The sequence below is a fragment of the Mirounga angustirostris genome, unplaced genomic scaffold (assembly GCF_029215605.1).
Source record: "Mirounga angustirostris isolate CCGP_5_RB_7025 unplaced genomic scaffold, mMirAng1.0.hap1 SCAF_17, whole genome shotgun sequence".
Lineage (NCBI taxonomy): Eukaryota > Metazoa > Chordata > Mammalia > Carnivora > Phocidae > Mirounga > Mirounga angustirostris.
In genome coordinates this window covers 28,086,090-28,152,436 of record NW_026991725.1, presented here as the reverse complement: position 1 = coordinate 28,152,436, position 66,347 = coordinate 28,086,090, and the positions used below count along the sequence as shown (strand labels likewise).

At 50.3% G+C, this 66,347-nt stretch overlaps 3 protein-coding genes across 3 annotated transcripts; 2 read left to right on the top strand and 1 right to left on the bottom strand.

Moving 5' to 3' along the window:
- Positions 1-6,003: 6,003 nt before the first annotated feature.
- CFAP97D1 (CFAP97 domain containing 1) lies at positions 6,004-8,984 on the bottom strand. Its single transcript, XM_045888824.1, has 5 exons — positions 8,861-8,984; positions 8,263-8,333; positions 7,877-7,995; positions 6,782-6,905; positions 6,004-6,060 (listed from the first exon to the last, which is right to left on the bottom strand). The coding sequence occupies exons 1-5, from the start codon at positions 8,982-8,984 to the stop codon at positions 6,004-6,006; spliced, it is 495 nt and encodes a 164-aa protein (XP_045744780.1).
- Positions 8,985-10,668: 1,684 nt separating this feature from the next.
- On the top strand, positions 10,669-23,622 carry DUSP3 (dual specificity phosphatase 3). The gene is made up of 3 exons (XM_045888826.3): positions 10,669-10,862; positions 13,450-13,676; positions 19,784-23,622. The coding sequence occupies exons 1-3, from the start codon at positions 10,738-10,740 to the stop codon at positions 19,987-19,989; spliced, it is 558 nt and encodes a 185-aa protein (XP_045744782.1). The 5' UTR covers positions 10,669-10,737; the 3' UTR covers positions 19,990-23,622.
- Positions 23,623-31,830: 8,208 nt separating this feature from the next.
- Positions 31,831-37,130, top strand: SOST (sclerostin). Its single transcript, XM_045888037.3, has 2 exons — positions 31,831-32,090; positions 35,030-37,130. The coding sequence occupies exons 1-2, from the start codon at positions 31,871-31,873 to the stop codon at positions 35,449-35,451; spliced, it is 642 nt and encodes a 213-aa protein (XP_045743993.1). The 5' UTR covers positions 31,831-31,870; the 3' UTR covers positions 35,452-37,130.
- The last annotated feature ends 29,217 nt before the right edge of the window (positions 37,131-66,347 follow it).

Below are 66,347 nucleotides of genomic sequence, written 5' to 3'. Positions count from 1 at the left end.
TTACCCAGGGTCACATCACTGTTGCCACCAGTCACAGGAATTATGCAAACGGAAGTGAGAGCCCTCAGTGATTTATTTAATGACAACACACCAGCACAAGCACAAAGCCCAATCTTGAGTAATCCAGGTCGGAATCAATAAGCATTTATCTGGGGGAGCTGATGTGGGGCAATTTCTTACTCTCTTTTTTGTCCTGCCCTCTGAATATAGTCTCAAATTTTTGCTTCCTTTAAAAGGCAGGCTTGTGGTTTCAGAACAAGATGGTGTAGAATCACAGTTTCCTTCTCCTCTAAGTACAACTAAAAACCTTGGAAGTTTAAAAACAATGATAAAAGGACTCTGAAAGCTAGAAAGACGATGGGGTGGGGGTGGGGGGGTGGGCCTGGGTGGCTCAGCGGGTTAAGTGTCTGCCTTTGGCTCAGGTCATGGTCTTGTGGTCCTGGGATTGAGCCCCGAGTCGGGCTCTGCACTCAGCAGGGAGCCTGCTTCTCCCTCTCCCTCTGCTCCTCCCCCTGCTCCCACTTGTGCGCTATCTCAAATAATTAAATTTTTTAAAAAGATTATTTATTTATTTCTTTGAGAGAGAGAATGAGATAGAGAGAGAGAGCATGAGAGGGGGGAGGGTCAGAGGGAACAGCAGACTCCTCGCTGAGCAGGGAGCCCGATGTGGGACTCCATCCCGGGACTCCAGGATCATGACCTGAGCCGAAGGCAGTCGCTTAACCAACTGAGCCACCCAGGCGCCCTCAAATAATTAAATATTTTTAAAAAAAGAAAGACAATGGTGGGCTGGCTAAGGACCTCAGGACTTGAGGAACAACAATGTGGTGAGTTTCCCGGGTTTTCATCTCCCATATACCCTGCAACCCAGAACCACCAACATGCATAGATGAAGAAGGGGGGAAAAAAAGAAAAAAGGAAAAAAAAGAAAGGAAAGTTTGCTTTCTCTGCCAAAGGACAGGGAGTGCAGTAGAGACCTATGGGGAACCCCCACTCTAGTTTCACACCAGGGCACCAGCAAGTGACCCAATTTGTTCTCAGCAGCTGCAAAGCCCTGTGCCTCCGGGCCCTCCACACAGTGGCAGCCCCGTCTGCCTGCCCCTCTGCAGAAGGTGGCCCAGCAACACCATACAATCCAGGGAGGCATCTTCTGACACCACAGAAGACACCAGCAGGGATGGAGCGGGAACCCTAGCAGCACCCAAAGAACAACACAGACCAGAACAGTATCACAAGGGCTCAGAAAACTGCATTGCCATCTCCTCCTCCTGGCAACCATCTCTTACTCAGCATCATGGCTGCCCTCAGACCTCTGGTAAAGCCCGTGGTGGTTAACAAGAGGACCAAAAAGTTCATTAGCAGCCACCAGACCAGCATGTCAAAATTAAGAGCAACTGGTGAAAACCCAGAGGCATTGACAGTAGGGTGCACGGAAGATTCAAGGACTAGATCTTGATGCCCATCACTGGTTACAGGAGCAACAAGGAAAGAAAGCACATGCTGCCCAGTGGCTTCTGGAAGTTCCTAGTTCACAAGGTCAAGGAAATTGAAGTGCTGCTGATGTGCAGCAAATCTCACTATGCGGAGACTGCTCACAATGTCTTCTCCAAGAACTGCAAAGCCATTGTGGAAAGAACAGCCCAGTTGGCCATCAGAGTTGCCAATCCCAATGCCAGGCTGCACAGTGAAGAAAATGAATAGTCAGACAGCTTATATGCATGTTATATTCATGTTAATAAAACCATAAAACTAAAAAAAATGAACTTCCATTGGAACTAAAACCCATAAAAGAACCAAGAACAATACACTACACCTAAACAGGACTCCCACCTGCTAAAATAGAAGATGTAAATAAAATTAAAAGATCCCTAACACGATAACCCAAATGTCCAGGATACAATAGAAAATCACTCATCATAACCCAAACCAGGAAAACAACAATGTAAAGAAAAGACAATCAACTGTACCAATACTGATATGATTCAGATGGTAGAATTTATCTCACAAGGATTTTAAAGCAGTTGTAATAAAAATGCTTCAACAGCAATTGCAAATTCTCTTGAATTGGAAAATCTTAGCAAAGAAATGGAAGTTATGAGAAAGAACCAAATGGAAATTATAGAAGTTAAGAATTATTGTAAAAGTTAAAACTTGGATGAACTCAGTCGTAGAGTGAAAATGACAGAAGATCAAATCAGGGTACTTAAGGACAAATCAATAGAATTTACTCAATCTGAACAACAGACTGGAAGAAAAAAAAGAAAGAAAAGGATCAGGGACCCATGATACAATAACAAAAGATCAACGTTTGTATCATGGGAATCCTAGAAGGAGAGGAGAAATGTGGAACTGAAAAGTATTCAAAGAATAATGGCTGTCTGTACCTCTGAAACAAATAATGCAATATATGTTAAGAAAAAAAAAAGAAGAAGAAGGTAGCGGGAGGGGAAGAATGAAGCGGGGGAAATCGGAGGGGTAGATGAACCATGAGAGAAGATGGACTCTGAAAAACAAACAGGGTTCTAGAGGGGAGGGGGGTGGGACGATGGGTTAGCCTGGTGGTGGGTATTGAGGAGGGCACATTCTGCATGGAGCACTGGGTGTTGTGCACAAACAATGAATCATGGAACACTTCATCGAAAACTAATGATGTAATGTATGGGGATTAACATAAGAATAAAAATAAATAAAATAAATTAAAAAAACAAAGAATAATGGCTGAAAACTCCCCAGATTTGGTGAAAGATAGAAACCTACAGATTCAAGAAGCCGATAAACTCCAAGTAGGTTAAGACCAAAGAGATCCATGAGACACATCATAATTAATCTTCTGAAAACCAAAGACTAAGAAAAAATCTGAAAAACAGGGAGAAACAACCAGGGAGGAACACCAATTCAAGTTCTATTTTAGTATTGCCTATAAAGGAAACTATGGAGGCAGACAGAAGTCACGCAACATTTATAGAGTGCTGAAAGCAAAGAACCGTCAATCTTGAATTCTATATGTATTGAAATTACCCTTAAGGAACAAAAGGGAAATGAAGACATTCTCAGATGAAGGGAAACTAACGGTAGCACATGCAGACACTGAGCAGTAAGAGTGCTGGGTTGAAAATATGTAGCCAAGGGGTGGGGGCGCTGGTTAAGCTCAGCTGGTTAAATGGTTCAGCTGGTTAAGTGTCTGACTTGGGCTCAGGTCATGATCTCGGGGGTCCTGGGATCGAGTCTCGCATCGGGCTCCCTGCTCAGCAGGGAGTCTGCTTCTCCCTCTGCCCCTCTCCTTGCTCGTGCTCTCTCTCAAATAAATAAAATCTTTTTAAAAATTAAAAAAAAAATTATTTACTCAGGGAGAAGGAGAAAGAGAGGTAGTGAAGGATGACCCTGAGGTTTCTAACCTGTATGTCTAGAGGAAGAATCTAGATTGAGGTGATTCCTCAAACTGAGATAAACTGGAACCAGTTAATAATGAATTTATAATTGGACATTTGATTTATTCTTTAAACTTTTTATTTTGAGATAATTGCAGATTTACATGGGTTTAAGAAATAACATAGAGATCCTGTGTGCCCTTTACCCCGTTTCCCCAGGGGTAGCGCATGGTAAAATTATGGCACAGTGTCACCAGGATATTGATATATCGATATCAAAACACAGAACAGTTTCATCATTGATAAACTGGATGACATCAAAATTAAAATACTTTGCTCTATGAAAGACTCTGTTAAGAGGAAGAAAAGACAAATTACAGACTGGGAGAAAATATTTTGCAGATCACATATCCAACAAAGGATTTGGTCTAGAATATATAAAGAACTCTCAAAATTCAATATTAAAAAAATGAACAGTCCAGTTAGGAAATGAGCAAAAGATATTCACAGACATTTCATAGAAGAGGGCATCCAGATGACAAGTAAGCCTATGAAAGATGTTCAACTTCATTAATCACTAGAGAAATGCAAATTAAGACCATATGAGATGTCACTATGCACATATTGGAATGGCTAAAATGAAAAATATCAAATGCTGGTGAGGATGTGGAGAAACTGGATCACTCATCCACTGCAGAAATGTAAATGGTACAGTCACTCTGTAAACAGATTTGTGGTTCCTTTTAAAATGGGCTTACCATACAACCCAGCAATTGTACTCTCAAGTGTTTACCCCAGAGAAATTAAACTTATTTTCATGCAGAAACTTGTAACATATATTCCTAGCCGCTTTATTCATAACAGCCAAAAAAGCTAGAAACTACCCAAATGTCCTTCAACAGTTAAATGGTTAAACAAACTGGTACATTTATACCTTGGAATACTACTCAGCAGTGAAAAGGAATGATCTTTTGATGTACACAACTTGGATGAACTGCAAGGAAATGGTATGGAATTAAAAAAAGCCAGTCTCAAAAGAATGGATACATACTGCATGATCCCATTTATGTAAGACTCATGAAATAACATAATTACAGAGATGGAAAACAGATTAGTGACTGCTGGGGGTTGGGGGCAGTTAGGAATGGGAGGAAGAGGGGGGCTGTCACTAAAAGGGGTGGTACCATGGAGTCTTTTGATGATGGTACAGTCAACTATGTATCTTGAATGTGACTATAGTTACCCAAAGCTACACATCTGATAACATTACATAGAGCTACACACATACACACACACACACACACAAGTGCACGTATAACTGGTGAAATTTGTATCCGCTCTTTGGATTGTACCCACGTCAGCCTCCTGGTTTGATATCGTATTACAGTTACACAAGATGCTAACTTTGGGGGAAGCTCGGTGACGGGTGGAGGACCCCCCCCGCCTGCATACATTTATTTGCAACTTCCTGTGAATCTAAGTATTTTAAAATAAAAAGTTTATTTATTTGTGATGAGAACACTTAAGCTCTACTCTCTTTCAATATAAAAAGCTTAAAAAGGCTCAAACCCAGCACGACCAGTCATGGCAGGCATGCAGCGTTGTCTTGCCATATGTTTTGAGATATGTTTGACAATTTCACTGATGCTGTTCCCTATAAATGAACAGAGTACGCGGAAACTTCAATGAAGCATTCTTTTCCAATGCTGTGTATTCACAGAAAGACTAATGGCGTTTGTTCTCTGTGTTGTCTGAACCTTAATCCTACCACGTGCTTCTGTTTTCCATTTTGACAGAGCTGTACTTGGGGCTGAGTCATCTTAACCCCACCTTCCTCCCCTCTAGGACGGTGGCAATGGTGTTATGTTTTAAAAAGGCGTTCCTCTCTCTTACTCTCTCAGAGAAACTTCTTTTCATAGTCCCAAATAAAAATGCTTATTGCATTCTCCCTTCTGCATGCCCCACTCTGTCCCCATTTTGGGATGGGACTTAAAGCCTTTGGGTACTTCCAATGTAACTTACTCATTTTATGTTCCAAGCTTTATTGTAGCATCCTAAGATTAAGCATTCAGCCACTTAGGAGTGTCTTGAAATTCTAAGCAGCTAAGAAATCCTAGGGCTTTCTCTTGTATCTTTTCCATGGTGAGTAACCTTGTATTCAGGGAGAGGAGAGGGAGAGAAATGGAGAAACATCAATTATACAGAACTATTCTTTGGAAAGCCTGAGTGTCCATTTATCCTTCTCCCCAGGGGCAACACACACACACACAACTTAGTCATTCCTAATAATGTGAAATAATACAAAATGCCAACACAACCGTATTTGAATAGTGACAGAGTAAAGTAACTTTGGCACAACAAGAAAGCCCCATGAGACCTCCTGTTTACATCTTACTGCAACAAATCACTTCCCCTTAGACTCACGTAAAGACTCAAAGCTGATGACAAAAGCCAGCCATTTCCTCCTCGTTTGGAGAGAGGAAACAGAGAGCTCTAAGTTCCCTTATAGTACAGAAGGGCAAAAATCCATCCCTTTAACTGGGTCCCTTGTGCTCCATCTGTGTAGTTCTTAGGGCTTTGCTATCAACCATGATCACTGTATTTCCCAGTAAGAAGCAGCCGTGTTAAGACATACCTATTCATCTTGGGAGAGAAGATATCTTGTTGTATTTTTGATATAGCGCCTTGAATTCTTGAAGGGAAAAATCAGAAAGATTTATGTCAATGCCACGGGGCTGGTACTAAAGCTGAAGGTCTAGCTCCTAAGGCTGGCTTAGGAAAGGCTTACAGACCAAAGCCGGGGGGTGGGGGGCGGTTAAAAAGATCGCAGAAGGCTTTTTTTCTTTTTTTCCTTCTTGAAGAGTTGTTCCTAAATGAAGGAAATCATGTACCCTTCCTCCTTTTTTTTTTTTTTAAAGATTTTATTTATTTATTTGAGAGAGAGAGAATGAGAGACAGAGAGCACGAGAGGGAAGAGGGCAGAGGGAGAAGCAGACTCCCTGTTGAGCAGGGAGCCCGACGTGGGACTCGATCCCGGGACTCCAGGATCATGACCTGAGCCGAAGGCAGTCACTTAACCAACTGAGCCACCCAGGCACCCCCCTTCCTCCTTTTTGCTTGTACATTCAGTATTTTTTTTTTTAATGAATTAAAGCTTGAGGGAAGATGCTACCAGATAGTTTCTGAAACTGATGCATGGTGGTTTTGCTATCCAAGGAGCAAATGGATTAGCTCCTGGATGGTTCGCTCCTGTCGTTAGCTTTGTTTGCTCTGGGTGCTTTCTCTTTTACCAGTTGCTGCATTTTGCATGATCTCTCCCTCAGCCGCTTAGGGGGTCTCTTCTGAGACTGACTCTACTCTGAACACAGACGAACTGTATGGGTGCAAGGGAGGGGCTCAGAGTAGCCACGTGCCTGCCAGTCCATCTCGGACAACCTGCGGTCATAGTGGGGTTTGCGATCACCAAGCCTCTTCAGAATGCCCTGGTTTTCCATGGTGATTCTCACTAGTTCCCGGTTCCTTGTTTCTCTGTTTAAGCTGAAAAACACAAAATCCTGAGATGGCTGGAGAATAAAATTCCCTTCTTGGATGAAGTCGTGATGTCATAAACCCAGGCTGCCTAAGTGCAGGGAACAGACTTTCCTGCTGAGCCCTGAGACACCCCCCCACACCTGTTGAACTAGACTACGCTTTGGGGTCCGTGCACAACATTGGCAGGTTTCTATCAGTGGTTCTCAACCCTGATGTCCACTAGAAGATTCTACTTTATTGGTCTGGGTGCACCTTGGGCATTGGCATTTTGTAAAAGCACCCCAGCAATAATTATGTGAAACCAGGACTGAGAATGTCTGGTTTATATGACGGGGGAAGGTCTTGCCTATGGACACATCACAAAAGGCTGGTGACAAGTTTTGCTTCACCTCATCTCACCTTTCAACGGTTTCAGATACACAGGATATAGGAAAGGCATCTTGACACGCCCTCCTACACACACAAACACACACACACACACCGACCAAATTCTTTCCCTTGCATACACTTCTTTTGTAGCCCTGTCTACACTGCATTATTATTTACAGAAAAGTCTCCCCTAACAGGTCTTGAGTTTTTCGAGGCTAGGAAACATATATATCTCATTTCATCTTTGTATTCATAGCACTTAGCACATAGTAGTTCCTCAAGAAATATTTGAGGAACCGATTTTTAAGAATGCCATGTCAAAGTCCCAGCTATGGTCACCATTTTACAAAAGCGTGCAGTGTTTTCTTGTGACAAACTCTGAATAGAACTCCAAAAATTCTCTTAGGTGCAATAAAAGTTAGCTCTTTACCACTAGAGAAAGGTCCCCGTTTTGGATAGTTTTCATTCTCCTTAACCTGGTCTCTGGCTACCATCAAGATACCTTCTCTCGAGTACACCCCCTGCTCAGGAGAACCTCGCACTAAAATCCAACAAGGGCAAAGTCAATTTTGACTTCCCAAACATGAAGAGAGGAGAGAGAACACTACCTCTTGGAAAAATATTCATTCCAGCAATCCACCTTGGCAGGGCCACGATGGGCATTTGCGATTTTCTGACACAGTTGCTTGTTTTCATATTCGATTTTGTCGATTCGCTTTTGTTCACCCTGGTAAGAAACCGCATCCCCACCATGGTCACATCATCCAACACCCAAAGGCTCCGCATCACCCTCCTCTGGGACGGTGGGAAAGGGGCAAATTGAGGGCCGCAGTGGAGCCTGGGAGGAGAGCGTAGGGATGGGTGGTGTGCAAAGGACAGGGAATCTTAACAAATCTCTTGGTGAGGAGGGTATTTATATGTCTGGGAAACTGGGCCTCTTCAGGACATCGATAAAAATCAATAAAGTACATCCGCAGATGGCAAGAACAAATACCTGTAGTTTGCTCAGTTTTAAAATGTGATGTGTGGGGGTCACTGGTGGTTTGGTATCAACAGTAGGCTTCACTAGAGGATAAAAGAAAGCCACGTTACTACACAGGGGTCCTCTTAGCTACCTCGGGAAACCTCACGTTCCAGACAACTAACTGCCCTGACTAATAAACATGACGATTTTGAGTTCTGACCTTACTCTGGTTCAGCAATTTTAGGTTAGTTTAATTTCCCAAACTGACATCTTTGAAGAGTTTTCAGCACAAATAACAGAATGTGAGGACCAGAACAACTAAAACAGAGGTAAATGTCCTTTGCATCCAATGAAAGATTCTCTCCCATCCTTTCCCAGTACAACTAGCCTGTTGGGCACTGGAGTCCTACCCTCTCTCTAGCTTACTCTGGCTTTAAAGAGTTTAAGTGAGCATTTCCATCCATTGATAAATTTTGTCACTGATGCCAACGTCCTCTTGACCCAACCCAGCAGAGAAGGCCATATCATCACAAGGCCATGTACTGGTCTGGTTTACTGTCACTATCTCTAAGGTGTGGACCCTTCCAGAACTCCTAATCGCAGTGTCCCGCCCCAACTGCCCACATACCTATTTGTATTCTATTCTTGTGAAATATATAGTGGCCAAAGTCCAGTTTCTTTCTGAAGGTTGTGCTCTGTCTGTGATTAGAAACAATTACAGGGTAGGCTAGATAATCAAGGGAATTGTTCATCTTCTCTTCCTAGTCTCACTTCAGAAATGAGGCACCCAGGCTCCTCTGTGAGGTACTTAGAGGTCCCCATGACAGGTTGCCATAGTTACCCCGTTATGACATCAGGGACAGGTCTTGGGGAAGGAAGAGGAGTGGCAGAGCATACTTGGCTGTCCCTGGGCTTCTGTTTGAAAGCTAACACAGGTCCAAATCAAAATGAGGGGCAAGACTCAGAATCTCTCCCACCTGCCTGGCATGTAGATGCCACCACCATCAGGGGGAAAAGATGTGGTGTGCTGGGAGGGGTGGGAAGGCACCGGGTGGGAGGTGGGGGGTGGGGATGGAGCAATCCAGCCTTGGTTACACACCTTCAGCTATAAGCTGAGGGGTCTCCACCACAGTAGATCTTCTGGAGGTGTGAGACCACGAGCTTTTGGGGGGAGGTGAAAGATGACCCTAATGAGAATCTCATCCAGTTTCTTCATTTTGCAGATGAGGAACCTGAAGTCCAAAGCAATAGCCTGTTCTGCTCAGGAACCAAATTAGTGGCTGGGCCGGGCTCAGGATAGGGGGTTTCCTAAATTCCTGGGACATTCGCTTTTTGGAGGAGTGGGGGGGTGGGGTGGGAATCTGCCATCAACAGGAGGACAGAGATTGTTTTCTGCTTTTAGTGGGATTTCAGCAAATGAGGGGCTGCCAACAGTGATGAGGCTCATGGCGGGCTAGCAGCTGCTCCTGGAAGGGCTGCAAAGGAGCCTGATTCATCTCCACGCTCGGACAGGTGTAGTAGCACCTCGGAAAACCTGCTCACGTTCCAGACAACTAACTGCCCCGACTAATAAACATGACGATTTTGAGTTCTGACCTTACTCTGGTTCAGGAATTTTAGGTTAGTTTAATTTCCCAAACTGACATCTTTGAAGAGTTTTCAGTTCTTGTGATGTAGAGGGAGAACACCTACTGAGTGCTCGCGGGGCGCTTTCCTTGAGTGTCACACTTAATCTTTCAAACAACCCTAGGAGTTAGGTCCTAGTATCCCCATGTTTTCCCCCCAGCAAGCAGCCTCAGAGAGGTGGATTTGCCAGGGCCGCAATGCCAAGCCTGGTTGCACAGAGTCCAAGCTTTGAAGCCCAGCGCAGACTCCCAGTAGATGTTGGAAGAAATGTGCCTCAGAGTTGGGCTTCCCAAACTTTAACCTTTCTAAGGATCCCCAGGGGGGGCCTGTAAAATGCACATTCTCATTCAGCGGGGCTGGGCTGGGGCGGAGATTTCGCATTTCTGACCAGCTCCCGGGTGATGTCAAGGCCGCTGGTCCGCAGCAGGCAGATCAGCTCACAAGCGGAATCGGGTATCCCGGTAATCCTGCAAAAACTAAGCGACACCTGTGTGTACCCCGTTCAGTGGGAACATTTATTGCGCTCTGCGTTTAATCCAATGAAGTTACTGCACTTCCCCATTTCTAACGATGCAGGAAAGGCCTCAGCTGGGGGTGGGCCGAGGACCCCTGAAACTCCCGGGTGGCGCCATCTCCGCCGGGGGGGGGGCGGGCAACAGGCCCGGGGCCCCCCCAGAGCGTCCGCGCAGCCCCCGGCGCCGCGCCTGCCTGCGGGGAGCGGAGCGCGCCTAGCGTCCGCGCTCCGCCTTTTCCCGCGCCCGGCGGGCCCGCCTCCGGGGCGGGACGGGGCGGGTCCCGGCTCGGGAGCCCCCGCCCAGCTGACCCGGCGGCTCTCCCCGCGCAGGCTGCTGCCCCGGCGTGCAGGGCCCGGCAGCCGCCATGTCCGGCCCGTTCGAGCTCTCGGTGCAGGATCTCAACGACCTGCTGTCGGACGGCAGCGGCTGCTACAGCCTGCCGAGCCAGCCCTGCAACGAGGTCACCCCCAGGATCTACGTGGGCAACGCGTGAGTCGCCGCTGGGGCGCCCCGCCCACCCGAAAGCAGGGGTGGGGGCGTCGCGGGCGTGCGGGGGGGGTGGGGGGGCGGTGCGGGGCGTGGTCGCCCTCCGGGAGCACCGCGGGGGCCGGGCAGGGGCTGGAGTCGCCGGCCGCCCCCGCGCGGGGAGCGGAGGGGCTAGATCCCGCCCCGGCCCCGCGCGGTCCTCCCCCTCGCGGGGGGCCCGGATCTTGGGACGCTAGCCAGCCGGGCGTCCGGCCCGAAGCCGTCGCCCGCTAGGGGCTCGGCTTTGGGCGGGGTCGGGCTACCGTGATCACTTAACAGGTGGCCCTCTGTCACCCGGCCGGTCTCCAGCCCGCGCGTCATGTGACAGCTGCCTGGTTCTGCAGTGAGGTCACCGCGGAATGTCTGCCTTCGCTGCCATGGCAACTGGCTGACGTCACACATCGGGCGTGGAACTTTCCTGGCTGGATAGGCTAGATCAAGGAATCGAAATACTCCAAATGAGGGATCCGGAGAGCTGGGCCGGGGTTCCCTCGCTCCTTCCCCTGCCTTCCAGATAGGGTTTGATTTACCGACGCCCTACGCTCTATGGGCCAGGCTCTGCGTGTTGGAAACCCGGAACTAACTTCCTTCTCTCCTTTTATCCAGGAGGAAATGGTGGCCCAGGGTGGTTGAGGGACTGTGAGGACAGGGTCAACGTCTCGTTCATGTCTGTATCCCTGTCCTGTACTAGAACCTGCTGCTTACCCTGCTGAGGGCTGCCACAAAAACGGGGGTCCTCGCGGGGCTAACAGGGGTCCATAGGGCAGATCCCACTTTCATGGGGGACAGGTCTCATCCACTCCATCCCTTCATTCACCGTATGGAGCACCTACTCTGTGTCAGGCACTTGCAGTGCACATTCATGGTGATAGTAATATAGCAATGTTGAATTTGTAATCCACAAGGGAGGTGAATGGGAGCTCACCTTCAGAGTTGTTTTTTTAATCAACCACTGCCTTACAACCATGTGCAGCCTCGTGAGCAGGGACAGCTGCAACAGCCCCAGAGCCTCAGCCAAAGGGCTCAGGGAATTGCAGAGTTCTGAGGACAGTGCCCTGTCCAGACACCCAAGCAGCAAGTAGCCGTGGCACCCTCAGGGACCCTGTGCTCTCGGACAGTTTGGCACATTCAGCTGCCCCTACTTCCTGGGTGGAAACCGAGGTTGTGAATGTCTGGTGGCAGCCAGAGTGGCCAGTGCTGAAGGCCACTGTAGAAAAACACATCCCCTGCCTAATTAATGAATCTGGCTTTGACCTGGCCAGGGGTGTGTTGAGGGGGGCACTCAGCAGGGAGCCAACAAGTGCTCCCTGCCCATTGGGAGCCCCCCTGAACCAAATCAGGGCTCACAGGCAGAGAGGAGCCTGTGTGAGCCTCATTTTCTAGAACTCGGGCTATGCAGTTGATGTGGACATGACAGGCAGAGTGGGGGGGGGGACAGAGCAGGGCTGGTGTCAGGCCTCCTCCCAGCTCAGCCGCCAGTCGCCCGTGTGACCCACGGCTCATCCTCCCACCGTCCTGTGGGGCCGGAGCTCAAGCCCAGGCCTTGCTTCCTCACAGGCTGCTGTGACAGGCAGACGCCATCGAGTCGGAGAAAGCGTTTTGTAAAGTATAACTGCTGTTTGAATTGGGATGTTGTTGGGAGATGAAATAAAGGAGCCCTTTGACTATTCAGATCAAATGTTTTATAACCCCCAGAGTTCTGTTGGCGCCACTCGGTCCCCAAGTGCTTACTCACCCAGGAGGGCTTCAGAGACGTGGCTAGTGCTCTGTGGCGGAAAGGTCCCTCCGGGGACTGGAGGGGCTGCCGTACTTTGTGATCCAAGGAAGGAGGCTGCCTCGGATGCGCTGATGTCCTTCTTTTTCACTGATTCACTACATAGTCACTCAGCACCTACTGCGTGCTACGTGCTGTAGCAGGTGCTGGGCAGGCAGACCGGGTTACTCCCTCTAGGAGCTCAAAAACAAATAAGCACAATCAGGCATTAGAAGAGCACGGACCACAGTGTCACGCTCTGTCTATAGGACCGCTCATTTAACACAGCCAGCCCAGGGGGTATCAGCCCCATTTGACTGACAGGGAAACTGAGTCACCAAAAGGTTAGTGGCTTGCTCACGGTCACCTGGCTGGTAAGTCTGAGGGTTGGATTCAGACCCAGGCAGTCTGGCTCTAGAGCCCATTTTGAGCCACTGGGTTGTATGACCACCACAGGATAGGGGAGCATGATGCCAGATGGGATGGAGGGGCGATTGGGACATACTGCAGAGGGTGGTGAAAAATGAGAGGGTGTGTGTCCATGGAGAAGCTCTAGAAGGGCATTCCAGAGAGAGGGAACAACATGGGCATGAAACGCCCCAGCTATTTGGGGAAGCTGCGGGTAATTAGATATGCCTGGAGGGAGGGAGGTGGGTCATAAGATGAGGGGAAGCCGGCAGGGGCCAAGCGTGGACAATTCCTAGCTTTGCCAGGAGACTTAGAATCTCCTCCATCTTCCTCCCCCCCGGGGCTGCCAGTTGGTGAGTTAATCATCCCCTGTTGCTGTCTCCTGTCCAGGTCTGTGGCACAAGACATCCCCAAGCTGCAGAAACTAGGCATCACCCATGTGCTGAATGCTGCTGAGGGCAGGTCCTTCATGCACGTCAACACCAATGCCAACTTCTACAAGGACTCCGGTATCACCTACCTGGGCATCAAGGCCAACGACACGCAGGAGTTCAACCTCAGCGCCTACTTTGAAAGGGCTGCAGACTTCATCGACCAGGCCTTGGCTCAAAAGAATGGTAAGTCACCTGCAGTCCAGGGAACAAGGCAAGGCAGCTTTGACTAGACTTTTTTTCTAGAAAACAGGCCCACAGCCAGCTTCCTCCTGGAACCTGTCAAGAGGCCCCACGTTACACAAGATGTACAAACCTTTCTCCCAGTGGCAGCCTCTGGGGTCCTGGTGTTTGAGTGGACTTTGGGAGTTCATTTCTAGCCACTCCCCGCCATGCCCCCAATTCAAATAGGTGCAGCAGTAACGATTTATCTTCTGTGATAAGAAGTGCTGAGGTGTTGGAGCTCTGGGGCTGGTTGATTCAGCAGCTCAGTGGCGGCATCTTCCCCCCCCGCCACCTTCCGGGCTCTCCCCTAGTGGTCCCAAGATGGCAGTGGCAGACCCAGTCACCACACCCTGGCAGGACGAAGTACAGCAAAAGACCTGGCAGCCATCTCTTCCTCATGTTTCTTCCTTTATTTAAAGAGCAAGTAGAAGGGCACCTGGGTGGCTCAGTCGGTTAAGCGTCTTGCCTTCAGCTCAGGTCATGATCCCAGGGTCCTGGGATCGAGCCCCGTGTCGAGCTCCCTGCTCAGCAGAGGGGGTCTGCTTCTCCCTCCCCCTCTGCTCCTCTGCCCGGCTCATGCTCTCTCTCTCTCAAATAAATACATAAAATCTTAAAAATAAGTAAATAAAAATAAAGAGCAAGTAGAAGGCTCCTGAGAAACCCCTCAGTGGGGTTCTCACATCTCACTGGCTGGAGTTGGCTTACATGAGTGCCCGGCCGGGGGAATGGGGCAGCCATGACTGGCTTAGGCTGGTGCTTGGCAAGCTACGGCCCACAGGCCACATCTTCCAGCCACTTTCTAAATGCTTCCTGCAGCACAAATCTAAGACTGAAGGAGAACTGCTGAGGCCCTGGCAGGCAGGCAGGCCGCCCCCCCGGGGGAAGCCCTAGAAGGCAGAGGGCAGACATCAGTTGAGCGGGCCGGGCCACCTGCCCTTTCTGCTTTTAGCTTGTTCCTCTCAGTGTCTGCCTTTACCTTCAGGCTGCATCCCCCAGCCTCTTCCTCCCTGACCCACAGCCTTCTCAGGGGGAGGTGAGCCCCGTGAAGGTGCAGTCGGCCTTGTCCCCCTGCTTCTGGCCTGTCTCTGCTTCTTGTGCCCAGCAGCCTCCCCCTGGAATGATTTCCAGTGACCAGTGTGGACTAGACGCTGGTTATCTCATGTCTGGGGCTCAGGAGGGAAGTTTTATCACCCGGGAAATCTGCAGGCTCTATTGTCAGCCCCTTCATGGTCCTTCACGGTCTCGTGTATGTCACCCCCTCCATTCCGGCTGTACTGAGTTCCTGTGTAGATGGGAACAAGCAGCCCAGTTAAGGGGATGGATTTTTTTTTTTTTTTTTAAGATTTTATTTATTTATTTGACAGAGAGAGAGACAGCGAGAGAGGGAACACAGGCAGGGGGAGTGGGAGAGGGAGAAGCAGGCTTCCCGCCGAGCAGGGAGCCCAATGTGGGGCTCGATCCCAGGACCCTGGGATCATGACCTGAGCCGAAGGCAGACGCTTAACGACTGAGCCACCCAGGCGCCCCAAGGGGATGGATTTTGCTCTTCTTGTATGTGGATTGGTCATCCACTTGGGGAACTTAGAGCTTTCTGACTTTGTTTCCCCTTCCCCTACCACTAGGAACAGACTTTGAATTCTTGTGACCTCCTGCCTTAGCAGGAGGTGGCATGGGCTAAGTTGTCAGTCTGGAAAGTTCTCTCTGCCTCTCCCTCCCTTGTCTTCTGGCAAACTCCACCTTGTGCCTTAGCACCGGGCATAGTGTTCTGTCTTCAATGAAGCCTGCCCTCAGGCTGGGTCCACTCCGTCCCTGTCTGTCTCCCCAGCACGCGATGTAGCATTGGGCGCGTAGCACATACACTGCAAATAATTACCGAGTGAGTGACAAAAATGAATTCCGTGGGCTCTGATGCCAAGTGTAAATGCCTCTAGGATTGACTGGCTGAGTGAGTGAACAGAAGGCCACTGGCCTCCCGCAGGGTGCAGGGCTCAGGGGAGCCAGGCGCCCCTCACTTTGGAGAAGTGGGATGAGCCAGGAGTGCTCAGAGGAGGAAGCAATCACTTCCTGGCTGGATCAAGGGAGGCTTATATGGAGGAGGTGTTATCTGGGTGGGGCCTGGAGGGATGGGAGTCAGACCTTCTCCTTCCCCGTCGGCTCTGTGAGTCCTGGGCAGCTGAGTATCTACCAGGTGGTGAGGCAGTGGCTCTGCAGAGGGTCCCCTTGCCAGGGCCTGGGCAGGGAGAACCCCACTGCGCATCCTTTGGGTATATTGGCTAGAGAGGGAATGGGCAGGAGAGTGGCGGACTCCCCCTTCCTGCTTGGGAGGCACGGGGAGAATAGAGTCCTGTTTTGGGGGTAGGGTGATGGGAACAGAAGAGACTCTGTCTGATTCTGGGCCAGCAGATTTCCTTCAAAATAATGGCAGGATGGAGGCATTGGTGGATAATCATTCACTTGGCTAGTCAGCAAATACTTATTGAGCACCAAGTGCGTACAAGAGGTTGGAGGGCCTCCAGAAATCAATACCCCACAGCCCTTGCCTGTAAGGCATACACAGTCTGGTGGAGGAGGGTAGATCTATGTGTGGCCAGCAGTGGTACAGAGCCCAGGCCGCTGTCGTGGAAGGTTCTGGGCGCCACCAGACGACTCCTGTTGCTGGCTAGGAGTTCATTATTGAGTGCTTGCATATGCCAGGCATTAGCCTAAGGGCCTTATATGACGCCTCCTTCAGTCCCCTAACAACACTGTGCAATGGGTAGTATTAACACGGATGGGGAAATCGAAGTGTGGGGGGTTAGGTGGGTCACAGAGTTCATAAGCAGTGTACTGGTGGGCAAAACAGAACCAATAGAATAAATAGGTATTTTTATTTTAAGGAATGGGCTCACATGATTGTAGGATCTGGCAAATCTGAAATCTGTAGGGCAGAGTGGCAGGCTGGAAATTCGGGGCCAGGCTTCTTTATTATAGCCTTGAGGCAGAAGTTTTTCTTCTCCAGCGAACCTCACTTTTTGCTCTTAAGATCTTTAACTGATTGGGTGAGGCCCATCCACTTGATTAAGGGCAGTCTCCTTTACTGAAGGTCAGCTGATAGTTGGGTTAATTACATCCAGGAAATACCTTCTAGACTAGTGTTTGCCCAAGCAACTGGGCATGGTAGACAAGCCGAGTTGACACATGTAACCATCGCAACCAGCAAGTTAAAAGTTAAACCCACATTCATATGACTTCAAAGGTTTTGGTTCTTTTTTTTTTTTTAAGATTTATTTTTCAGCACGCCAGGGTGGCTCATTCAATTGAGAGTCGCACTCTTGGTTTTGGCTCAGGTCATGAGCTCAGGTTCCTGAGATGGAACCTTGCCTCTGGCTCTGCGCTCAGCAGGGAGTCTGCTTCCCCTCTCCCTAGCCCTCTGCCCCCCCACCTCCTAGCCCCCGTCCCTGGCTCACACACGCACATGCTCTTTCTCTCTCTCAAAAAAAGATGTATTTATTTATTTATTTGAGAGAAAGAGAGTGTGTGTGCACATGTGCCCCTCGGGGAGGGGGGAGGGGGGAGGTTCGGCGCAGGGCTCAGTCTCATGACCCTCAGACTGTGACATGAACCGAAATCAAGAGTCAGACGCTCAACCAACTGAGCCACCCAGGCGCCCCAAAGATTTTGGTTCTAAATCCCTATGCTGACAAAGGAAATACTTGAACTGGGGTTTTAAGGGATGAGTAGGAGTTTGCCAGGTGGCCAAGAGAGAGACTATGTTCCAGGTAGAGGGAATGACACGTGCAGATGTGGAAAAGCATGGGAAGGTATCAGGGCTGTGGGCACTTGGCCTTATAAGCCATACCTTGGAGACTAGAAGTCCTGCAAAGGGTGACAGGTTGTATTTGAATTTTAGAAAGCCCCTTCCGGCTTCTGGGGGCAGTGTGGATTGGTGGTGGTGAGGGTAAAGCGAGAGCTCTGTTTGGAGGTGTGGAGGGGGTGGAGGTGAGGGTGATGAGGACCTGAACTAAGGCTCTGTGGTGGGAGGGGTGATGGCCGAGAGAAGCCAAGGCTTGTGGGTCCCAGGCCCCCCCCCCCCAGTGGAAATGCAATGTGCTGGGACTTGCTGATGCTTTCTTTCACCAAATGCTGGGGATGCAGCGGGGAGCAAAACGGTCAGACGCCCCTGCCTTGTGGAGCTTCCCCTTTTCAGGCGAAGCTGACAGCAAACAAGTGAAAAAAGATTTCCGGCCTGTATGGCGGGGGGGCGCTAAAGCAGCGGTGGGGGAAGGGCTGGGAGTCGGGGTGGGGGGGGTTGTGGCTTTAGAGAGGGTGGGTCGGGGAGCAGACACCTGGGGAAAGAGGTTTGCAGGCTGAGAGGCCCGCTGTCTGTAGAGACAGAGAGGAGGAGATGACTTCAGAAGGGGGGGCCGGATTGCATCAGGCCTAGTGGGCCATGGAGGGGGGCCGGCGTGAGAGGGTGTTTTTGTTTGTGTGTTTTGATTTTTCTGTCCCTGTGTTTGTATTTGACATGCATGTTCCTTTTATTTTCCTAAACTGCTTTGTTGAGGTATAATTGACATTCAACAAATCACAAGTATTTAAAGCCTACAATTTGGGGCGCCTGGGTGGCTAAGTCGTTGAGCGTCTGCCTTCGGCTCAGGTCATGATCCCAGGGTCCTGGGATCGAGCCCCACATTGGGCTCCCTGCTTGGCAGGAAGCCTGGGAAGCCTGCTTCTCCCTCTCCCACTCCCGCTGCTTGTGTTCCCTCTCTCGCTGTGTCTCTCTGTCAAATAAATAAAATCTTTAAAAAAAAAAAAAAGCCTACACTTTGACATTTTGACATAGGTCCACACCTGTGAGACCATCACCGCAAGCGCAATAGTGGGCCCGCCTGTCACCCCCCAGCCCTGGCGTTTCCTCAGGTGCCTCTGTGATCCCTCCCCTCCGTCCCCTCCGCCTTCCTTTCCTAAGCAACCACGGCTCTGCTTTCTGTCACCAGACATGAGTGTACGTTTTGTAGACTTTTGTATACATGGAATTACGCGGCGGGTTCGCTTTCTTGGCCTGGCCCCTCTCGGTATAATTGCTGTGAGTTCCATCCGTGTGGCTGCACGTGGCCGTAGCTCTTTCCTGTTTAATGCTGACGAGTTTTTCCATCTTGCGGGTGTGTCCCAGTTTGTCTGTTCACCTGCTGGTGGACATCTGGGTCATTTCTATGTTGTTTTTTTAAGATTTTATTTTATTATTTGATAGAGAGGGAGGGAGAGAGAGAGAGAGCATGAGTGGGGGTAGGAGCAGAGGGAGAAACAGAGACTCCCTGCTGAGCAGGACTCGATCCCAGGACCCTGAGATCATGACCTGAGCCGAAGGCAGATAGATGCTTCACCGACTGGGCCACCCAGTGGCCGCATATGTTTTGCTTTTGATGGAAATACCAAATTCAGGGGTGCCTGAGTGGCCCAGGCACCCCTCCTTCTTGTTATTTATCTGTCCTGCTATTGATGGGCCTTTGGGAGCTGCCAGTGGGGGCCGTTATGAACAGCGCCGCCCTCTGAATATTCTGGCACGTGTCTTTTGGGGACACGCGTGCACCTCCCCGCTGGGCCGTAGGGCTTGCATGCGTTCCACTTGAGTACGTACGGCCCCACCATCGGCCAGAGTGACAGCCCTGCCCTGCACAGCCGGAGAGAGAAGTCCTGCTTCTCCACATCCTCACTGATGCTCTGTGTTTTCCATCTTTTTCCACACGGGTGGGGATACAAGGGCGTCTTGTTGTACTTTTCACTGGCGCTGCCCCGGAAGAGTTCTGACTCGAGTCGGGCTGTGTGCGGACGGCCCCAGCTCCAGCTTGTGTGCCCCTGTTTCTTTTTTTTTTTTTTTTAAAGATTTTTTATTTATTTATTTGACAGAGAAAGACACAGCGAGAGAGGGAACACAAACGGGGAGTGGGAGAGGGAGAAGCAGACTCCCCGCTGAGCAGGGAGCCCGATGCGGGACTTGATCCAGGGACTCCAGGATCATGACCTGAGCCGAAGGCAGTCGCTTAACCAACTGAGCCACCCAGGCGCCCCAACCCCTGTTTCTTTTTCAGGCCGGGTCCTCGTCCACTGCCGGGAAGGTTACAGCCGCTCCCCAACCCTCGTTATCGCCTACCTCATGATGCGTCAGAAGATGGATGTCAAGTCTGCCCTGAGCATCGTGAGGCAGAACCGTGAGATCGGCCCCAACGATGGTTTCCTGGCCCAACTCTGCCAGCTCAATGACAAACTAGTCAAGGAGGGGAAGTTGAAACTCTAGGGCACTCCTGCTGCCTCTTGTCTAGAGGCAGGGAGGGGAAGCCCTGGTCCAGGTGCCCCAAGCCACCATGTTTAGGAAACACAGTGTAACCTGCTCCCAGCATCACCAGGCACTTGCCCACAAGTCTGTCCCAACACAGCCCTGGGCCACTTTCCCCCTGGGGAGCATATAAAGAAGCTTGCTAAGGAAGGCATTGTCGCTCCCTGGTGTGTCCTGTGCCTACAGTTTATGATGCCCTCTCCCTGAGGTGGGGGCACAGAGGGGGAAGGCCTGTGATGTGCATGTTTCTCCTGGATGGCCCAAGGCAGGAGGTCTGTGGGAGTATAAGGCTCGAGATGCCCCCAGGGGCCCCTCCTGACCTCCGTTGCCCCCTGCCTCCCTCCCCCGCTCCCTGGCACCCACCCCTGGGTCCTCTCCTGAGTGGGGACCTCAGCACCTCGAGCCCTGTAAGGGAACTATGCAAACGCAGGCCCCTCTCTCCCCACCATGCCTGTGTCCCCCGGCTCCTCCCCACCGCCCACACCTTGTTCATAGGCAGAGGCACGTTGTGAGGTCTGAAGCTGGCCCCGTGGCCGGCAGTTAGTGGGTGGAAATTCCCATGAAGAGACTGCATTTTAAGTATTTCAGTAGGATTAAAGATACCCAAACAAAGAGGCCATCAGGTGGGCAGACATTCCCCTGGAGGACTCCTGTAAGTCCATAGTTTCTCAAATGCGAATCTTTGGAGGGCTTGCATTCAGAATCCGCTGCTTTGGAATATTTCCCTTGGACTGCTCTCAGTCACTTGGATTGTTAGAAGAGCGATGCCTTTGGGCATGGTTTTATTCTATTCTATTTTGTTTTTATTTTTTTATTTTATTTTATTTTATTTTATTTTAGAAAACAGGGTGTTGAAGTTCCAGCCTTTTTAAAAACCCCACCATTTGAAGAATTACAGAGGTTTTGTCCTGAATTACAGTGTTGGCAAGCTCAGACCACTCATGCTTAACTGCTTTTTGTCTTGGTTGCTATTCCAAGGACAGAAGGAGGAGGTTGGCCGATTACAGGGTGGGTGTGTGGGTGTGTAGGGGGGTGTGTGTCAAAAACACAGCCAGAGGATGGAGGAGCAGGCTCTCACCCCACCCACTTTTAGGTAGTTCTTAGGGCTCTGTGGTGCCAAGAAAGATCCTGGAGCCCTAAGAGCAAAAATGACTCAGCCAGGCCGAAATGAAACACGGCGGAGCCTCCAAATGGAGACTTTACTGGCGGTAGAGCAAACATACCAACTGGAACCACCTTTTTTTAGGACTAATTTCAGGATGACGTCAGAATGCACAGCATTCACGCTCACGCGTGTGTGCACATTCGTCAGAATTTAGGAGTTTTGTTTTGAACATAGTCTTGTTAGGACTTCAAATGACTGTTGCCATGGAAAGTGATGCACTCCTGTCGTCTTCAGGTTCCCCAACAGCAGGGGAGGTGGTTCTCAGCCATCCCCCCCAGCTCCTAGCACAAGAGGTCTAGAACAGCTGGCTGAATTAAACATTTTTTTTTTTTTTGAGCCCCAGATATATGTAGGGTATTGTTCTGGCAGGTGTATCAAGCTCCCAGAAACCTGAATTCATGGTAGGATCACTTGCAAGGATTTGCAAAAGGAGTCTTAGCAGAAATGAAAAACCAAGGACTTTAGTCGAGTCTTTAAAATTCAGTGGTAAATGGAAATTCAGGCAGTGCTAACCTGTCGAGGTGGGGAATGTGCCTTTTTCAGAGTTGACCAGGGGCGTCCGGCTAGACGAGGAGAAGCAGGGTGCCACAGGGCCTTGCTCCCGAGTGTCGTGGCCTCTCCCGCCACAGGGCCAGCAGTGCGGGGCCTGGACGGTCCCTTTCCTCTGTGACCACAGCCACCCTGAACAAACCAGGATCTGTCGCCTTTTCCAGATACCGGACTGCCCACATAGACCCACCTCAGTAAAATGGCCATCCTCTAACCCGTGCACCTCACCTCAGTTTCCAGAGAACCATCCCACTTAATCTAACTTGATCCTTCCAATAACCCTGTCAAGTTGGTAGAGCTTATTCATGTATTGTGACCTTTTAAGAAAAAGGAACTGGGGTTCGGACTGATGGAGGGCATGGCACCTGGGCTGTGCCGGCTCTAAGGAAGAGCTGAGGCCAGATTTCAGGTTTGCTGCTCCCTGAAGCTGAATCCTTTGTCCCATACTACGCTCCTTGCCAAGGAAGGAGCCCCCTGGGAGTGTCCAGGTGCACTGCATATGCCCTTGACCCAGCCCGTGTGCGCAAGAGCCAGTTTTGTAGACGGAGTACAACCATTCAAGCTGGGGTGCCACGGCAGGGCGGGGGGGTGTCTGGAAGAGGCGGGGAGGGAGTTGATACAAACCCATCCCGGCTCCAGGAAAAGGAAGCAAAAAGCATGGGTCCCCGATTCGGTTAGAATGTGTGGCTCTTCCTCCAGGATGCATGTAGCATCCCTAAGTTGGAGCTTTCCGCTCTACTTCTGGAAGAGGCTCCGGGACTGGGGCGAGGGCTCCCCCTCCCACGCTCAGGAAGTGGTCACTCCATAGGACAGCCATAGCTACTCAGGCTAGTTAGCCAGGACCTCTGGAAGGCCTTTCTGTGGGGGCATGAGGGAGAACAGGTCATTGGGAGAATTACTGCCTTTACTTGGGGGCTACTTTTATGCTGATAACTGGGGATTTCTTGGTAGTCTTTGGCCCCAGAAACCCTATCTTTACTTCATGAGATCTAGCTCCTAATTTTTGAGTTAAAATAAAATTCTATTGTGTAAGAGCCAGCACGTGCCCACGGCCAGTGGAAGCTGTTTCTGGATGGCTTTCTACCCCTGGGAAGTGATGGAATAGGAACTCAGGGTGCCCTTACCCTCCCCCCTGACCTGATCCCTTTCTTTGACTAGCAGACCCCCACCTAGGTCAAATTAGAGCACCAAATGGTTTTCTACTCAAGTCTAAAAGCAGTACACTTTCCACAGGCTGGTCTGTTTCTCTGCCACTCTGAGTTATCTGGAGAGCAGAAACCACCATCTGTCAGACCAGGGGACTCATCTAGAAGGCCTCTAAGGTCCTTTTGGCTCTGACACTGTAGGATTCTCAGAATCCCCACCTGGAATTTACCGCCACCTGGGAATTACAGGGGATGTAATAATATGACGACCAGCAGGTGGCACTGTGTTCCACCCATGGTGATGGATGCTTTTTGAAAGGGAATGTTGGTGCCCTTTTGTGTCACAAGTTAATGTTAAGATGCTAATGTTTTAATCCAAATAAGCACTGATCTTATAATAGGAAGATATGCGCTTTCCTCGCAGGAGATTTTCTGTCGTAAAACCGGTATCAAGAACCACTGAAGAGCCAACAGTGTGGGTCTTACCAAGTCAAGACTTTATCCTGATTGGAAGTAGAAGCCCTCTCCAGCTGAGAGAGCAGAGCCGTTGGAAGCTTAATTTATCTCCTGTCAGCTTTCAGGGTAATTTGATTGTGAAAGCGTGAGTTTCCTGGACAGAAAAGGGGAAGGTATTAAGTTGGTTTTAAAGGAAAGTAAGTTTAATGTCTGTTGTATCACCAATCAGTGTTAAAGCACTAACTGTAACCAAAATAAATGTCTTACATTACCTAGAAATGGTCTTTTTTGTCCTTATCACTGCTGATTTTCTCTGATGCGCTTACATTTGCTTTTGTCTAACTTTCAAAAATAAGTATCATCTAAAAATGAACCCTCCCGGGCGCCTGGGTGGCTCAGTCATTAAGCGTCTGCCTTCGGCTCAGGTCATGATCCCGGGGTCCTGGGATCGAGCCCCACATCGGGCTCCCTGCTCCGTGGGAAGCCTGCTTCTCCCTCTCCCACTCCCCCCGCTTGTGTTCCCTCTCTCGCTGTGTCTCTCTCTGTCAAATAAATAAAATGTTTAAAAAAATAAAATGAAATAAAAATTAACCCTCCCGAACTCATTCTCAGTCCCTAGATGATTATGTTTATGCAGTAGATGTTGATTAAACTTATCTTGCCAGTACCAGAAATTTCCCGTGATAGGAATAATCTTTTTATTTGTTTAGTTTCTAAAAAACTACAGCTTTTTTGAGGGATAATTGACTGGAATATTCTTGAATAGAGAGGCCCATCCTAAATGAGGGAGGTAGATCTATGTTCCTAAGAGAGTAGGAGACTGGGGGTGACAATCTCAAGCTGGCTTCACATGAAGATGATTAGGGCTTGAATGGTCCTGCAAATGGGCAGGCCCCAAAACATAGCCCTGCCCCCAGATGCCTTAAACTCCGCCATTAGCCTTTATCTCCCTTATAGTAAGCATTGGCTTTTTTTCTCTGAATAAAAAACTCAAAAGAGAGTTGGGTGCCTTTTCTCCCTGACAGAAAAAAAACTCTTTGTGGGGCACCTGGGTGGCTCAGTCGGTGAAGCGTCAGCCTTCAGCTCAGGTCATGATCCCGGGGTCCTGGGATCGAGTCCCACTCCCTGCTCAGGGGGGAGCCTTCTTCTCCCTCTGCTTGTGCTTGCTCGCTCTCTCTGACAAATAAATAGAATCTTAAAAAAAAAAAAAAAAAAAGAAAAATCCCATGCATATGTAAGTACACATACATGTGTCTGTGTATTAGAGATCTCCATGGAAAATGTTCTGCATTTGCTTTTGTGCCTAACAAACCGTTGTTTCTTATAGCACCATTCGTTTTACTAGCTACCTAGCATTCCGTTGTGTATGGTGTGCTGTGATTTCTGTCTACTCTAATTTTAAAGGTACAGGCTGCTTTAATGAGCACAGCATGTTGAAATGAGACTTATGAATAACAGTTGCAGTTTATCTGCTTAATATCCTGTTAATTTCTGTCATCTGTTGTGATGGCACTGTATCAAAGCTAAGGAGGATTGTTCTGTGCTTGCTTGTGTAATTTTACGGGGGCGGGGGGGTGCCTGGCTGGTTCAGTGGGAGTGTGCAACTCTTTTTTTTTTTTTAAAGATTTTATTTATTTATTTATTTTGAGAGAGAGAATGAGAGACAGAGAGCAGGAGAGGGAGGAGGGTCAGAGGGAGAAGCAGACTCCCTGCCGAGCAGGGAGCCCGATGTGGGACTCGATCCCGGGACCCCAGGATCATGACCTGAGCCGAAGGCAGTCGCTTAACCAACTGAGCCACCCAGGCGCCCGGGAGTGTGCAACTCTTGATCTCTGGGTCGTGAGTTTGAGCCCCATGCTGGGATGTAGAGATGACTCAAAAAAAAAAAAAAAAAAGACAATTTTATGGGGGTGGCATGTCCAAGCCTAATATTTAGGAAGAGTCTCTGAGCCCTGGCCTTCTGAATTGATGACCCATTTATAAGAAGTTCAAATGCACAGAGATTCCGTTTTGGAAGTCTACACTAAAATGAGTTAACCTAGAGGCAACACAATGAATGGGTGGTCTCCATTTCATTAAAAGCGGAAACATGTCACGTTTAATTAATGTGTGTTTTTATATTTTTGTTTATTTTTATTTAACTTTCACTTAGGGGGCGCCTGGGTGGCTCAGTCAGCTAAGCGTCTATCTTTGGCTCAGGTCATGATCCTGGGGTCTTGCTCAGCGGGGAGTCTGCTTCTCGCTCCCTCTGCCGCTCCCTGCTCCTTGTGCGCGCTCTCTCTGTCAAACAAAATCTTAAAAAAAATAAATTTTATTTAGTTAACATAGAGTGCAATATTGGTTTCTGGAGTAGAATTCAGTGATTCCTCACTTAGATACAACACCCAGTGCTCATCACAACAAGTGCCCTCCTTCATACCCATCGCCCATCTAGTCCATCCCCCACCCACCTCCCTCCATCAACCCTCAGTTTGTTCTCTATCATTAAGAGTCTCTTGTAGGGGCGCCTGGGTGGCTCAGTTGGTTAAGCAACTGGCTTCAGCTCAGGTCATGACCCTGGAGTCCCAGGATCGAGTCCCGCATGGGGCTCCCTGCTCAGCAGGGAGTCTGCTTCTCCCTCTGACCCTCCACCCTCTCGTGCTCTCTCTCTATCATTCTCTCTCTCTCAATAAATAAATAAAAATCTTTAAAAAAAAAAGAAAAAAAAAGAGTCTCTTGTAGTTTGTTTCCTTCCCTCCTTTTTTCATTATATTTTTACATAATTGAAATGTACATATTTTAATAAATTTTTATTTATTTTTTGAAGATTTTATTTTAGAGAGCACATGTGCATGAGCAGGGGGAGGGGCAGAATGAGAAGGAGAGAGAATCTCAAGCAGACTCATCAGCACAGGGCTCGATCCCACAACCCTGAGATTATGACCTGAGCTGAAATCAAGAGTCGGATGCTTAACTGACTGAGCCACCCAGGCTCCCTGAAATGTACATATGTTTAAAACCATAAGACATCCTTGTGGAAATGTGGAGTTCTGAGAAACCTAGTCTGAAAGCCCATGAACTAGATGGCCTTCCGGTGGAATGTTCCCAGTGCACAGAGCGCTGGGGCAGCCGCCCTGAGAGGCAGGAGGGCAGAAAGAAGAGAGAGAGGAGTTGAAAAGGAGAATGGAAAGCAGAGGGCAGGTGCAACTGGGCTTGGAAGAGGGAAGCCAGTCTCCAAACCCACGGGGTGACAGAGCCTCTCTTTTGCCAGACTTCATTCTTTTTCAATTAGGCCCGACTTTTGGACTTCCATGTTTGTCTCCTTTTGTCCCATTTTAGCCAGAATTCCCCAACCTCCATATCTGATCATCCTCAATATCTAATCGGGTTCTTCACCCCTCACTGTCCCGCAGGTGAAGTCTGATCTCCCTGACTGCCTTCAGCAGGAATCAGGTTAGGTTGGTTTAGCCAGAATCCCCCCTTACCTTCCCTGCTTCCTCGTAATAATTTTCCATCCACTGACCCCACACTGCTCCTGGGCTATAGATTCCCACTTTCTGTGTTGTGTTCGGAGCGGAGTCTGGTCTCTCGCCGCCACTGCAAGACCCCCATGCCAACTCTCCTTTTTTTTTTTTTTTTTAAAGATTTTTTTTATTTATTTATTTGACAGAGAGAGACATAGTGAGAGCAGGAACACAAGCAGGGGGAGTGGGAGAGGGAGAAGCAGGCTTCCCGCGGAGCAGGGAGCCCAATGCGGGGCTCGATCCCAGGACCCTGGGATCATGACCTGAGCTGAAGGCAGACGCTTAACGACTGAGCCACCCAGGCGCCCCCCAACTCTCCTTCTGCTGCTCCCCCTGCTTGTGCGCTTGCTCGCGCCTGCCCGCGCTCTCTCTGTCAAATCTTTATTTATTTGAGAGAGAGAGAGACAGAAATAGTGACAAAGAGCATGAGTGGGGAGGAGAGGGAGAAGCAGGCTCCCCACTGAGCAGGGAGCCTGACGTGGGGCTCGATCCCAGGATCCTGGGATCAGGGCTTGAGCTGAAGGCAGACGCTTAACCGACTGAGCCACCCAGGCGCCCCTAATAAATAAATAAAATCTTAAAAAAAAAAAAAAAAAAGGCAGGCTGATTTGGATGTCCCTTATTGCAGACAACTGCCTATAAACAGATAGCTCTCCAAATCCAGATATTCCATTTTACCCTGACCTGTGGGAGCAAAGTCTGTGTAAAAATGCAGCCCCTAAGGAGAACCCTCCATTCCCATGAATTACAGGCATGTGGCTTGAGAACCAAGTAGAGAGGTAGATGCTTCTGGAGGCTTCTTTCAGATCAAAGATTCTATAATCCCGAGGATTCAAAGGAACATAACTTTCTTTCCAAATTTGACCTGTCCTTCAAAGTGGGGTCCAAAGGCCACGTCTTCCTGTGAGGATCCCAGATACACCCCAGGCAAAAGAGACTGTTCTCCCCTCTGCAGACTCATAACACTTTGTCCCTTTAAAAAAATGCATCTGAACCTTTCCTCAGTGGCACTAACCACTTTCTTTGCTGAAGAACTGTTTTCTTCCCCCAGTACAGGAGCTCCTGGAGGCAGAGTGCGCATCAGTTCACAGCTCCTGGCAGGGGTGGGTCTTGCTTCATGAAATGTTTGGCAAGTGGACATATGAACAGGAAGCTTGGTAGAAATGAGAACGAGCAAATCATCACGTAAAAAAACAGCCTTGCTAGAAATTTAGGTACAACTGCTAAATTATTAAATGCAATTTAAAGATTTTTAGCCCAAACCCAGAGTGGGTCACCTTGTGGAGGCACATGCTGTTATGGGCTGAATTGTGCCCCTCCAAAATTCATATCTTGAATCCTAACTCCTAGTATATCAGAAGTGACCTTATTTGGAAGTAGGGTTGTAGCAGATGTAATTAGATAAGACGAGATCTTTAAGGTGGGCCCTAATTGAATATGACTGATGTCCTTTTAAGAAAGGGGAAATGAGGACATAGACAAACACACAGGGAGAACGCCATGTGAAGACGAAGGCAGAGATCGGGGGGCGGGGGGATGCTTCTATAAGTCAGGGAATGCCGAAGATTGCCAGTAAAAGCACAAGCAGTGAGGGCAGAGACATGAAACAGACTCTGCTCACAAGCCCTCACAAGGAACCAACCCTGTCAACACTCTGATCTCACAGTTCCAGCCTCCAGAACCATGAGACAATGCATTTCTGTCATTAGAGCCACCCAGTTTGAGGTACTTGGTTTTGACAGCCCTAGCCAACTTACGTACACGTCTACCTGTATGTCACTGGTGGGACCGGGGACCTGGTTGAGCTTTCTGGAGAACAACCCTGCAACGCACAGCCAACTGTTCACTCTCCCAGACCCCGTGTTCACTTCTGGAAATAACACTAAAGTTTGTTTTTTTAAATTATTTTGTGGAATATTATCCAGCAGGAAAAAGGAACAAAATGTTGATACATGGAACAACCAGGATGAATCTCCAGGGGAATCACGTGGAGCGAAAAAAGCTAGTCCTAAAAGGTTTACATACAATTTGATTCCATTTATATGACACTTCTGAAATGACAGATTAGTGGTACCACGGGTTAGGGGGGCATGGGAAGAAGGTAGGTGTCGTTACCAAAAAGCAACAAGTGGGATCTTTGTGGTCACAGAGTTCTTCCTTATCTTGGCTGTGATGGATACAGGAACTTACACATATGATAAAGTGACATAGACCGAAACACACACACACACACACACACACGTGCGCATGTGCACATGAATACAAGTAAAACTGGGGAAATTTGAATCAGATTGGTGGGTCGTATCAATGTCAATATCCTGGTTATATTGTACTATAGTTTTGCAAGATGCTACCATTGAGAGGACTGGGCAAAGAGTACATGGAATTTGCCCTGTTTTTTAATTTAATTTAATTTAATTTTATTTTTTAAAAGATTTTATTTATTTATTTGACAGAGAGAGCAAGAGAGCACAAGCAGAGGGAACAGTAGAGGTAGAGGGAGAAGCAGGCTCCCCACCAAGCAGGGAGCCCGATGTGGGGCTTGATCCCAGGACCCCGAGATCATGACCTGAGCCGCAGGCAGATGCTTAACCATCTGAGCCACCCAGGCACCCCTGCCCTGTTTTATTCCTTACAAGTACATGTGAATTTACAATGATCGCAGTTTGACTCAAAAAATTACTTTGTTATCTAAAACTAATGATGTAATGTATGGGGATTAACATAACAATAAAAAATGTTTAAAAAAAGAGCAAAAAGCAAACATATATCTTAAAAAAAAATTACTTTGTACAAGGAATCCGTTCATATCGTCCCTACTAATAGGAAAGCATTGGAAATAACCTAAAGTACCCGCAACAGACGTCAGCTAAAACCCTGGGGCTTTAACTCTGAACAATGATAAGCTCCCGCACTGAGTAAAATATAAAGCTGGATTAGCATGAAGGAAAAAGCAGATGGCGTCATAGCAGGTTCTCTGTGAGCCGTTCTGGGAGGAGCAGGCTATACCTTGGCAGAGAATAACTCAAAAGGATGGACACACTTCATAGGTTCAAATCCACTGGATTCTTCTCTTTTTTCTTGTAACAAGGACTTCAGTTCCAAATAAAACAATGAAATGAAATAAAACCCTTCGCCATCCTCCGGCCGCAGGCTCTTCCTTCTGCCTCCAGCAGGTGGCAGCCATGCTCCGAGGATGAGCCCCACGGGCTCGGGTTCCGGCGGCTGGGTCTGTAGCCCCCACCAGCAGGTGGGGCTTCAGCGTCCCGATCGCGCCAGCTCAAGGAATCCGGCCTCGGAACCGCCGTCTCCCAAATCCAGGGCAAGAAGGCCGTTGTCCGGCCACGATCGGGTTAACGGTCCACATTCCAGAGCGAGGGAAAAGGAGGCTGGAGGGTCAGAAACAGGGGGAGGGGGCGCAGAGGGCCAGCTTCTCACAACACCCACGGGCTCTGTTGGGAGAGATAGATCACCTCCAACAATGGCCACAGCTGTTTTCGTCTGCCCTGAAGGAAACTGACTTAGGAAGCAGGTATCAGAGAGGGCCCTTCCTGCAGGGGCTTCTGTCTGGCTTGTAAAACTGTCAGAGAGGCTGCATTCATGTGTGGAGTGATGGATGGTGGAAAGGAGGGACAGACGGCTGCAGATGGACACCGCGGCTTACAAGTCAAGGCAGGTGGCAAGTGCCTCCTAGAGGCTCTGCAGGTGGGGCGTGCTGATTCATTGCCCAGTGAAAATACCAAGGGGACCTGGGCCACAGCCCTCTTCCCAGCCTCCTTCAGGGCCAGGAGTCCCATGCGCCTCCTCCTTTATCTGCAGGGAAAGCTTCCGCTGGCTCTCCTTTCTTTTCCTGCACCTCAGGTGTGAACCTTCCTCCCCAGTACCCTACCCCTCCCAGGCCCCTCGTTCTGCTCCAGGGCTAAGGTTGCAATTCCTTTTGGCTTTTTTGTGGCTAGCTGGACCTGGGATGGCTTCATGGAATGCACCCCATAGCATGCACCAATAAGGCTTTCCATATAGGACTCAAAGCTCTTTTTTGAAAAATATAATGGTCCGAGAGACCAAAAAAAAAAAAAAAGAGAGAGAAGAAGAAGAGGACGTCAGCACCAAAAATGCTGGCCTTGGCTTTTGCTAAGAAAAGGGATTTTTGTGCTCTCCATTCCTAGCCACAGCCTAGCCAGGGAAATAAGTGCCTTTGGCACATCAGTTCCCCAAGCGGCTGTGAGCGTCTTGGCCAAGAAGTGCTTGTCATGGTGCACAGAAGCCCCAAGATTTCTTCCTTGGGCTCCATCACCGTTGACTTGCTCATCCTGGCCTTGTAACCAGAATCCCCGCCTCCTGGTGCAAGCAGACGCCCTCCCCGTGGCCTTTCGGTTTTCTCTCTTGCCTTCCAGAGGGTGCCAACAAGGGGCTATCTTGGTCAGGATAATTGATGCTGAGCCTCATGGAACTGGGACCAATGACATTTCTTAAAAAGCCTCCTTCTGCTTCTGCCTGGGTCTGTGGAGGCCAAAGATAGACCCTTGGGCCATTTGTTGGTGGGATAACGAATGAACTTGGCCTGAGAAAGGGACTTGGCTGGGCTCAGCCCTGCGGAGGGCTCAGAGCTGTCGTTTTCTTTGTGACGCTGGTCCACAGTTTGTTTTTGAGAAAGCCCAAGGGGCCCAAGGAGGTAAAGATTACAAGCTGGAGCTCATTTTGATATCTGAAAACCACAGCCGCCTGCACGTGGGAGGGGCTGGAGGGCAGGCTTGCCTCACACACCCACCTCCCTCTAGGTCACCTGGGAGCACCAGCAGCAATTTGGGAGTTTGCTGTGCCTGGGAAATCTTTGGGGAGGGCTTGCCGTGAGCACACCCCGTTCCCTCCCCCTGGGTTGAGAGAAACATGGGACCAGCCCTGCCCCAGCCTGTCCTCATTGGTTGGCATCAGGCAGAGGGGGCTTTAAAAAGGCAAACGTGTCCCAGGCTGGAGGCCAGAGCCCGTGCTACTGGAAGGCTGGGTGCCCTCCTCTGGCTGGCACCATGCAGCTCTCTCTCGCTCTGTGTCTCGTCTGCCTGCTGGTGCATGCAGCCTTCTGTGTGGTGGACGGCCAGGGGTGGCAGGCCTTCAAGAACGATGCCACAGAGATCATCCCCGAGCTGGGCGAGTACCCCGAGCCTCCGCCAGAGCTGGAGAACAACAAGACCATGAACCGGGCGGAGAACGGAGGGAGGCCCCCTCACCATCCCTTTGAGACCAAAGGTATGGGGGAGAGGAGAGCATTTTTCGCACGAGGGGCCTGGAGGGTTCTCTCTGGGAGGTTTTGAAGACTGGGGTGGCCCCTCCGCCGCTGTCAGCTCTAATGGCGGGACGGCCTTGCCTGGAGGCCGGGGGAGGGTGGCAAGCCTGAATAGCCTTGGCGATCCAGCGCGGGGGCATGAGGCTGGCGGGGGGGCTGGCAGCAGGAGCCTGGGGCAGGAAGGAGGCCGAGGTGGTGAGGATACAACTCTGGGACAGGCTCAGAGCCTCAGAAATGAGACAGTTTCCAAGAATCCCCTCCTGAGAATATAGGAGACAGGCCCGACAGCTGGCATCCCTGGACAGGGGACCAGACAAGGGAGCCTCCTATCTGTGAGCACCTGCTGGAGGTAGATGCTCTACCCAGGCTGTACCTGAACCCTACCCCCGGGATCCGCCGCAGGGGAGCCCCAGGGGTGCACTCCCAGTTGGAAAGTGAAGAAATCTCCAGACACTAAGTAACTTGGTAGGGGGTAAAAGAGCTGAGATTTGACCCCAGTCTGATCCCATTCCAAGACAGCCCTGGTGGGGGATTGTGTGGGGGGTGCTGGGGACTGAGAGCCAGAGCAAGTCCCCACAAAGCTGCGGGAAGCGGACACTCCCACTGCCCCGAGTCTTCCCAGTGAGCTGACACTGGAAGGCACGGAAGTTGTAGGCAGAGTTTTAGCCTCCGACCTGGGTAGCAACTTGGGTCCAGGCCCTGGAGGGGAGGTAGCATCCTCTGTTCAGGGAGTGGACACAGGTGGCCCCATCTGTTCCCAGGTCCCCACCCGAGACCCAGCCTTGCCTCATTACTAAGGAGGGAGCCTGACCCTCGTGACAAAGCGAGGGCTGTGGTGGAGGGCACATCTGGGCGTCTGGTCAGGTGTGCCCGGAGAAGCCTAGGGGGCAATGTGCACAGCTGGCCTGGCAGCCGGCAGGAGCGGCTGGGGGTGGGGCCGGAATGACACTTCAGAGGGAGGGCCTCCCTGCCCTCCAGTCATTGTCCGGGTGGGAGAGGAGTCCCCTGCCCAGGCCCCCCACAACCAGCTGGGAATGTGGGGCTCGGCAAAGGGGGCAGCCCCACAGGAGCCCTGGGACCTCAAGTCTTCAAAAAGGGAGGACAGGAGCTCACCATCCTGCCATTCCCCCCAGGCAAAGTCGATTAAGCTCAAGGGACTGCTTCCTGGGCTCTACGGGGCCCAAGTACAAAATATGCACCTCCCTGGGCTCCCACGAGAGGCCACAGGCCCCAAGGAAGCTGTGAGCTCAAAACAAAGTCACCTTCTGTAGAGGAAGGGCCTGACCTGGGGGCACTATTCTTGGAAAGCCCAAAAAGCCTCCTTCCCTGGGCAAACAGGCCGCCTCCACACACTCCCCCTGCGGCCTGGGAGCCGGGGTGAGGATGCCAAGCCAGCCCAAAAACCAGAAGCTCAGCCACTGGAGGAAGGCAAACCCTCCTCTCCCCTGCTATGCTTGTTCTCCAAGGCCTGGGGAGTGGAGGCCTGGCCAGCTCTGCCCTCTCTCTGCTTCTGGTCCCAGGACTATTTTTCATCTCCTTGGGTGACGGACAGGTGCTCACATGAGGACCAGCTGTTTAAAAAGCTCCCACCCAGGGGCGCCTGGGTGGCTCAGTCGGTTGAGCGTCTGCCTTCGGCTCAGGTCATGATCCCAGGGTCCTGGGATCGAGTCCCGCATCGGGCTCCCGGCTCAGCGGGGAGCCTGCTTCTCCCTCTGACGCTCTCCTCTCTCATGCTGTTTCTCTCTCGCTCGCTCTCTAATAAATAAATAAAATCTAAATAAAATAAAATAAAATAAAAAGCTCCCACCTGTTTAAGCCCACAGTAGGAGAGTTGATTGCGGTGTCTTCAGGGGACCAAGCCAGGCCTCAGAGCCCAATCGCCCCCGCCCCAACCCAGGAGCAAGGCTGGGTCACCATCCGGGATCCATTAAAACGGCACAAAACAAGAGATGTGCCCAGCAGCTGTTTAATAAGTGTTCGTGGCAGCTGAACCTGTAGGTTTTCAGGCAGAGCTCCATCCCCTCTGGTAGGGAAGTCACTGCAGTAAGAGGCAGCCCTTTGCCCCCACCCCCAGCGCAGCCTCCCCCAGGGGTGCTCAGGCACACAGCGTCCACCCTTATGGGAACCCAGAGGCGCCGGGGCCCCAGGAAAGTGGAGTGAGGACGCCCAGCTCTGCCTTTTGGGCAAGTGCTTTTCCCTCTCTAGGCCTCCTGGTCCTCACTGATGATGAGGGGGTTGGACAAGCAGCGTTTGGCTCTTTTCAAGTCTAATGACTTCTCCTCCCCACCTCCGCTTCCATCTCTCTCCTCCGCAGCAGCTGCCCTGATTTATTACCTTCAATTAACCCCTACTCCTTTCTCCATCCCTCGCCATCCCTCCCAAGTGGCTGGAAAAAGACTTTAGGAGAAGCCAAGGCCATGTGAAGGGTGTGGCAAGTACCTACTCTGCCTAGACCAGGCATTCTGTTACACGGATGTAAGTTATATGGGGGAGAAAAAGCCCCCCTTGGAGAAGAAGAAGAACACATAACAACAGCCTATACTTCCAGCTCTTCCTATGTGCTCACCGTGTCCCCTGCATTATGTATGCAATGGATTCACTCACTAACTCCTTAGGACAACGCATTTTACAGATAGGAAGCACAGAGAGGTTAAATGATTTGCCCAAGATCACACAGCGTTGGAGCTGGTATTTGAACCGCAACAGACACTCGGCTCCAGAGTTTTCGCGGCGAAAGGGTGGGCCAGGGGTCTTTCCACCCGCCCCAGGATACCCGGGCCCTTCCCGGAAGAGATCCCCAGGGGCACACGCATCTGGAAAGGGGCAGGTTTGGAAAAGGCCGGGGCGTGGCGCGGTGGCGTGCAGGGAGCCGGGCTGGTCTCAACGCGCCCTCTCTCCGCAGACGTGTCCGAGTACAGCTGCCGCGAGCTGCACTTCACCCGCTACGTGACGGACGGGCCCTGCCGCAGCGCCAAGCCGGTCACCGAGCTGGTGTGCTCGGGCCAGTGCGGCCCGGCGCGCCTGCTGCCCAACGCCATCGGCCGCGGCAAGTGGTGGCGCCCGAGCGGGCCCGACCTCCGCTGCATCCCCGACCGCTACCGCGCGCAGCGGGTGCAGCTGCTGTGCCCCGGGGGCGCGGCGCCGCGCGCGCGCAAAGTGCGCCTGGTGGCCTCCTGCAAGTGCAAGCGCCTCACCCGCTCCCACAACCAGTCCGAGCTCAAGGACTTCGGGCCCGAGGCCGCGCGGCCGCAGAAGGGCCGAAAGCCGCGGCCCCGCGCCCGGGGCGCCAAAGCCAACCAGGCCGAGCTGGAGAACGCCTATTAGAGGCCGCCCGCCGCGCCGCGCTCCCCGACCCGCGCCCCGGCCCAGGCGCCCGGGGTTCTGCCCTCTGCGCGCGGTCCGATCGTTTGTATCTCCTTGTAAATGTCTGCAACCCCGGGCGGGGGGCGGAGACCTCCCGGGCTTCGGCGGGAGGCGGCCAGGCCCTGCGGATCCCGGGGCGGGGAGGGCCCGAAGAGCCCCCGCCCCCACTGCCCCGCGTCCGAGGGGGTCCCGCCGGGCAGGGGAGGGCGCTGAGAGTCACACACACTGAGCCACGCAGCCCCGCCCCCCGGGGCCGCCCACCTTTGCTGGTCCCACTTCAGGGGGAGGCAGGAAAGCAAAGCCTTGCACCGCCCAGGGGTTCTAAGGGAGCGGTGGGGAATGAGAAGAGTCCGGCGACTGGTTAAGAAAGTTCGACAAGATTCCTCCCCCACTCCTCTGCCCCTCATAAAGCCTTTAGTGCCTTGTTGTGCCAAGAACACAGGACTGGGGTCCGTAGATAGGGTTCTCAGTCCGGACTCTGCCACTAACTTGCTGGATGACCTTGGACCGCACTCTTCTCTTTCTGTCCCGAGTCTGTCCTCCATTTCCTCTTTGGAAAATGAAGGTGGGGCTGGGATTTGTATCTCGAGGAATCTACTGTCACATGATTCCAAGGCCTTGGGTGCCTTTTGAATGGGCAAAGGAGAGAGAGAGAGGTTGGATTGGATGACTGCCATGATCACCTCCAGAATTCAGAGTTGTAATCCTCTGATCTGACAACCAAAGATGAAAAACAAGTGTGGTGGTGGGGCGGGGGGCAGGGGGAGTCTTTTTTATGGCTGACAAAATCCTGGAAGAAGCTGTGTTCTTTCCAGCCTGGCCTCCCCAGATGTTTCCCTACCTCGACCCCTCCACCTCAAAGGATGCAGAAACAAATCCACCAATTGGGATAGAGAAGGAGAAGGTCCCAAGGCTGGCGGGGGAGGGGAGGCCGGGGGAGGGGGGGTAGGGCAGGGAGTAGAGCGTGGACAGAAATCACCCCCCTATTCTGAAAGAACAGCACCCCCCACCACGGCCATATTTTATAGTCACCTTCTGCAGAGAAGCTCAAGGTCCCAGGACACTGGGCTCACAGGCCCAAGGGAGCAGCCAGCACCCATTCGAAGACCAGCAGATCCCTTTGCAGGCACCTCCTCCTGCCTACCACTTACAGACACGATTCTGTCTAGAAGCTTCTTACTGCTGTTACCTGTGACGGCGCACCTTACGTTAAAATACTACTACTTGGGGAAAAATTACAAGTGCTGTACATATGCTGAGAAAACCGCAAGACCAGTTAGCTGTCATCCAAGAATCTTTCTGAGAGTCATTTCCAGACACCTCTTACTTTCTGTGTAGTTTTTAATTGTTAAAAGAAAAAAGAAACTTTTTTTTTTTTTTTTTTTTTTTAAACAGAAGCACATACCACATGAAAGCCTGCCGGGCTGGCCATTTTTTGCAATCCTTTCATGTGGGATTTGTCCACAAGAATGAAAGTCGTGGTTCTTAAAAAGAGTTAAGTTACATATTTATTTTCTCACTTAAGTTATTTATGCAAAAGTTTTTTCTTGTAGAGAAATGACAACGTTAATATTGCTTTATGAAATACCAGTCTGTTCTTTCCGAGTCCAGAGGCATTGTTAATAAAGACAATGAATAATTTCCGAGAGGATGTGGTCTCATTTTGTCAACCACACACAGTCATTCTGTCAAAGTTAACATCCTTCTCTTGGTCACTAGGACCTCGACCTCGGAGGCACCTTTGACTGGGCCGCGGGGGCCCTTGTGGCAATTACGTCCTCCCTTTGAAAAGTCCCGTCTGTCCCTTCCCTTCCAAACCTAGACCTCATTCCTTCGCCGCGGCTGTTGTCATAACTTCAGCCTGGTCTCCCTCAAGCAGCCAGCCCTCCACACTGTCTTCCAGAAACACCGTTCTCATCGTGCCACACCCCTGCTCGCAATCCTTCCACAGCTCCTCCTTGCCCAGGATTAAGTTCTTGCTTCTCACCCTGACGAGAGGGGCCTTCCCCTGCTTGCTTCCCAGCCCCACCCCCACCCCGCTCTACCAAACTTCCTTCCTGATGCCCAAGGGGCCACGCTCTCCTGCTACACTCGTCCCTGCCTTAGTTTACCCCCATGCCTACAGACCACCCCCAACGACTCCTGCTCTTGCTTTAGGGTTCACGTTCCTGGTCACCTCGGAGCCTGAACCTTCCAGGGATGTTGCAATCCCTGCTGAGCTTTCCTCAGATGCCCCAGCCCCTTTGTCCGTGCCACGACCTCGGTTGCTGATTCTACGTCTTCCATTCAATATTCGTTCGTGGATCGTGTGTCTCACCTGGCCAAGCCCTGCTCAGTGCTGAGACCGACACAAGCCACGTACAACTCAGTTCCAGCTCCCAGGCGGCTCCATCAAGTGTTTTCCCAAAAGTGAATTGTATGCCTCCCCGGTGAAAATGTAAGATCACGAACAGGGACAATGTCTTGTCCTTCTCTCGGTCTTGTCTCACCAAGGTGTCTCACGGCTGACACGCAAGAAATACTCTTCAATCGCCACAGGGAGAGATGAGTCAAAGCTTTGAATCCAGTCCAGCCCCTCTTGGGGTAACCCCACCCCAAAGCCCTCCCCAGCCCCGAAGCCTTTTCACTTTAACTCCCAATGAATCCTCCTAAATTCCTTATCATCACCGGCAAGTTTCTGATAGTTGTCAGTGGGTGTTGTGTCTCTAGGCCCCCAGGAGGCCCCAGTGAGAGCCTTCAGGGAATCCACGCACCGAGAGGAGTGTCTCAGAGCTGGGAATGAGAACAGGTAGGAAATGGATACATGGCCCAGCCCCCAGAGGCCATATGGTACAAAGGATGGGGACATGGGCTCTGGAGCCAGGCTTGTGTTTGGATCTAAGGAAACTGGGGCACCCAGGGGTTAAATGTTCACCCACAGCCCGATGTGGGATCAGTTCCTGTTCTGACGCTCACTCGAGCTGCTCAGAACCTGGTGGGCACGTGGGCAAGTCATCAGGTCACATTGTCTGTACAGAGTGTTAGGGGATCCAGCGCAGGAGTAATTCACTTTGTGGTAGGAATGAGGGGAAACTCTTCGGGAAGGTTTCACAGAGGTGGGTGTTGCTTAGAAGTTCGCCTGGTGGAGAAGGTGGCACAGGGTTCTAAGCAGGGGGTGTGGCCCAAGCAAAGGCACTGGGGCTGAAGGTGCACGGCTGTGTTCGTGGGGGCATGAGGCTCGATCGGCCACATTCCTCAACATGTACTGAGTCCTCGCCATGTGCCAGGCAGCATAGGGGGGTGGGGAACTGGGCATCCCAAACAATGCCCAACCCCAGGTACACCTAGGGTCTACTTTCTGGGACCCCGAGACCCAGGAGGGATCAGCCCAGGCTATAATCCCATTACCACGAGGGGAAAAAAACCCAAAGCCTAAATTGTAGGTCGGGCTAGGGGTTATTTATGGAAAGTTATATTCTACCTACATGGGGTCTATGAGCCTGGCGCCGATCAGAAACAGAACAGACAACAAGCGCAGCTGGGAGGGGTGGCATTCTGCTGTGGGGAGCTCATGTTCTGGTGGCTCAGCCAGACGTGGGGTTTGTATTAATAGTCTTGAGAGTCAGACAGACAGAGGAGCAGAGAGAAACAGGTTTCTCTCTCTCTCTCTTATACACACACACACACACTCCATCAGGCCCTACCTATACCCCCAAGTACAAATCAAGCCACCTTTGCACAAGGAGGTAGAGTGAAAGAAATTCAAAGAAGCCACAGGAACCCAAACTTTCCGGCCCCCCCGACCTCGTTCCTGGAGTGCATCCTCTGCCTTCTCCCTTGTCCAAGGGCAGGCGAAAGCTCAGGCTTCCGGCAGTTCTGACCAGGGGTTGAAGTTCCTTTCATTGCTAGAGGGACAGGGAGCAGGAAGATTGTCACTCTTAATTCATGCAACCAGGTGCCTGATTTGCCCAGACACTGACACCTATTGGCCTAGAGAAATTATTAACAGCTCCCACTTTTACTCTCAAAAATATCCTATTCAAGCAATAAATTATATGGTTATTACAGCTGCAAGTATAAGAGATAGAGCTTTCTGTGGAATGGCTGGGACTCAGATGCTGACCCCTCTGGGATGCTCCCTGCATGCCCCCTCAAGGCCTGTTCATCCTCAGGTCTCAGCCAAGTGTCACTTCCCCTGACCAACCAAACCATGCTTTATCTTTCATGAGCAAGGCCCCATTCCTCCAGAGATCTCACCTTCATAGTGATGCAATGCTAGATTCATACACGTAAGTGTTTGATGAATCTCTCCCCTCGCCCTGACTCTAAGACCCAGGAAAACAGGGACTCTTGGTCTATCACCACTCACCAGGGCACCCCCAGTACTCAGCATACAGCAGGTGCCTAAGTCGCATTGTGGTCGCATCATTGTTCAATGTATTCAGGATTTCTTCTCCTATGAGTTTAGGTGGATAGAATGGACTGGGATGCATGGACGATGGTGGGAAGAGGGAGGGGAATATCTGGCTTCTAACAAAAGAAGCTGTTCTCCTGGGTCCTTGTAGATTGGGTCTCTGAGTTTAAGACACAGCTCCTACCCTCAAGCAGTTTGTAATCTGGCTGGGGAGTCACGTGGAAAATACCACTGTGGAGTATGTGATCATTTGCCACCAGGGTGGTGGAGATCTGGGGGGGGGGCTTCTGGGGAACAAGGTAGTGGTGGGGTCCGGCTGAGCTGAGCTTTGCAGGCTGCCAGGATGAGGAGGGGCAGTGGAGGAAAAGGAGCAAGGGGGGGTGCACACCAGGTGGGCTGGGGCGATGCTGGCCTGGGACCTGGCACATAGCTGGCTCTCCCTATCCAAGTTTATTACACAAAGAAGCAGAAGCCAGGAAGGAGAGAGGAGTGGGGGTGGGGCGGAGTCAGATACTGTGGATCAGGGCGGTGGGGAGGAGGCATCCAGTAGCAAGAAGGAAGAGGCTGAGTTCCTACAATGGCAGCGCTGACTCCTATGGGAAAGGCAAGAAGCTGGGTCCTGGGTGCTAAAGGATGCCCCGAATGACCTATTCTCTGTGACCTGGCAGCCCTGCCTTTCTTACAATTTTCCCTCCAGACCCAATTCCCAACTTCCCTACAATCATCTGAGGTGCCTGAGCCTGGATCCTGCCCACAGAGAAGGCCCACGCTGGTGGGGGGCAGCTGCAGGTGGGAGAGAGGTACCCATGAAGGAGGGTGGGCAACGGACACGAGGAGAGGAGCCACGGACCTCACCTGCCTGACAGCTTCCTGAGGGCTGATCCTGCCAGCAGGTTTAAGATGGAGACAGGAGAGATGGGGGCAGGAGAGGAAGTCGGGGAAAGGAGAAGGTAGGCATGGAGAGGAAACGAGGGGTGCTCAATTCATTCGTTCCACTAATACAGACAGAATGTCCGCTCTGTGTCCGGCACCGCCCTAGGCTCTGGGCATGTGGCTGTGATAATGGGGCCTCATGAAGCTCAGGGTCTAGGACCCACAGGGAGATGGATGCTGGGTAACAAAGAAATGCACAGCATAATGTCCAGGAATGAAAAGTTCTGGGAAAAAAAATACAGCTGGTAAGCAGATAAAGAGCCTTGGAGGTGGCCAGGCCAGGCCTCTCTGAGGAAGTGGCACTTGAGCTGAGACCTAAATGCAGGGAGGGAGTGAACCACAGAGGGACCCGGGGGACGCATGTGCTAGAGAGGGGACAACAAGTGCAAAGACTCTGACAGTACGTAGGGGGTGGTGAAGGGACACCACTAATTGCCTTGGGTGCCTTTCAGGCGTCTCCAGGCCAAGCCTATTAACCCCTGATCTGGAAACCAGCATGATAATGATAATTATAGTGGGGAGGTGTGTGTGTGTGTGCGCGCACGCGTGTGTGTGTGCACGTGTAAAAGAGAGTGAGTCTCTCTTTGCATGTTCTCCTGGCTCTGTGTATTAAAGACCAAGTGATGGTCCCTAGAGAAGAATGATTTGCATATTATTAATTATGTAGCTATGGATGCCTTTGTTCTTAGAAAGCATGATAGGTTTGTTTAAATAAGGCTGTGGGCATCGGGCAGATACATTCCTTCTAGGATACACCTAAGTCATGAAATTCATATGTAATGGCAGAAAAGTCACAGTTTTCCTTTACTGGATGCCCCCAAAATCCAGGCTGGGGTGGAAGCAAGGATTAGCTTGGCCCAGGAAAGCACAAACATAAATGCATCGATTCTTCTTTCCTGCTACGGCTCTAGCCCAGACACATAAATATATGTAGATGCACATACATGTTTATTGTATTCCCACTAGGTCAGGGGATGGAGATCTGAATGGTAAGTAGTTGTCTAAAAATGAATTCCTTCTGGAAAGATTCATTCTTACTTCTCTGAACTGTATAAGAACATTCCCATCAGGGAGCACACTCGAGTCACAGAATCCACTGCAAATCCCTTTCCAGAAGATTCTCTTTCACCCTGCTCCTCGGTTTTGCACATGCAGTCACACGTGTATGCACGCACACACACACACACACACATCTCTACTTTGAGCATACAATGTCAAACGTTCCCAGGTATTCTAAGAGCCTCCTGTCTCTGCCCCTTGGTTAGCAGGTGTCCAGGAACAGTACTGACATCCGGGGACTGTGAGCCATGCTTCACGTCAGATCCAAACAGTGGCCAGGTCTGGACGAGACCGAGTCCCACATCTTCCAGCGACACCAGACAAGAGGCCAGAACTGCACATCAGCTCTGCCCAGAGGCTAAAAGCGGCTCAAGAAGGTGGGGTGAAAAGATTTCCTTGTGCATTGCCCTTGGGGGCTCCCCAGATCTGCCCCCAGCTCTCCTCCAATCAGGAGGCAACAAGGCTGGCTTGGGCTGCCTTCTCAGTCTCTCCTGTTTCCTCCTTGACAGCACCACCAGACGGATCTTTGGTTTTTTAAAAAACAAAGTTCAAGTTTTTTTAAATGCCAGGGAATTTACTGTTTTAGCGTTTTGCTCCATTATTTCTTTTCTCGTAAACACAAATAGAACATTCTAGATAAATTTCTCTTTGTATTTCTCCCCTTCCTCATGCCTTTCCCTCACTCTCCAGAAGCAACAATCCATGTTTCTATGCTTATCTACATATATATTATTTACTATGATATACAGACATGTGGTTTTAAATTTTACATGCATTTTACCATGCCATACATATTCTGAAACTCACCTTTTTTCTACTCAAAATCATGCTTTAAAAAAAAAAGAATTTATTTTTATTTATTTGAGAGAGAGCAAGAGATATCACAGGGGAGAAGAAGAGGCAGAAGCAGACTCCCCGCTGAGCAGGGACCCCCAGGATCATGACCTGAGCTGAAGGTAGATGCTTAACGGACTGAGCCACCCAGGCGCCCCTCAAAGTTATGCTTTTAAGATCTGGTCATGCTGGATCATTTTAACTCTTGAGCCTTATTACATTTTATGATTACACCACTACTTGTTCATTTTTCTACCACTGGACGTTTATTTCGTTTTCGGGGTTTTCACTATCATAAGCAATGCTGTAAAGAAGTTGCCTGCCTTAGTTTCCTGATACGATGTACGGTAGAGCTTTTTTCAAGACAGAAAGGAGTGAGTGTTCTAATACAAAAATCTAATCATACCACTTCCCTGCTCAAGATTCCTCCTCAGCTCCCTATTACCTAAAGGATAAACCCTAAACACCTTAGCTCACAAAAGTGTGATGTGGTTCCTGCCTACCTGTCCGGTCACACCGTCGACCACTGACCTCCTTAGCACTTTATTCCCTGCAATAGTGTATTTCTTTTAATTTCCAAAGAGTCCAAGTAGTTTCGAAGCCTCTGTGCTTTTGCACCTGCTGTTCATTCCATCTAGGACGCCCTCTCTCCACTTCTCTGGTATGGAAAGTCCTCTTCATTTCCAAGTCAAGTCAAACGCTACCTCCTCCGTGGGGGGCAGACCCCTGTGCCGAGTGCATACTGCATCATAGCGTCTGCCACATGGGCTGAACTTGGCTGCTTCCCCTCCAGATTGAGTCTCTTGAGGGCAGGGCCCCAGCTTTTGCACATCTGCAGCCCCAGTGCCTTTGCACAGGCCGGGCCAATCCGTGCTCGGTAAATATTTGTTGAATTAGTAGGCGTTGGGTCGGTGAAGCATGGTTTGAGCAGCAGGAATGAAAAGTCCAGCTTCCTTGGAGCTCGGCAGCAAGCAAGAGCTCTGGAACAACCTTTTCAAAAGCTTTCCTTCCATTTGAGTCCCTCTGAGCTTTGTCGCATTGTTGCGGGGAGCAGGGCCGCTCCCAAGAAACCAAGTCCCTGGCTGTTTACCTAGGATGTTACCAAGCGCCCAAATTACAGATATCTCTATCACTTGGCCAACAATTTGGTGTTGCGGTGTTAAGTTATTTCTATGTCTGAAGAAAACAGCTCAGCTCTGACTAAAGAAATAAATGATATCATTTTTCATTCAGGCAACCAGATTCCTCGGTACAAAAGGCTCCCTGGGGAGGAGCGCCGGGACAGTGTGTCTCCTCCGAGGCTATTTACATCTGTCAGCTTCTCTAATCTCTGGCCTTCCTTCCTCTGCCTGTTTCCTTCCCTTTACACAGAGGCCCATGTTGAGCCCCGGACTTGCAAGGAGGGCGGTGAGCCAGCATCCTCACGTATGTGCTGGGGGCGCGTGGGGGTGAGGTTTTGGCCAGTGGCATTTGGGTTTTTTCTTTTTTCTTAGAAACCAGTCTCAATTTAAGATAATGACTCTCCTTATTTGCCACTGATTGCTATTTGTGGGGACTTATTTTTCCCTGGTCAGCTTGGCTAAGAGAAGTTGAATTTAAAAGGGAACTTTTCTAAAACTGTTGCTGGACAGTTTGCAGGGCACCGAGGGGCGTGTTCTGGGTCACCTGTTTCAGGAGAGCCTGAGTGCCCCCTCTTCTCAGCAGACTCCCGAGCCTGTTATGACGGAGGGAAATCAGGAAGAATGTCCTTGAAACCTGGGGTGACAAGGGCCCCGAGGCACCATTTGGTCCAGACTTTACTAAAATATTCCAAGCCCTGCACAGTCAGCCCCCACGTCCTCTCCAGCCCATCTCCCTCTGTCGGTGTCCCCAGCCCCCACCCAGCCTTGGCCCCCCTCCACCCACACTGCCTCTCTTTCCATTCCTCGAAAGCATCACCCCTGGTAGGGTGACGCTATTCCCACCGCCTGGAACCCTCTTCCTGAATTCTCTGCCTTCCAATCTCAGCTCAGCTGTCACCTCCTCAGAGGCCTGACCTCTCCCCCTCTGAAACAGGACCCCGCTGTTCTCTTTCCCAACCCTTATCATGATTTGTCGTTTTGTATTAGTGTCCCCTACTACCACTGTTAACCCACCACGGCAGGTGTCACTGAAATACTGCATCCCGAACACTTTCGAGCCTCTGTCGGCCCACATGGCCCTCCTCCTGGAGCAGGGGTGAGAGACCCCAGACCTGAAAAAATGTTTTGAACTTTTCTATTTCTCATTCTTAGTCTCTTCATGCACGAGATGCTTCCCTTCCCTCAATCACCTTATTTTCCCTTTTTTTCTGATAGTCACGTCTTCACTAGAGACTTCATTTTATCGACGATACTGTTCACACTGCAGCTTCTGCTCTCTGGGCGGACCAGTTGGGCACCTGCAACCCTTCAGGGACTCCAGCCAGACGCCTGGGGTCCCCCATGACTCCTCCCGCCCCCCTCATCCCCTGCATCCAACCCACCGATCACCATGTACGTACATGGTTTCTTCCTCCTTCCAGCTGTCTAATGTCCCTCTGATCCCCTCATTTCTCTCCAGTGCCACCCCCTGGTTCAGCCACCTTTCCCTTGTCCTGGCTTCTGAGGTTCTCTGGCTTCTGGACTCACCTCCTCCAAGCCAGTTTCTCAGAGGAGCAGAATCTGGTTCTGCCCCTCCTCTGCTTAACACTCTGGCCCCAGAGTGGTGAGCCCTCACCTCAGCCAGGCCCTGGGCCAGACCTGATCAGACCTCCCAGCTTTCCAGCTCCTTGTCTTCCCACTGCCTGGCAACCTCCCAGGTGCCTCAGTGGGCCCCATGCAGTTCCCCGCAGCCCCAGCTCCCCCCACCTCATTTGAGTTTAGAGGCCCCTGAGGGGAAAAGGAGCCCTAGACAACCTGTTGTCTGATCTTGTCTTCGAGCAGGCCTGACGGCTTTCCAGAAGTACAAACCAGAGCAAAGCCCCCCAGGACTTCTGGAGAGGACCTGCAGCTGAGGAAGCCCCTCCACTGAAAGCCACCTCCTCTTCCTCCTGGAGGGTGGCCCGAAAGAGGGCACAGCTCTCCTAACACGTGAGGGTGAGGGGGCCCTCGCCTTCTTCAGCCCTGGATATTAAGAGATCTGCCCCAGGTGAGCTGCGTGTGTGTCAGCGGGGAGGGAGATGCTTACAGAGATGCTCCTAAAAAGGGATTCATGATAAGGACTGAAAAGGGTCCAGCCAGGGCAGCAACGTATATGGGAATAAAGGAATTATTATAGGCATGAGACTTTACCCAAATGTGGGGCGAGCTGAAATCAGTGATGTTTCTGAAAGGAGATTGGGGCAATCAGGGAAAGTCTTGCCACGGGCCACAAGTTGGAGCTTGCAGAGAAATTTGAGAAGCCAAGCACGTCCAGCTGCCCAAGGGGGCGGGAGGGCAGTCGATGGAGAGGCTGTGGAAGCCGTTGCTCAGCAAGGCCTGTGGGTGGGACGGGGCCCAGAGGAGGGGAAGGACGAGCTGGCACGGGGTGGTGGGGGGACACCCCGCCTCTGTCTCTGGCAGTACCCACCGGAGACAACCCTCAGAGTCGTGGTGCTGCCTCTCTTCTCTTTTCTAAACCTCCCGGAAGTTCCTCTTCTGAGCAACTCTGCCCCGGATCCCTATGGAGAAGGGGGTTCTGGGAAGCTTAACGGAACCAGTGCGCAGAGCTGCCCCCACCCAGCCCCCCAGCCTCCTCTGCTCGCCCCCCTCCCCGTGCCCTGGCCCTGAGCGATTTACACTTTCCCAGCGTGTCCCCCGCACTGTGCCCTGGATCCAGAACACCCTTCCTCCCTTCTTTAGCTGGTCACCTCTACTTCCCCTTCGGGATGTGGTCCCGAGACCTCTTCCCCCAGAGGTCTTTCCTCTCTCTGAGTCCCACTCTCTCTTGTGCTCCCAGAGGACTTGGTACAAACCCGTAATGCAGCTCCCATTGCTTGCTGCATCTTCCACAGCCCCAGATCTCAGAGTCTCTTGGGGACCAGGAGTGCCTGCTGGCTCAGGGTGTGGGGCCTCGGCCAGGGAGCCAGGCTCCCTCAGCCCAGAAGCCACTCAACCTCTGTCCTCCAGAATGACCTGGGGAGCTTGCTAAAAATTCAGGTTCCTAGTCCTCGCCTCCCTGAGATTCTGATCCGGTGGCTCTGGAGATGAGCCCGGGAATCTGCATTTTTTGCCAAACGCCTTGAGTGATCCTGATGCGGGCAGTCCACCATAGCAGGTTGGCTCTGACTGGGCTGAATCTGCTTTTTATAGTTTGAGTTGGATTCTTTAATAGAAGAAACTTCTGTTTCTTCTAACAGAAAAATCAATGGCTTTTACATAGTTTATTAATAACAATTACTATAAAAAATATTTGTAAGTTCCTATAGGTCATCTTTTGCTTGCACTGAAAGCCCTCAAGGGGCTTTTAAATCCTATGGGATTTAAATGTTCCCACATTCCCTAAAGGGTTGAAGGCGGGCCGCCAGGGAGAAGGCAGTGGGCGCATCAGTGTAGAGGTGAGGTGTGGAGCCCTGCCAGGAGCCTGGCCTGGACACAGAGGCCCAGCAATGCCTTGGCCCCAAGAAAGTCTCCTTGCCTTCCCGGGAATGCTGCGAAGAGCTGAGGGGATGGCGGGGGGCTCAGGCCCATGCGTGGGGTGCCGCCGCGGTCCATGTTCTGAGGACCTCCCCTGTAGGTCTCCTGAGGAGTTAGAGCAGGAAGGAGATTCCTTCCAGCACATCAGTGAGGAAGACGCTTTCCTGGAGGCACCTTGGGCCTGATTGGCTGGCGAAGTGGGCATGTGTGGGGTGGGGGTGACCCGCCTCAAGGCTGCTTTAGATTGACCGCGAAGGAGCTGGAACCGGGACAGGAACCAGAGCATGCTGGCTTCCACACAGCCGCGCCTTGTCAGCTTCAAAGTCTGCCCCTAATCCCTGCCTGGTCCCCCGAGGAGGGTGGCTCAGGGCCCCAGGAGAGGGAGAGAGACACCCTCAGCCGTGTTGTGGGAATTTGGCGTGCCCTGGGCTTCTCCCAACGGGTCTGAGGGCTGCTGGACGAGATAGGGACTCAGTTATCCCTGATTTGTGCCATTATTTTATTTTAAAATACTGAACAAAGAAACCCAGCCACCATTCCACCTCTCTCAGTCAACACAAGCACGGCTTGCATTTAGGTGTAACTCCTTCTGGTCTTGCTTCCTGTGCGTGCATGCATGCGTGTGTGTGTGTGTGCGTGCGTGTGCGCACGCATGTGTTACAGGTCCACAAAGTGATGTCTTCGGCATAGTAACAAAAGCATTTTTCATGTTGCTGCAGAGGCTTCATAACCATTACTCCTAACAGCTGCCTGGGCCATTGAGCTGACGGGCCATAGTTTCCTTAAGGGTTGGCCTTGGTCTTCTGCCCCCCACCCTTAGCGCACTGTGTCCTATCCTGGGGCCAGGCCCCCACTCCAGGCACCCAGCCCTATTCGAGCCCCAAGTCCTGGTGCTCTCAATCCTGTCCCTTCCTCCCTGACCTCTTCCTGAGTCCTCACAGCCGCAGACTTTGTGCTTTGTGTCCCGGTTTGTACATTGCGCTCATCCCTCAGATCTGACAACTTAGAGGATGCCTTCTCGAAGATTGGAAAAACCTGACTTACCTACCATTTTTGAGACTCTTGGTGTATCATGAAATGAAGGGATGCCAAAAGAGGGTTATAAAGATCTGCCAGCTATTTTAATATTTACATTGAACAGCTGGATACTCTTATTAGATAATAATGTGGTAAAATACGATTATGAAACTCACAAGAAAAGTACAAATTCATAAGGCAGCGCAGGTGGTTCTGACTCTCCGGGGGTACTAACATGATCAGAGCCAGCGACAAATGTCCTCTTTGGATCTTGTCAGACTCGCAGTCTAGGACTAAGCATGCGAATGCATTTGAAAAGAAGGGTAGAAGGCTAAATGTGAGACCCATTGAAATATTAGACCTGGACCCATGGCCCCCCAGACAACCGGCCCGCCCACCGCCCGCCGTAACCAATTAAAAAGAACAAGTGATCCAGAATGCTTCTCTAATACGGCTCTTAGGCCTTGTCCTGCCATCCTCAGAGCTGATGCCTTACCGCTTAGAGTAGCTCCCTGCTTCAACCCCAGCCCCTGGGATCCTGCCCTGGTCGTGCACTTGGCTGTGCAAGAGGACATTTGTAACATCAGATGGTTTGTAATATTTTCATTATTGTAAATATAGTGGATGGGACTCCCTGGCCCTGTCAGCCTCTTTCCCTTCTCTATCCTCATCCCTGCTGGAGAGGGAGTCTTGGAACATCATAAATCATTAGAGTGGCACAGTGAGGATCTACCCTAACCAGAAAGAAGCTGATTACAGCACGTATTCCCCACTCAGGCTGGGGGGATGCAAGGCAGGTGGTTGTGCCAATGTGGACATTGAACATCTTTGCCCAAATTGATTTGTCTGTATTTAGGATTATCTCTTTCCCCAGGAGGGGACTATTTCTGTGGCTCCTGATGTCTATTGCCTGATTGCTCTCCAGAAGACAGGTACCGCTTTGTAATCCCGTGACCCACACAGGCTGAAAGAGGGTGCTCTTTCTGACATTTATTAATATGCAATAACTAAATATTTAATAGCAAACAGAACAGAAACTCCCTGAGGCTGTGGAACAGCAGTGCTCTTGTTGGAGAGAGAACCTCCAGATGTTTAACCCCTGGCGCCACTTCAAATACATTTACACAGGATTTAAGGATCATTAGTAGATGTTGCCGAACTGAATCCCTAAGTGAGTATCACACAGGCCGTCTGCAGGTCTTACAGCCGGGGCAGATGGGGTGTGGTTCTCAGAAATCCCGCAAGGCCTTGACATTGCAGTGTGATGCAGGAATCACTGCTCTTCCCCATTGATGACTCCCTCCAGATCCAAATGCCTGGGGGACAAGCCTGATTGCTCTGGCTGGGTGGTGGAAAAATTTTTAATTGTAGTAAGACACGCACCACATAAAATTCATCAGCTTCACCGTTTTTACACATACAGTTCAATGGTATTAAGTACATTCAGGTTGCTGTACCACCTTACTCACTGTCCTTCTCCAGAACTCTTCTCATCTTGCAAAACTGAAACTCTAGATCTATTAAACAATAACGTCCCATATCCCCATCCCCCTGGCCCCATCCTTCTACTTCTGTCTCTATGAATTCAACTACCCTAGGGACCTCACATGAGTAGAATCATACAGTATTTGCCCTTTTGTGGCTGGTTTATTTCACTTAATGTACTGTCTTCAAGGTGAATGCATATTGTAGCATGTGTGAGAATTTCCTTCCTTTTTAAGGCTGAATAATATTCCGTTATATACCGCATTTTGTTTACCCATTCACTGGTCATTCATTTTGTTTGTCTATTTATTTTGTTTACCCATTCTGAAGATTGTCTTTTTAACTTTGTTCATGTGTCCTATGATTCACATCAGCTTTTAATCGTGATGTAGTCCAATTGACCTATTTTTCTCTTGTCATGTGTGTTTTGGGCGTCATATCCAAAAAACTCATTGCCAAATCCAGTCATGAAGCTTTTCCTCTGTGTTTTCTTCTAAGAGTTTTATAGTGTTAGTTCTTACTAAACTGTAGTTTAAGTCTTTGATCCATTTTGCGTCAATCTTTGTGTATGGTTTAATGTAAGAGTCAAACTCCATTCTTTTGCACGTGGGTATCCGATTTTCCCAACACCATTTGTTGAAAAGATTGTTCTTTCGTCATTGAATGGTCCCACTCCCTCATCAAAAATCGTGTGACCATGTAAATGAGAGTTTATTTCTGGGCTCTCTATTCTATGCCATTGCTCTATATGTCTGACTTACGCCAGTACCTCATTGTTGGATTATGGTAGCTTTGTAGTAAGTTTGGAAATCAGCAAATGTGAAACCTCCAACTCTGTTCTTCTTTCTTGAAATTATTTTGGCTCTTCAAAATCATTTGGGAGGGGCGCCTGGGTGGCTCAGTCGGTTAAGCGTCTGCCTTCGGCTCAGGTCATGATCTCAGAGTCCTGAGATTGAGCCCCACATCGGGCTCTCTGCTCAGCAGGGAGTCTGCTTCTCCCTCTGCCTGCCACTCCCCTTGCTCTCTCTCTCTCTCTCTCTCTGTCAAATAAATAAATAAAATCTTTAAATAAATAAATAAACAGAATCATTTGGGAGATCCATATAAATTTTAAGATGGATTGTTCTCTTTGGGCAAAAAAAAAAAAAGCATTGGAGTTTTGATAAGGATTGCACTGAATCTGTAGATTTGCTTTGGGTAATATTACATCTTAACGATAGTAAGCCTTGTGATCTCTGAATACAAGATGTCTTTTTATTGGTGTCTTCTTTAGTTTCTTTCAGCGTGTTTTGTAGTTTTCAGTGTACAAGTCTTTCACCTCCTTGGTTAAGTTTATTCCTAAGTATTTTATTCTTTTTGAGAAGGGTGCCAAGACCATTTCATGGGAAAAGAATAGTCTTTGTAACAATTGATGCTGGGACAACTAAATAGCCACGTGCAAAAGAATGAATTCGGAGCCCTACCTCATACCATATTCAAAAATTAACTAGAAAATGGATCAAAGACGTAAATGTAAGAGTTAAAAGTATCGGGGCACCTGGGTGACGCAGTCAGTTAAGCATCTGCCTTCGGCTCAGGTCATGATCTCAGGGTCCTGGGATCGAGCCCCATGTCAGGCTCTCTGCTCGGCAGGGAGCCTGCTTCTCCCTCTCCCTCTGCCTGCTGCTCCCCCTGCTTGTGCCCGCTCTTGCTCTCTGTCAAATAAGTAAAGAAAGTCTTAAAAATAAATAAATAAATTTCAATAAGTAAAAGAAAAAAAAAAGAATGTCTATAAAATTTTTAGCCACGTGTATCAAAAGTCTTAAAAATGATTGTGGGTCAGCCAGGTTCATAGCCAGTTTAAGCAGGTAAAAATTAAGGATTTGAAGGAGCTGGCCAACTCCCCCGCCCCCAGGGGGCCAGAGACCAAGTCCCCTGAGGGTAAGACTCCTGGCAAAAGCCCACTGCAGGCATCAGATCACACTGCAGGCTGGGCCCAGGACCCAGAAGCCAGGAACCTTGAAAGGTGGTAGCCCTCACTTGCTCCTTCCTGCTCCCCCCAGAGCAGACTCTGCCGGGTGCCTCCCCCTTCTCTGGCTCTCCTCTGAACCACTCTTGCTGGTGCATCTCAGCAGCGGAGCGCTGATCACAGCCTTGACCTTTAGCTTCAAGGAACTCTGAGAAAGTGAGTTTGGGTTTCTACCAGGGGGAGATGGAGCTCACAAGGTGGGAAATTGATCAAATATAGGAAGGTTATTCAAAAGGTGCCAAGCAGCCCCAAAGCATGAAAAACATTCTATAACATCATAGCTTTTGCCTCTGTAATTTCACTTCTAGGAACTGCTCCAATGACATCATCAGGGATAGGGAGCTGAGTAGATTCAAGGACATTCCCTGGAGTGCTCCCTATAATAGGGAAGACAAGAGGAGAGGAGGTAAGCAAATTGTGGTGCATATGCATGATGGAATGTTATGCAATTAGAAATCATATTATAGGAGAATTTTTTTAAATGACATGCGGAAATGCTTGCAATGTAATGCAGAGTGCAAACGGCAAGAGGTAAAGCAGCGCTCGTTGACCTTTACTACACACAGAATTCCCTCGTTAAAATGCAGATTCTGATTCTGTAGGATTGGGGCAGGGTCTGAGATTCTGCATTTTCAACAAGCCCCCAAGTGATGCCTCTGGGCTTGCTGGGACCAAGAGCAAAGTCTAGAGAGAGAATCCCAGGTAGGTTCAAGCACGTGTGTGTGTGCATAGAAAAAAGACAGAGAGAACACGCCAAAATGTTAGCATCAGTTATCTCTAGATCATGAAATTATGGGTGCTTTTTTTTTCTTCTTTATATGCCCATATTTTTCGAGTTTTCTCTGATGACCATTATTTAATACAAAGATTAAATAAAAAATGCAAAGAGCCTGCTGCTTCTGGGAGTGCAATTAAACCTCTTGATGAGCATCTCTCTCAAAATTTTTTCTCATCAAATTCGATGAGAAAGTATAGTTCATGGAAAGAAACAGCTATAAGCCAGCAAGGCCAAACACCATCAGTAAGTCAAGGACACCCCCATGGGGCTCTTGGGATCAATGACAGACCTGGATGGACTATTTGGACTGGCTGAGTTATCAAGAAATGAATGATGCTAGAAACAATGAAATACCACATGGAAATGAATTTATAGCACCTTTTGTGTTTGTGGTTGGAATGACCGCGGATGTGGTGAAGTCAGAATGTGTATCGGCAGCCACAAAATAGATTTAGGTTTTTGTCTTGCAAAACCCATCCAAACTCGTGGCTCCACTCACTCGGCCCAGAGATTAAGTCATCTCCTCGGGTAGGGTTTCAGTGAAGGCTGAATCAGGTCCAGTGAGGGGGAGCATGCAGCGCTATGCCCAGCTTGCTGAGGATATTCAAGAAATGTCGAAATACAGTTTCCCAGCGCTTAGTTGTCGCTGGAAAGAAGCAGGCTGGAGAGCACAGGAAGCTTAAGAAAAGGGGATCCAGGGCGCCTGGGTGGCTCAGTTGGTTAAGCGACTGCCTTCGGCTCAGGTCATGATCCCGGAGTCCCGGGATCGAGTCCCACATCTGGCTCCCGGCTCAGCGGGGAGCCTGCTTCTCCCTCTGACCCTATCCCCTCTCATGCTGTTTCTCTCTCTCTGTCAAATAAATAAAAATAAACAAAATCTTAAAAAAAAAAAAAAGAAAAGGGGATCCAGGTGTCCCATATACCCAAGGGGAAGCTGTAGCTTGATTTCTACTGCTACACCCCTTGTGTTTTTAATTTATTTTTGTGTGTGTGTGCTCAAGGGAGCGAGCGAGAGAGAGAGAGAGAGAGAGAGAGAGAGAGAGCATGAGCGGGGGAGAAGCAGGCTCTTGGCTGAGCAAGGAGTCCGATGTGGGGCTCCATCTCAGAACGCTGGGATCATGACCTGAGCCGAAGGCAGATGCTTAACCAACTGAGCCACCCAGGCACCCCAAGACCGTTGTGTTTTAAAGAGAAGGCTTGGGCTGGGTTTGTATCCAGGACTCTTAAATGAGCTTTGATGTCCGCAGAGTGTGAACCAGGAAGAAGCAACTGCCCTTCTCCCAGAAGTGAGAATTTTGGGCAGCTTCTTGGCTGGACTACCCGAAGTGGTTCCAAGGCTACCAATGTATGTGGGCTGCCTTGTAGCTGTTCCTTATTTTTGGAAAGGAAGCATCTCGGGTAACCAGCATTTGCACACCCGCCTTGAGACTGGATGCCTGGGATTCAGGTAGAACTCTGGCCAGCCTCAGTCTCTGCTGGATTATTCTTCCAGAATCCCAGTTACTAATCCTGACAATCATCTTCTCATAAGCCTATGATTACCAGCCACCAAGCAAATAAAGTCCAACTCTTGAATCAGGCATTCATGAATCTAGCATCACAATACTGAATGCAATTCAGCAGTACCTGGAATTAGTGTTAGACTCTGCTGGTTAAGGGCCCCAAGAAGACTGCCCTCACTTTGGACAGTAGCTGCAAGTTTGGGGGGGGGGTCTGCAGGCCACCTGCACTTCTGACCACCTGACTATAAATTTGGAGTTTCCCTCAACCCCTTCGTATTTGATAATTTGCTAGAATGACTCACAGAAGTCAGGAAAGCACTTTACTTACAATTACAGTTTTATTTTACAAAGGATGCAAATCAGGACAAGACAAATGAAGAGATTCAGGAGGGTCCAGCACACAGAGCTTCCATGTGCTCTCCCCATGGAATCAGGATGTGTCACTCTCCCAACACAGTGATGTGTTCATCAACCGGAAAACCTCAACCAAACTTGTTCTTACTCCCCAGAGTTTTTATTGGAGGTTCGTTCCATAGGCATTAATGATTGGATCATCGGCCACATGACTGAACTCAATCTATAGCCCCCTTCCCTCCCCAGAGGTCAGGCAGGTATCACATGGCTCAGAGCCCCAACCCTTTCAGATGACCAGCCCCTAACCCGAAACTATCAAGGGTCCCCATGAATCACCTTGTTAGCAGGGACCTACCAAGACTCCTATCACCAGGGAAATTCCAAGGGTTTAGCAGCTGCCTCCCATAAACCCAGGACAAAGACCAGACAAATTCTTTATTATACAAGTGGCAAACTACCTTTACCAGTGTGCGCGTCCCATGACCCCTCTCTGCGTGCTCTCGGCTCAGGTCAGAGAGCTTCTTGCCATTTTCTACATGGACCTGGGTTGTATCTCTCTCAAACTCTTATGTTGAAGGCCCAGGGTAGCTGCGGGGCCTTGGATACCCCACTCAACCTCTCTGTGCCCATTTCCTCGTCTGGAAAATGAAAATGTGAAGAGCACCTCCTTTGTGGGGCCGTGGTTTGTGAGCTTTCAGAACAGGGCCCAGGACCCAGTGGTGCTATACTTCGTCGCTGTTCCTGTGATTAACGTGCTCAGAGCCTGCTCTCCTTGGGAGCGGGGCTTCTGCTTTACAACCAGCCTTCTTAAAGGGCACCTCCTTTTTTTGGGCTTCAAACAGTTCAAAGACATCCAGCAGCTTGGAACAGCTTTAGAGCAACTTTTAACCAGAGTTTCTCCAGGCAACCACCTGCATCAGAATCCCCCAGGGTGCTTTTAAAAACACCCTTGATTCTTCTGCACACTGAAGTTTGAGAGTCCTAGTGTGGAACTCCAGGATAGGAATTTATTACCCGAACAAGGAGGGAGATCCCATGAGGCTGCCCCATTCCATCGTCCCCTGCAAGGACAGCACTCCCCGCAGGGCCAGGAATGGAAGTCCTCCTGGGAGGATGTTCAGCAAGACCAGGGCCTTCTTTGGGGTCCTGTCACTGAGTGCCAGAGAAGGTCTTGTCTCAAGAACAGGGCTTGGGGCAGGGAGTGGGTGGGAGACAGGGAGACATTGACCATGTGCCTGGTGGCATTTATTCCTCAGGGGTCCCCTGAGCCCTCTGAGAATCGGATGAACATCACAGGTCTTTCATACAGGGAGCCAGATACGAGCAGAGAGGTCTGTGATCATCTCCAGAAAGAGGAGAAGAAGCTGGAACCCCTGGTCAGACCGCGGTCCAACATGTCCCTCATTGGCCTCAGTATGAGCAGAGAATGGCAAAGCCAGAAAGAAGCCCAACCACCAAAGGTCATGAAAAGGACAGCTTGGTGTGAGCTCAGCCCCCATCCTGAGACCCCTCAGCTGGGGTCAGGGAAGCTTCCAAGTCCTAGATCCTGCAAAGACCCCAGGCCCTGCTATTTAATGAATGTGAAGATTGTCCTTCCCTCCCTCTGAGACATTCCAGGCCTTTCTAGAGTCCACCCGGAACTGAAATTAGCTCCCCATGGAGGTGGTGAGACTCCAGAACTAAAATAAACTTAAATAATATCCCAGAAAATTGTAAATTGTGTATTTAGGAATTGGAATGTACAAGGCCAGGCTTTCTCTTCCTCTATTATAGCTTTCACGAAAGGGAAACAAATAACAAAGCTCCCCCAGGATAAAGTTAGAGTCGACATATAGTTTACACCAAAAAATATACAGTTAGGTATCAATTTGGAATGCGTGTACTTCCAGTGTGAAATCCTCTCAACGACCACAAGCTCCTCAAAGCCAAAGCCAAGAGCAGGGGAGGCCTCTGTGTGGTCCGAATGCTCAGGGAGGAAGGGAAGTCGAATTTATTGAATGTTCACCATCTACCTGGTATGTAACTCACGCCACCTTACAACGTCTCTACAACGACCCTGTGAAATAGGTTTTATCAGCTTCATTTTACAGGTGGGGAAACTGAGTTTTGGGATGCACAAGTAAGTTGTCCAATGTCATGGGAATCAAACCATTAGCCTGCCGCCAACTTATCTAATGACTTATGTGCCTAATCACCTGCCTGCCTCTTTTAGTGTCCTAGCTTTCTCTCCCCTTTCGGTTATTCTAAAGACTGTATAAAAAGAATAAAACATAAAAAATATATTTTTTAAAATGTCCTGCCGATTATTTACCAAAACTGCTGGATCCCCCTGCTAGTGAGTAGCAGAGCTGGGCGTCACATCCAGCCGGTCTGATTCCCCTGCCCAGAGGAAGATAGGATTTCCCCTGGAATCCGAAATAGCTGGAGGTGGGGGTCAGAGGCGGAGGCTGAGTGTCTCCATCGGATCTCCCTCCCATCTGCCTGTCAAGGGCCAAGGGCTGAGGGTTCTGACGGAGGAGAGGGCGCCGTTCAGAGTCCTCCTCTGGCTTAATTTCCTCTTCTGTTGGCTGTAGGTGCGCTACAGAGGATGCTCTAAGGCAGTGGTACCCAAATGCTGGGGTGTGAACCCTGTGTGTCAGAACCCGGGAGGAACTCAAAAATACAGGTGCCTGGCCTTCACTCTAGACTCACTGAATCCAAATCTCTCCAGGTGGGAGCCGAGCATTTTGACCTGTTCTCCGGGTGCTTCTTCCACACCCCAAAGTCTGAAACCACTCTCCTGTAGTATCTCCAGGCAGTCTGGGCCTCCGACCTCAGCTCCAGATGCCGCACCCCTGGCCTCTGGGACTCAAAATCAAGGCATGGGTTAGGTGTCCTGGCTATTCCTGCCCGCATTTAACAGGTGACCAGTGTGACGCCCAGGGACTTGCAGAGGACTTAGAAGCCCCATCAGCCCCTCCCAGGAGAGGACGACCTCCTCTTGGGAAGACAGGGGTGGCCCCGCTGGATTAACAAGCACCTGCGGCTTCCCGGGGATTCATGCTGCTCCTTCAGAGGCAGCCAGTCTGAGGGTGCTGGCCCAGCTGTCCCTCCCAGAGCCAGCCCAGTTGGTCATTTGTGCCTGGGCTTTTCTGATGACACTTGAGGGCCCTGCTTGGGCCTCTTTTCAGTCTGATGTCTCCCCTGCTGGGTGAACTTGGGAAGCTCACTTAACCTCTCTGGGCCTCAGGGTCCCCCTCCAAAATAGAAAGGATAATACTCACCTTAGGAGGATGTTATGAGAATGAAGTAACTCCCCGCCACTCTCAGGATGCCCTACACTTCTCATTCAATGCATGTGCATTAAATAATTATTTAATGTTTGTCTCTTGCTGGATGGGCCTGTGTCCATGTCCCAGAATCTAAGTGCCAGGGCCTGGCCCTTAGTCAATGCTCAAAGACCCCTCGATGAATAAATGAAAGGAGGATGGCCAGGACCAGGAACGGAGTGTGTTGCCGGTCAGTCTCACTTCTCTTCCCTTACTTCCCTGAGATACTGCCAGGGCCCCCTCTCCAGAATATACATCCTTTTGTTACCAGCCATGCACGGCAACAGCTTCATTCACCCAAGTCCCCGAAAACAAGGGTCACCATCACACATTCGCTGGCCTGCTGGTGGGAGCAGATACGGCTTAACCAGTGGGTTGGCAGAAGCATGGACATGAGAGACCAGATGATCCCAGTAGGCCCAGATGGCACCCTGTCTCAGTTATCCGTGGCTGAGGGAGAAAAGCACCCCAAACCTGGTGGCATAAGACAATAGCCATTTTATTAGGCTCAAGACTCAGAGGGTTAGGAATCTGACTGGGGCCCAACGGGGTGGCTCGTCTCAGCTCTCCAATGTCTGTGGCCTCAGTTGGGAAGACTCAGATGGCTGGAGGTGGCTCAAAGGGCCGAGGGCTGAAATCACTGGGGGCTTCTTCTCTCAAATGTCCGGTGCCTGGGCTGGGATGGCTCAGCAGGGACTGTCAACCACAGGGCCTTCACATGTGGTTTGGGCTTCCTCACAGCATGGCAGCCTCGGCATAATTGGACTTTTTACTCAGAAGCTTGCGCTCTAAAGGTAAGTGTTCCAGGGGCGCCTGGGTGGCCCAGTCATTAAGCGTCTGCCTTCGGCTCAGGTCATAATCCCAGGGTCCTGGGATCGAGCCCCGCATCGGGCTCCCTGCTCAGCGGGAGGCCTGCTTCTTCCTCTCCCACTCCCCCTGCTTGTCTTCCCACTCTCGCTCTGTCAAATAAAATCTTAAAAAAATAAATATTTCTAGGGGCGCCTGGGTGGCTCAGTCGTTAAGCGTCTGCCTTCGGCTCAGGTCATGATCCCAGGGTCCTGGAATCGAGCCCCGCATCGGGCTCCCTGCTCTGCGGGAAGCCTGCCTCTCCCTCTCCCTCTCCCACTCCCCCGCTTGTGTTCCCTCTCTCGCTGTGTCTCTCTCTGTCAAATAAATAAATAAAATCTTAAAAAAAAAAAAAAAAGATAAGTGTTTCAGGTAACAAGCAGGAGCTGGGGGCCTGGGATGGCCTAGACTTGGAAGTCACATGGTGCCACTTTGCTATTCTCTAATGATTGAAGTGGTCTCACAATATTCAAGGAAAGGAGACATAGACCCTAGATCTCAAGAGGAAGAGTGTCAGAGAATTTTGAGTCATGGTTTTAAAAGATCACACATACCCTGCTGGTTGCAGTTGAACATGCTAGAACCTGGGATAGGGCCTGCTTCGGGAGGAGGGCTCAGGAGTGATTTACCAAGTCCTGGGCTCTTGGCCTGATGCTTTATGGCTTGGGGTGAGTCCTTACTGCTTTCCTGACCTCCAGGGTGACATTCAGGGGATTAAATGCTGCCAAGTCACCTGTGTTCCCTCCCCCTGCATTTCCTTGTGGCTGGTGACCCTCCCCTTTATGGGCATTCACAGCTCAAACTGAAGACAATAGTCAAGTGGGGTGGGAGCACCAACGAAATCCTCCTAACCAATTTGGGAGATGAGGCCACTGTGCCCCCACTGTCCATGCGGAACCCCGAGTGGGGAATAGCCCTATCCTACCATGACATCCAGGGGCAATGAGGGCCTCCCTGGACCCTAGGGTAATGAGGGGTCTGCTGGTCTTCCCACACTCTCAAGGAGGCCATGGAAGGTGCCAGACAAGGATGAGTGGTTCTGGAGGGCTTCTTGGGCAGGGTGAGGAGGATACAGAGCGTGTGGACTGAGGGCCACGGAGAAAAGACATGGGTTTAGTAGCAGAGACCAGTGAGGTAGAGTGAGCTTATCCAAGAGACAGGTGAAGACAGATGCCGGTGACCTTGGCTCAGCACTCCCCCGTGATGCCACAGAAGCCTCTGGAACTAAAGAGCTGACCTGCAGAGGGACATGACAAAACCCTGAAGAGACTGCATTTACATCTGAAATGACTGAGTTTAGCTGACATTGATTGAATTGCTTGCTGCTACCGGGCAGAGTGAGGGTCTCAAAGAGAGATGGAGGAAAATGAAGTTGCATTTTTTAGAAGCCTCGACGTTGTAGCTCATTCATTTTTTCTTGCTGTCCGGTCAGGGGCCCGCTGGGATCTCAGGCCTTTCCAGCGGTGACGTCTGCCGCGGGTCTGACTCCGGGGCTTTTTGACCTTGTTGCTGCGCCCCCAGCAGCTAATGCTACCGCAGCTGAAGGCACTGCCAAAGGACAGCGGGGTCAGGCCTCCGTGGGGCTCGGCCAGACCAGCCCGGGAATGTGGTTCGCCCCCAAGTTGTCCGGTCAACAACTACTGTTAAGAAACCACTGTGTGCAGGCCCTGGGCTGGGCATCGTGCCGGCTTCTGGGGACAGTCAGTTGAATAAGACACTGGCCCCGATCCTTATCACATCTACCATCTTGTGGCAACAATTCGAAGCCACTCGTTCTAGGACCTCAACCAGGAATTGCTCCTTATTGCTGCTTTTCAGAACTGGCATCTGCACGTCTCCAGCTAATCAGTCAACAAATATTTATTGAACACCTACCAGACACCAGGCTCTGTTTTAGGTGCTTGGGTTACATCAGCGAACAAACAGTAGAGGAGTAAATAAAAGGGCCTTGAACCTCTGTTTTTATCTCTGTCCGTCTTGGTCCTGCAGAAACAGGTGTTGGTGCTTTAAGCCTAAAGACCACATGAGAAATTCTGTTATAAGGCACTCCCCAGCCCCACCCTCACCCGCTGAACGCCCATCCCCTTTCGATCCACAGTCAAGGCCAACTTCAAAAATCCCTTGGTGATCAGCTGGGAGCTTGTAGGGCCCAGACAGTCCTTCAGCAGCCTGTGGGAATGCCCCAAGAGGAAGACTTTTTGTCCAAAGAATGCCAGGAGTTTAATTACCGTGTGGCCCGTATGGGTGATTTCCATTTGACAGAGCTGAGCCCAGACAGTTCCTAGGAAGGCCCTTTGTGAGAAGCCGTGGCCGCTGGGACCTGCTCTAGCCAGGGCAGGAGGGAGCCGGGGCCTGTGCCCCGGGCGGGGGCAGCGGGAATGCTTTGAATGCCTCCTCTGCTTGTGGCCGTGGGTTTTACCGCTGGCTACTGGGGGCGGCTTAATGAATCACGTCCACTACTTGTCATTTATCATTAGCAAAACAGGAGGGGTTTGGGGTCGGGGCAGCCGAGAGGGCAGGGGAGGCTCTCTCAAAGCAAGGTGCCTAGATAAATTAAAGTTTTACCCATTCATCTCATGGGGTGGCCAATGATGGCAGCCCCACGTTGTTTCCTCCCGTTCGGCGGCCAATCTGGTTTTTCCGTCGGGCCTTTGCAGCAGCCAATTGGGGCGGCGGGAGGGGTCATCAACGATTGTGTCTTTCCCCGTCAAATCTCAGCAAAAGACTGTGTTGGTGATGCATGTGGGAAGGAGAGAGAGGGAAATGTGTCCTGGGGATTGGTTGCCATTGAAGCTGCAAACCAGAACTCTAGGGTAGATCCAGTCCGTTAGGTTTTGTTTCGCCTTGATGGTGTTCGACAAATTGGGAACTTCTATGTGAAAATCTGAGCGTCTGGCTTTTCTGGAAAAAGCTGGATGTAGCAAAACCAAGCTCTCTTCTTCAGCAGGGAGCTCTGCCGCTGATGGCCAGTGTGGGCAGTCAGGACAGCCACGTGGGCTGTGCACTGCACAAACACACCAGGCAGATGCGGCAAATGGAAGTTGATTCCAGACCAGGCTGTCTGCCCAGCAGAGAGGCTCTGTAGGTAGAATGTGGGCCTTCCAGTTCACCACCTCCAACAAGCCCTGCTGCCTTAATCCTGCCTGCCCATTCACTTATGTTACCTATCTGAACTTGGTAAGCACTCGACGTTTTTTTATGTTTGTTTATGTTTTGTTTTTTAAGATTGTATTTATTTGTCAGAGAGAGAGAGAGTGAGAGAGAGACCACACACAAGCAGGGGGAGCGGCAGGCTGAGGGAGAAGCAGGCTCCCCCCTGAGCAGGGAGCCCGATGCGAGACTCGATCCCAGGACCCTGGGATCATGACCTGAGCCGAAGGCAGGCACTTAACTGACTGAGCCGCCCAGGCATCCCTGCACTTGACGTTTTGACTCCTAGTGTATTCAGGACACTGTTCCATCTTCTCTGTGTGAGAAACTCCTCTTCAACCTTCAATGTTCGGCTCAATTCAAACTTCATCTGAGTACTTTCCTGGGCTTCCCATAAGAAGTGGTGGTTCCCTGCTTTGTATTTTCTCAGCCAGCCATGCACATGGCTATTATGGAACTCAGCACACTGTTGTGCTCTAATTTGTTTCCAGGTCCTTCCTTCCCATGGACTTTGAGCACCTTGAAGACAGACCCTACTCATTTCTGCTTTCCCGCTGCCTGGCACATAGCACTTAATCAGTGAGGGCTGAATGGACGCCTTTGGGGCCAAGTTGACTTCAGATGAGGGAAGTCCCCTGGATGCTGCCAAATTCTCAGGCCATGAAAGTTAGGAAGAGGTAAAAGATTTTAGCTTTGGGATGTTGAAATAAACTTGAACTCCTAACTCTCTTGGGTGTTCTCTGGGGCACTCGAAATCTCTCTTCTAATTAATTGATTAATTAATTAATTTTTAAAGATTTACTTATTTGTTTTAGAGAGAGAGAGCACAAGCGGATGGGGCAGAGGGAGAGGGAGAGAGAATCTCAAGCAGACTCCACACTGAGCATGGAGCCGGACGTGGGGCTCGATCTCACAACCCTGAGATCATGACCTGAGCCGAAACCAGGAGTCGGACGACGCTTAACTGTCTGAGCCACCCAGGTGCCCTTTTTTTATTTTTTTAAAGGAAGCTCTAGGCCCAGTGTGGGGCTTGAACTCATGACCCTGAGATCAAGAGTCACATCCTCTACTGACTGAACCAGCCAGGCACCCCAAAAATCTCTCTTTTTAAAGATATATAGCCAATCTCTTTTTCCAGCTTCATTGAGATATAATTGACAAATAACATTGTGTAAACTTAAGGTGTCCAACATGATGATGTATATATTGTGAAATGATACTAGGATCAGGTTAGCTCACACCTCCATCACCTCCCATAACTACCTTTTTGTGTGATGTAAAGACCTACTCTCTTAGTCACTTTCAAGTATACAATACAGTGTTGCTAACTCTAGTCATGCTGTTCATTAGATGCTCCCCAGAACTTACTCATCTTATAACTGGAAGTCAGTACCCTTTGACCAACATCTGCCCATTTCCCCGGCCCCTGGTAACCACCATTTTACTCCCTGATTCTATGAGTTCAGCTTTTTCGGATTCCACATATAGTGAGATCATCCAGTATTCATCTTCTTCTGTCTGACTTATCTCACTTAGCCTAGTGCTTTCAAGGATCACCCATGTCATTACAGATGGTAGGGCTTCTTTCTTCTTGTTATTGAGTAATATTTCACATTTTCTTTATCTGTTGATGGATGCAAGTGATTTCTATGTCTTGGTTATTGTGAATAATTCTTCAGTGAACACGGGAATGAAGAAGGTATCTCTTCAAGATAGTGATTTCATTTCCATCGACCAGAGATCCAGAAGTGGGATTATTGGGTCATAGGGTCCTTCTATTTTTAATTTTTTGAGGAACCTCCATACTGTTTTCCATAGTGGCCGCACCAGTTTACGTTCCCACCAACAGTGCACAGGGATTCCCTTTTCTCTACATCCTCTCCAACACTTGTGATCTGTCTTTTTGAGGAGCACCTGAATCTTGAGCCATGCTGATTTTAGGGTTTCCTCTGAACAGCAAACTGAGTGTTTGAAATTTTTCACATTTTTCTTGTTCTGTTGTAAGGAGCTGGCAAGAACCCAGCCTTGCCTCTGCCTCTTGGAACACCTGTCAAGGAGCAACAGAGATGGGGTTGCCAGCAGAACCTCTGGAGAGAGGGACGGCTGCCTCCTTCTGTAGAGCAATGTCAGGGTCCTATCACATCCCCTCCCCAGCCAAACTGTAGCCTGAAATTCCTTTAAGAACAAAAGGTCAACCTTCCTTCTGTGACTCAGAGAGGGCGCTGAACATGTAACTGCTCTGGGAGAGGAGACACACAGATCTAAATTATTTCTCACTAAGGTGTAAATGACTGATAAAGGATTCTTTCCTAAACCCTTGCTGCTGTGGCGAGAGGGTAAAAAGAGCTATAAGAGAGAACCAAATGGTGGAAGGGGGCTCCATGAGGAGGAAAGAGGCACAGAAAGGAAAGTCTGGAGTTTAAGAAAGACCAGAGTTAGCTCAAGACTTCACCTGGATCCTGGAGAGGTGGGGTTATATAGAGATAAAGGAGCATCAGGCCCAGTCAGTCTGGAGCTGACACTGAGACCCTGGGCTTCAGAGGAGCAGACTACACCCACTAGGGACATCAGAAACAACGAAATTGTGTGAACGAATGGTCTAGGGATGGAGCAACAAAGGGGTGAATGAAGAGGAGTGTATTCATCCCACATACATTTGCCATGGATTCTCCGTGTGCAGGAAGTGGTACCAGCCCTGGGTACAGACTTGCTACAGAGTTTCATCAGCACCCAAGGAAGGGCCAGATTTTCAGAAGTCATGTCAATTTTGCGTACTGTACTGAACCTTGGGCTCAAAGCTGCTCACGGTGGGGTAATTAAAGCACACTATCGGGCGCCTGGGTGGCTCAATTGGTTAAGCAACTGCCTTCGGCTCAGGTCATGATCCTGGAGTCCCGGGATCGAGTCCCGCATCGGGCTCCCTGCTCAGCGGGGGGTCTGCTTCTCCCTCTGACTCTCCCCCTCTCATGCTCTCTCTCTATCACTATCTCGCTCAATAAATAAAATCTTTAAAAATAAATAAAAATCTTAAAAAAAAAAAAAAAAGAAGATCTCCCTCGCTGTCAAGCAGCTCATAGCCCAGGGGAGGAGATAGGTGTCAACATCAGTTACAGCCTCTTATTGCTCTTCACAGGTGCTCCTCGGGGACACACCATTGAATGGCAGAAAGCCCCAGATCTCTGGCATCAGACCGATTGGAGCTCAAAACTCAACTGCACCTCTCTTGACTTTAAGAGCTCAGGCAAGCCCCTAACATTCCTCTGAGCCCCTTTCTCTTTTGCAAGTTCTCCGTGACAGTATCCATCCAACCACGGTGCTGTTGAAAGGATAATACAGGGCTAACGCCTGGAAAGGGCATAGCACAGGGTGAGCACAAAATGAACGCTCAACAAACCTTAGCTTTTAGCATTATCGGCGTGTGAAGCCCGGGAAGAGAGGCAGAGGTTGTAGAAGTCAAGATCAGCTGGTTCGTGCTGCAGTAGCAGATGATTCCAGGGTCTCAGAGGCGTCAGGCATCACAGTCAAGTTCATTTCTCTCCCACACTTCATGTGTGTCGTGTGTCGGCTTCTGCAGCACTCCACACTTGCTTCACCCCAGTGCCAGGCGGGCAGCGAGGTTTCTGGCTGGGGCACTGCCGTCCTCATAGCAGAGGGAAAAAAGAGCATGGTCAACCATTCTTGGCCTTAGAAGCTTCCTCTCCCCACTGACCACCCGTCCCACTCACTGGCGAGCACAAGTCACATGGCCAAGCCTCAGCGAGGCCAATGGAGCAGGGAACTAGAATTCTCCAGAGAGGAGGAGAGAATATTCGTGAACAACGATAGCGTGTCAAGGGCACACGAGCAAATAATTACAGGATGGGAGAAGTACCATGTACTTCTGCATGGTGTTGGGAAGGGAACAGGTCTGCCTCTGCCTGGAGGACAAGGACAGCTTCATGGTGAAGGTGACATGTGAGCTGGGTCTTGAAGAATGTCTAAGAGTTCACCAGGAAGAGAAAACTGGGGAGATTTAGGCAAAGCGAAAAGGCGAATGCCAAGGCAGGAAATTGGGAAAAGGTCTGGTGCGTTCCCAGCGCCTTGAGCACCAGGGGGTGTGCGGGCTCACTCTGAGACAGCGAACTGGGCCAGGACACCGCGTGGTCTGTCAGGCTAAGGATTCAGAACTTTTCTCTAAGGGTGATGGAAAGGCATGGAACTTTCTGAGCAGGGAGATAGGATTTTGAGCCCTGCGGTGGCTGGAGGGAGGGACGGGTTTCATCCTCGGTGTAGAGAAGCAGGCCTAATTCAGGGAGAAGCGCCCCCCACCCCCCGAAGGGCAAGGTTTTCTGCACTGCAGCTCAGAGAGGACCGATCTCCCCCCGGCCCCCCTTCCTGCTACGGGGGAGCGGGCGCTGCTCGCGGGCAGGGGGGGAGCAGCAAGAACGGCGCTCCCGGCCCCGGGCTGAGCCCAGCGGACCCGCCTGACCCCGCGCGGCCCCCCAGCGCCGGGAGAGAGGCCCCTCCCCGGCCTCCGGAGGCCTGGCGTGGCGGATATTTGTGTGTGATACGATTGTAATTTGGGCGCCTTTTGGCCG

What these genes read in the sequence shown, in the direction of transcription:
- SOST (XM_045888037.3), top strand. Translation starts at nt 31,871, where the DNA reads ATGCAGCTCTCTCTCGCTCTGTGTCTCGTCTGCCTGCTGGTGCATGCA. An exon ending in CCATCCCTTTGAGACCAAAG is followed by an intron (nt 32,091 to 35,029) that starts GTATGGGGGAGA and finishes CTCTCTCCGCAG; the next exon opens with ACGTGTCCGAGTACAGCTGC.
- DUSP3 (XM_045888826.3), top strand. Translation starts at nt 10,738, where the DNA reads ATGTCCGGCCCGTTCGAGCTCTCGGTGCAGGATCTCAACGACCTGCTG. An exon ending in AGGATCTACGTGGGCAACGC is followed by an intron (nt 10,863 to 13,449) that starts GTGAGTCGCCGC and finishes TCTCCTGTCCAG; the next exon opens with GTCTGTGGCACAAGACATCC. An exon ending in GGCCTTGGCTCAAAAGAATG is followed by an intron (nt 13,677 to 19,783) that starts GTAAGTCACCTG and finishes TTTCTTTTTCAG; the next exon opens with GCCGGGTCCTCGTCCACTGC.
- CFAP97D1 (XM_045888824.1), bottom strand. Translation starts at nt 8,984, where the DNA reads ATGAACAATTCCCTTGATTATCTAGCCTACCCTGTAATTGTTTCTAAT. An exon ending in TAAAACTGAGCAAACTACAG is followed by an intron (nt 7,996 to 8,262) that starts GTATTTGTTCTT and finishes GTTTCTTACCAG; the next exon opens with GGTGAACAAAAGCGAATCGA. An exon ending in TGTCCGAGATGGACTGGCAG is followed by an intron (nt 6,061 to 6,781) that starts GCACGTGGCTAC and finishes TTTCCCTTCAAG; the next exon opens with AATTCAAGGCGCTATATCAA.